General features: G+C 42.7%; 1 protein-coding gene and 1 long non-coding RNA gene across 3 annotated transcripts; one reads left to right on the forward strand and one right to left on the reverse strand.

Moving 5' to 3' along the window:
• Nucleotides 1-5,863: 5,863 nt before the first annotated feature.
• HTR1E (5-hydroxytryptamine receptor 1E) lies at nucleotides 5,864-41,239 on the reverse strand. Of its 2 annotated transcripts, XM_039569825.1 has the most exons (4): nucleotides 24,183-24,639; nucleotides 24,012-24,089; nucleotides 23,768-23,889; nucleotides 5,864-10,184 (listed from the first exon to the last, which is right to left on the reverse strand). In XM_039569825.1, the coding sequence occupies exon 4, from the start codon at nucleotides 10,021-10,023 to the stop codon at nucleotides 8,929-8,931; it is 1,095 nt and encodes a 364-aa protein (XP_039425759.1). In that variant the 5' UTR covers nucleotides 10,024-10,184; nucleotides 23,768-23,889; nucleotides 24,012-24,089; nucleotides 24,183-24,639; the 3' UTR covers nucleotides 5,864-8,928. The 2 variants fall into 2 exon arrangements, with proteins under 2 accessions (XP_039425759.1, XP_010402874.1); XM_010404572.4 differs by lacking the exons at nucleotides 23,768-23,889; nucleotides 24,012-24,089; nucleotides 24,183-24,639 and adding an exon at nucleotides 41,123-41,239.
• Nucleotides 41,240-41,279: 40 nt separating this feature from the next.
• LOC104692472 lies at nucleotides 41,280-42,035 on the forward strand. The gene is made up of 2 exons (XR_002045419.2): nucleotides 41,280-41,696; nucleotides 41,798-42,035. It is a non-coding gene; the product is annotated as an uncharacterized LOC104692472 (long non-coding RNA).
• Nucleotides 42,036-72,089: the final 30,054 nt, after the last annotated feature.

Raw genomic sequence — 72,089 nt, forward strand, 5'->3', positions numbered from 1 at the left:
AAATTGCAAAGTTTGATCCAAACCTTGAGGGGTTTGATATTAAGACTGTCAGACTTACGTGTCAATGTCAGACTGTGCTGACTCGATCAGGATCCATCAGTAAGGACTGATTTTCAAATCAGGGAGAGGAAAATGAACAAACATAGATGTGGAAGGAGGCAAGAGGATGTTAGTTAGCCAGGAGAGTCAGTGGGAGCTGCTCCGTGCTCTCCATGCCCCATGAGCTCTCTCATGTGCTTTTACATGCCTGACTTGCTGAGTGCCAAGGCTGCTCTTGGTGGTTGCCACATAGCATATTTAAGGCTATCAGTTTTGGGGACCAAAGCTCCCTTATTCCATACCTGTGCCTATCCTGAGGATAGAGAGCAGCAAATCCACGTTTGTGGTTGCTCTTGGGCTGCAGTGGCAGCAGCTTGTTGTTCCCCAGCCTGGGGCAAAAAAAAGGGGCATTTGGTGTCTTGCATTGCGTTTCCTCAGCTGTTGAAGCTGGGCACTGAGCTGAGGAGTTGCTGTCACCTCAACAGGCTCTTAAAGACTGGTAAGACCTCAGCAGTGGTTGCTTTTGGGAACATTGGTGGCTGCTCTGTGAGTTGTTGGGAATCCCAGCCACAGAGCTTGGGGGTTATTGCTGTCACTGGATGGTGAGTTTTATCAGCCCTTCCCTTGGTTTTGCCCACACAATCTTTCAGTTGTCTTGGTGACAAGTAGTGGCTGTCTTTGTGTGCCTTGGCTATCTTTGTGTGGGAGCTAGGTTTGGTCCCAGTAACAGGTATCCACTGTCAGCACCTGTCAGCCAGAGCAGCCAACTGCAGTGTCTGTAGGAGAGACATGGCTTGTTTCCAGCCGGGACCACTGGATGTGGAGGACAGCAATCCTTCCTTTCACAGAGGGTTTGAGTCTCCTGCCTGGGAATGTTTTGATCTGTAGACTGTCAGAACTTGTTAGTCTGCTTTAGGGAATGGGGAGGTTTAGAAACTGTCCCTCGTGTGACTGTTTAAACGCTGTGAGATGGTCTGGTGTTGCCCTAAGGGTATGCGCCTGCCTGCCATACAAAGAAGGGTTTGGCAGTGGAAAGCAGCCCCACTGAGCAAGGTGAAGGCATCCCTGTAACGTGTGATGTGTCCTGTCTGCATTAACTGGAGTGCTGTTGGTCAGGATGCTGCAGCCTGAGCTTTTGCAAGGCTGACACACAAGCACAACCCCACTGAGGGACGATGATCAGCCCTGTCTGCTGCAAGGCCTTGCTGTAATGTGTTAGAAGGGCTTGATGAACGTAGCAGGGATGTGGCAGCATGTGCCTGCTCCAGGCAGGTCTGCTCTCCTGGGAGTCCCTGCTGCAGGTCTGAATGGAGCTGCTGGTGTGGAGCACATTTGGTGTGCTGCATCATGTAGCAGGGAGAGGGACAGTGACTGCTTTGGGGACAGTGCCTTGCTGAGAGGTGCCCAGGGTGTGGTGATTGTGCAGGTGGCTTATTTGCAGTCTGTCACTGTCCAGAAGCCTGTCCTGCTCTGTCATTAGCCTGCTGGTTTGATGGTATCGGGGGACACAATTCCAGCCACGTGTTTAGTGCACAGCCCAGGAGGAAGTGTGGTTCTGTCCTTCACACCTCTCACTTTTATTTGGTCAGAGGTGCCCTGAGTCCTCTGGGTGAAGGTGGAAGCCATGGTTTGTGTGGGGGAAGACTGGACTCTGAGGAAGGCAGGATACAGCGGTGACACCACGTTCCCAGTGCGCAGGGAAGACAAGGCACGGTCTCTGCCAGCCGTAAAGCCCCCGGTCTCAATCCCCTTCCTGCCTACGGGTTTTGCGTGCATGGTGGGAAAGGGTACAGCCTCCTACTGATCCTAATTAAAACCACAGATAACCCGCTCTTCAGCAAGTAGAGAAACTGCTGTAGTGAAAAATTAAAGGATTTTGATCTGTGACTTGCGTGTATATGCAAGCAGCAGACCAAGACAACCATGCTTAATTTTGCAGTCCTAGATTAACTTCTCTGAACCTAATTGGATTAATTTTTTCTTTCTGCCTGCTTCAAAATGACTGTCCAGTCATAATACAGAAATGTTCTGAAATTGGAAAAACAAGAGAGAGAGTATTTTCTTGTTATTCTGAATTTAAAAAGTGATTATTTTCATTTCTCATATGCAAGCTTAGCAATAAACAAACGAGGAATTGCACTGAAATATGTACGAATAAAAGTAAAACTCTAGCTGATAGACTTTATTTTAGTGGTCAATTCAATTTAAAACCCTCAGGCTGGAGGTGTTATCCTCATTTTTTATTTATTGAAGAAATAAGCTTGTTGAGGCTTATCCCAGCAGTCTAGCAGCTTGGCAGGCTGTTCCTCCTGTAAAGGACTGAGATAATATTTCTAGTGGCATTACAAAAGTGAAAGTCATTTCTGTGGAACTTTCTATTCCCTTGAAAAGGTCGTTGTAGAAAGCTTTGGAGAGAAACAATTTTTTATTGTAAAATCCACTGGAGGGTCACTCTGCTTGTTGCAAGTTGTTCAGGCATGCACATGTGATTTCATGTTTTGCTTCTTAGTGCTCTTTTAAAATGAATATTCTGAAGTTGAGTCATTTCAAATTGTGCACAAAACAATTTACAAGGGAATAGGAATTTTGTCCCCCCTCTTCCCAAAAGTTATGTTTTGTTTCTTAATTGACAAAACATGCATTTTTTATAAAGTGTAGTTGCAAGGTGACAGTGCTTTATGCCTCACCTCATAGAAATGTGTGCCATTGGCAGTCATGCAGTGTACAGGATGAATATGTGAGACATAGTACATTAGAAGATTTGAGTACCCTAGTGACAAGGGATCTTGCACCAGATAGAAATGAGGCTCAGAACTTGTCATGCAGGAAATTAACCCACGAAGACTTCAGAAAGCTGCTTTATATGCTAATGTGTTTTAAGTATGCAGTGGAAGCAACTAGAAGAGCATGAAATATGAGGGGCAGTGGGAGGAGTGGCGTGGGCATTTCCAGCACCACTTATTGCATCTGAAAACCATGCTAGCTGTGGCTTTCGTTTTTATTGATAGAAGCCCCATGGGTGAGGAGAAGAGAGGGAATTATTAAAAAGATCTCTTCAAAAATTGTGACACGTGGGAAGAAACTATGATTTAATGCACAGCATCTTTCACTTGGAAGAATCTTGATGCACATTAGAAATACAATTTGTAGTAAAACTGCAATAAAGCTGAAGCAGAGGCTGAGTGGAACAGTGACAAGGAACTGAGCCTGGAACCTGATTTCCTAAAACCAAGAGCAGATGCTTAGGTGATGTGCACCAACATAGCACAACACAGCCTTGCTTCTTGCTACAGGTTACTAGATGCCACTGTGGTGCTGAAGAAGGCTGCCAAGGAAAGGAAGGAGAGAAAGATAAGAAACAGGGGGAAAAAAATTAATGAACAGGATTCACAGACTGGGAAATAGTGAAGTGAGGAAAGAAAAGTGATTAAGAAGGTAAAAAGTTGGAATGAGTCTCTCTCCCTTAGGTCTTTGAGAAGATGTTCATATAATTTTCTAATCATGTTTTTTTCCCACAGCTCATTCATGGTTACATCTTCTACTTACAGCAGCAACATCAAAAATTTATCTTTAAGCACTGATTCATAGAGGCATAGAAATTAGCTGAGTAGGAAGGAGTAATTTAATCATATAACATCATCTACAGATGATTACATGCATGGGATTAATGAAGAAAATTCCCCTTTAAGAGGAAGGGACCAATGTTTGCAAAGGTACATTGAATAAAATAGAGAATGTTGAAGAATAATTTTACAGCTGATGAACCTGGAATTTATCCAAAGTCAGATAATTTAAAAAAAAAAAATCATTCTTTTTGGCCCCAAGTGAAAAACAGATGGCAATTAGAAAGGGTGACTATATATTGCATGAGACTCTTATGAAATACTACATGACCGATAAAAAATACCACAATATTTACCGTGTCTTCTTAAGCAATAAAACAATTTAAGATAATTCTTCATAGAAATCATCTGGGTGTATAAAGGATGAACATAAACCAGCTTGTCTCACTGATATTTGCAATGGTTAAACAACACCCAGGCACAAGGACCATCTCTGCACTTAAGCTGGAAGCTTGTATTTCCCCTCAACACTGTCATGCTCTTTACTTTTTGATAACTGGGATTCAAAACAGAGGGGTGGAAATAGAGTCCTTAGAAAAGATTCCTTTATTCTTGTAATGTCTTGAATAAACCAAATTTTTTAAAGTTGTTTTTTCTTGTTTGGTTGGGGTTTTTTGTGGTTGTTTTTGTGTGTGGGGGGTTTTTTTGTTGTTTGTTTTGTTTTGTTCCTTCCTAGCACATGCAAAGGACAAAGAAATGAGAAGTGGTAACTACAGACAGCTCAGGTGCATGGCAGTGAAGTCTGAATAGTGACAGTCTTTTACATAAAGTTGGTGAGGCAGGGGCTTTGTTTTAAACGTTTTGGGAAGTTCAATCCTATCATCTATCTCCATTCAGGAAGATCAACAAAATTAATCTCATGCTGTGAACAGCTCGGTACATCATTGTGGTGAGGAACCCAGAACTTTAAAGGCCTGTGCATGAACCAAATCCAAGTGGCTCAGGACATAAGCAACTCTTAATGTGTTTTTGCTGTGTCTGTATAAGCTGTGCACTAGAGAGAGCTAGCTCACCTCAGATGAGGATGTGATCTATACGGGAAAGGTGGAGAAAAAAAGACAGACAATACCCAGAGAATAATTCCTCCATTGCCCTTGTTGACTGCTTTTCTTTCAGGAGTCTTACCGCATCACAAGTGGTTTTGAGAAGGAAAAACCCCATCAACTGCAAGAAACAGGAGAGATGTGGAAAGTTCATGGAAGTGGTGAAGACAAAGCTTGCAGAGAAGAGAGTTGTGGTTGGCACAGGCAGAAGAGCGGGAGCTGAGTGAAACATGGGTAATCTGTGCAGGGACAAGTCCCTAAAAGTGAAGATACAGGTCCATAAAACAATAATATGAGGGTCACTTTTAATGTGGAAGAAAGGGAACAAAAGGATAGGATACAGAAGAAAGGCAACAAGTTTAAAAAGTAGGTAAATTAGCATTTGAAGAGCATGTCTTTTGGGGAGGGCAGCTTATTGATGGGTGCAATCTTTATGGGTGTATGAACTCACTCCAAAGCACTGGCTGCTTACACAGAGCAAAAATCCAGGATGTGGCCTGGATACTAGTAAGACAGAGTAAAATCTGACAGACTTGAACAGCCACAATCTGATCACCGCTGAGACGGGGAGAGAACAGGGACTTGCTTTAGTAGGACCACAATAAATGTAGGGATTAGACAGAGTCAGAAACCCAAAGGCAGGACAGGGAGCTGGGGTTGTAAAGCAAGACAACTTTTCAAGGGCACCATTAAAGAAAATAAGGCTTTGAGGATGCAGAATGGTTTAGAAAGGTTAAGGAAGATGGATGTAGTCTGTAGGTCTTGAATACATCACTAAGAGCTTGTTGGGAAGACCTTGTATTGCAGACCATGGTGTGAGTGGGCCCGATCAGGGTAGGTGTGAATGGGGACTTGCCATGGACAGGTCAAGAAATGTCTCCAAACCCATGGTAAAAGCAGCAAAAACTTAACATAGAAAAAAAAAAAAAGAGAAGTTGTCAAACAGTGGTGTCAGACTAGCAAAAGTTTTTATTTTCATGAGAAGACCAGTAATTTCTGATCAAGCTGAATTGTTTTAAGTAGCCAACCCTTTATATTGTTTCTGACTTTGATTCTGAACATGAGGAAAACATACATCTTCATCAGTCTAGTGGCATTTGTTGGAAAACATTCTCTGTGTTTAGCTAATGACTTAATTAGAAAATCAGTAGTCAGCTGGCAGTGAATGGTGAGCCTTTATTTAACAGGGAAGCACGGAAATTAGGCATCCATCTGTTTTTTCCTGTTAATTACCTCTAGATATTAAAATTGAATACAGCCTCCAACCTGATTGGTAGTTTGAGTGGTAATAGTGGAGTTCACAAACTGAAAGGAAGCCATTAGTAGAAATAAAGATGATGTGGCTCCTGTATTTCACAGTTTTCGTACATGTTTCTGAAGCACTGCTACCTGCCTATGACAGCTGCTGTGGAGGTCACATTCAGCATTTCCAGCCCTTCAGCCACACTTACAGCTTTAAATGAGCATTAGTCTTGACAACAGAGTTAACTGAGCTGCTGTTTTTCCACAAGAAACATGACTGCACATGGCTTTTCAGAGCAGTGTTGAGCTTTGAGGTTTGTTGTTTGTAGGGGGCTTGGACTAGTTGGCCTCCAGAGATCCCTTCCGAACTAAATTACTCTCTGTGCCATGTGCCCTTAGGAGCAGTAGTCAGAGATGGAAGCCTCTCTCATTTTGTTGGTTTTCCCCTCTGAAACACCTTTCACCAGCACTGTCATTCCCACCCCCTCTCTCTTCATAGCAAAGACCCCTGTGCAGCCCACCCCACAGCTGAGCCATAGCCCCAGAGACAGCTCCAAAGAACCTGGCTGGGGTGCAGCTTCTGCCTCAGCTCAGTTCCTTGGGGTGGCTCAGACTGTCTGCTAGGGTAGTCTTGCACATTTACTCTTCCCTTTCTGATCATCACTGCAGCTGGGCACTCTGTTCACCCAAAGGATGCTAAACCTACCCTTATAGCCATAACTGCTTGGGTGTCCTGTCTTCCCTCACAGAGTCAACGTGTTTCAGGAAATTATGCCCACTCTTTATTCTTTAATAATAATTTCTATTGAGCTTGCTGAAAGAAAAAAAAATACTACTCTGCAGCACTTCTTATGAATACCGTATTTTTATTTTAATTTCCAGGTTTGTTTATGTTTTTCTTAATAGTGTATGTACTATGGGGAGCTGCTTTGGAAGCTTTATAGATAGACAGCATCAGGACACACTTCCCTGGTTTCAAACAACAGTTCCCACCTCCAACAAGCTGCAAAGAGGAAGAACCATAATGGATGTCTGTGCTTCCCCACTAAAAGAAATTTTCAGTGGCTGAGATTAATTTCCCCCTCCATTTAGGTATTAATGTTAGCTAGTAGGGAACCTAAAGGCATCTGGAGGAGGCAGCTGCAACAGTAGCTTCAGAAGGACAGCTGGAGATAAACATCCCAAACTCAGGCAGGGAGCCCTGAAAGAAGAATCCCACTGTATGTGGGTAAGCAGCTGATGTCTTGAGAGAACCTAAGGCATCACAGCAGGTCATGCTTTTGTCGCCTTCAGACTTGGTTTATGCTCAGCTTGTGGCACTGCATCTTTCCAACCAAATGCTTTCTCTCACCAGTAAGGATGTCATTTCTCAGTTCCATTTGCAGTTTATTGCTCACAGATTACTTACACTTCCTTGACTCTTGATAAGAAAGATTATTGTCATCTTGTAAATTTTCAAAACATTTTTAAGAGATGGCTTCTAGTGCTGTTATAGCACTTTTGCTGCCTCTAATGTTTGTTTTGATGGATTTGGAGCTGCCATACTGTAGTTTTCACTGTTACTGCACGTCAGGTTGACGTATGTGATATTTCCTCTATTGTGTATTGGTGTAATTCAAAAAGAATTTGTCCAGAAAAATGGACAGGGAAGAAAATTAGGGTGCAAGGGGAATAATAAATATTTAAATTGTGCTTAGGAATTGCTAACGGACAGTATCAAATTCTCAGCTTTGATTTTGCCCCTTCCCAGACTGACTTCCACAATATTTGAATCAGGACATTTTAACTTCCATAAGCACAAAAGACAGAATACAAAGGACTCTTTGTCTCTCAGGACAGAGGAATTAAGTCTGTGAAAGACTCCCAGAGCAAGAAATCCTCCCAGACCACCTGACCATAGGTTAAGTGGGCAAGATTGCCATTGCAAATTGTGAGATGACGACAAGGCATATGTGCAGAGTGCTATTTAAAATATTTTCCTGATTTTTTTTCTGATGTTCAGAAATAATTTGGTTTTAGCTGATGTTTTTGAATTTCTGTATATTGCTGGTCTGCTGAGAAGATATGCAGTTGTCTAAGTTGGTGGGGGTAAGATCCATAGACCTTTGGGGTTATGCACCACAAGATCCAGGTGAAGCATGGCACAGGTGAATAATACCACCCTGGAACTGACTAAGGCACAAGGCCTGAAGAAATAGGGTTAGTGGAATTGAAAGTGTGACCACTCAGACGTGCAGTTAGTTTCACAAGTATGACTCTTGCTAGCTGCATCCTCTCAACTGCCAAACAAACTGCATGGGTGTCTGCCCAACACCTTGAATGCTAATCTGGAATATTGCACAAAAAGAGCCACTTAAATAATTCCTTTGGGGTATGAAATGGGATCATTTCTAGATGCAATGAACTGAACTTTGCTTTCTGTTCTGGGAGTGTATTCCTGAAAAAAGAAATAGTTTATTCTGCCTCAGCCCCAGGTGGAAATGCTGGCAATTTTCCTCCTAAATGGCTGTTACAGCTTTTTCAGAATGCCACAGTAAAGAGGTGCTGTTTAACTGTCATGACCATGAAGTGTTTATTAATTTTTGAAGGTGTATTTATGGGGTTCAGTTTATACAGTGCATGATAATTTAGATGTATGATTCTTAAATGGAAGAAGTAAAAAAGTGAATATCGTTATTTGCTTTTGAATCATTGATTACACAAAATGTCTTAGACATGAGTACCTAATACTAATAATATTTTTGTTGTTGTTTCAGTTCTAAAAAATCTTTTCCTTTATAGAATAAATTTATTTCAAACCCTTTACCATGAATAACACTAGAGATTAAAAAAACGGCATAATGAATTACAGGCTGAAGAACAGTCAAGCAAATAGGCAAACACAAAAACACCCTTCATCAAGGGAAATGGTGGCAGAGTCAAATAATTTTGCTCATTTTTAAGGCCAGGAGTCATGTCAGTGCCATCATCTCTCAGTACTTTTAAGTATGTTCTCGACACCTGATGAGCTTTCTAAAGGCCAGCTTGAAATCCTCGTTAAAGCTCGTGTACAGCAAAGGGTTGATGAGTGAGTTGACATACCCAAGCCAGGTCAAGAAGTCTGCTACTTCTGGAGAAACAGTGCAAATGTGGAGGCCCACAAGCAGTTCCTTGATGAAAAAGGGCAACCAAGACAAAATGAAAGCACCCAGAATCAGCCCCAAAATGCGAGCAGCCTTTCGTTCTCGTGTCGTGGAGATCTGCTGCCGGTCACCAGCCAGGTCCAAGTCATTCTCGAAAGGAGGGATCCTCACGGATGCATTGATTTTATCAAACTCTGTGGTTGGGTCAGATGTGGAGAAGTCCGAGACGCAGAACGTCTGTGTGAGCTTGCAGCTGGCAAAAGAGTTCTGGCTGTCAGTGCTCCTGTTGCTGAGGTGGCGGCTCGAACCCCGCTTTTGGTAAAGGCTCTTTGCAGCATGGTATATTCTGTAGTACAGGATCAGGATCAAAGTCAAGGGGATGTAAAATGCTCCGAATGTGGAATAAATCGTGTAGATGACATGGTCATGCTGAATGCGACACTCACTGGGAATATTAATGCTACGGTGATTTCTCCAAAACAAGGGGGGCATTGATATGAAAATGGAGATAGTCCACACGGTCACTATCATCAGCCCAGCCCTTTTTGCCGTTCTTTTCCTGGCGTATTCGATAGCGTCTGTGATGGCCCAGTACCTGTCCAATGCAATGACACACAGATGAAGGATTGAACACGTGCAACAGGTCATGTCGACGCTAAGCCAGATCTCGCAGATGAAGTACCCCAAAGTCCATTTATCTATCATTATGTAAGTGATGCTCAAGGGCATGACGAGAACAGCAACAAGGAGATCTGTCACAGCCAGTGAACATATGAGATAATTTGCCGGCTGGTGGAGCTTCTTGGTTGTGGAGATTGCTGCAATTACAGCAGAATTCAGTAGCATGGTCAAGGTTGTGATTGTGGCCAAGGTCAGGGTAATGAGCATCTTTTCAGTTACTGTTTTTGGCTTTGCAGCCACACTGGCTTCAGTGGTGCAATTTGTGAGATTCATTTTCCCCTCCAGGATGCAAGAAGTTGGTAATGAAGAGTTCCAGGTTCAGAAGTTATCCATTTGAAAGAGATGCTCTCGGTGCAGTATTTTTTTTTTTTTAATAATTCCATATTCAACAGAGCAGCAAAAAGCTTCCAGGTTTCATCCTGTTCATTGTTTTCCTAGAAGATAAAAACACATCAGTTAGCCAATCTAGGATAATCCCACCTTTTGGTAAAAAGTTTTCTATTTCTAATATTATTATCTCAGATAAAATGTTGGTCTGTTTTCCCTTCTCTTCTGCCTTTTCTCTCCCCCTTTCTCTGCATTCATTGTTCATTTTTTTCTTCTCTAAAGGACAATTTGGGACAGATTCCTGCTGATGTGAAATGGTTATTCCTTCTTTGGTTTTGGAGATTTTGCTTAAAGTCGGAGACTGGGCTAAGGGACCTCCAGAAGTCCCTTTGCACAAACATGCCTATGATTGTTGTGATACTGATACCTTTTCCTGATAGTCCTTTTCTGCTTGTTAAAATACACTCCAGCAGATGAAGAGCTGAAGGAATTTGCCTTTTCATTTTAATTGCTACATGAGTGGCATCAATTACTTCTATCTATCACCTTTGGAAAAAAAGCAGCAGAGCAGCCTATCTTGGCAAAGGCATGCCAGCATTTCATAGCTTTCTATTCTGCTTTTTCATATCCATGTCTGTATTAATATATTGGAAACTGTGCTCAAAAATTACTTAGGTTACCTTTATCATGCAGGTTTCCAACAATGTTTAAAAGCTTTATGGCAAATGCTTGGTTTTACACAGCACATCAGTGTTGGTAGGAGCTTATATAGTTTTATTTAATTATTCCTGACATTTCACATATCCCACTGTGAGTGTCTTTAGAGGAGACAGACAAAAAGCTTCTGCCACTGCTTTGAGATTTCTATCTAATTGTGCTCCCTGTCAGGGAGTCCAGTGTGATGCAAGGTACAAACAATAGTTGAAAAAAAAGTTTAATTTTTTTTCAGAAGTTCGTATATCTTTTCCATATATCCCAAACACTAACTGAAGCCAGAGTCAACAGTCCATGAGATGCAGCTTGGGATAACTTCTGGCACCTTGCTTACTCATTTGTAATTTATCTCGGTGTAAAGGATGTGGAAAACTGAAAGTCTGAATCCTTTTCCATCAAAATAAACAGGAAGATTGCTTCCCCTGACTTCATTTATCAAAGAGTAAAAAGTCTTCTAGGTTAGTTGTACAGGTTCCCTCAGCAAGCAGGGGAATAAGATAGTGGCTGCTGGAAATACACTTCTTCCTTTTCGAGACAAGCCTTTAAGGAAGATGGTATGAATCATATCCTGGAAATGCTGATCTTTCTCTCTTTTGACTACAAGTGGCTCCTCCACAGTTGCATTTAGAATACACGCCTGATTTTTATATGACTAAATTTGAGAGGTAAAACCCATTCTCACTGACACCAGTGGGACTTGGATTAGGCTCTGAGTTTGCACATGCAAGCGAATGAGGAATTAAGAAATTGAATGAGGAATTATGAATTTAAATCTAGTTGGCTGCCTAGCTCTGTGTATATATGCTCTTCTTCAAAAATTGGAGTGCCATCTTCAGAATGAGCTGAATGAGGGAAAATTAAAAATAGAAACTTTAGAAAAAAGCTTCTATTTGTGGATAGGATCTAGGAAAGCAGATCCGTACTGCCATAGTCTCTAGGTTAGCAAAATGTTTTAAATTCTGCCCAAGGAACTGCAGAACCGCCTTCCCCCTAAAGCATACTCTACTCTTAAGAAACTACTTTAAACAGCTTTAAACTGTGAATAGCCTAGGAGGAAATATTAGGCCTGATTATTGAAAATTGACTGGAGAAGTCAGATGGAAATCCATCCATCAGTCTCCATGTCGTTATTACCTCTGGGGGCTCGGCCAGGGCTCACGTCCACCCTCCTGCAGTGCCTGCTCCTCACCCACTCTCTCACTGTCCACGCTTGTCCAACTGTCCTCACTCTACTTTTGTATTAGAAGACACAGATAGAGAGTACTTTGGGCCAGGAAAGAAATAATGTTTTAAACTGGGAAGTGATTTACAAGGAGATGCCAGTGATTGACCTTGCTTATTAATACAGGGCAGGATTTAAATGCTACTTATCACTAATCTTTAAAAATGCAGGTGTGTTTGTGGCTGTAACATGAGTGTTAACAAGGAGAGTTTTACTATCTCTAGGCAATAATAGCTGGTTTCCAGCATCTCTATCACTTGCATACAATTGCTATATATAGTATTGCTATCACTATAGTAATTGATTGTGGTTTTCTAAGTGACATCTTGGAAGGGACATTAGTAACTGTTATTTAAAGTGCTCTCACTAAAAGCACTGCCGTGTTTATGTTTTGCAGCTGTATTGCTTTAGGCTGTCAGTCATTTCCTACAGAGAAAATTTTACACACACAGACTAATTTCCCACATTTGGTGCAAGAAACTCATCTGGCTTCCTCCAAATGGGAATCAATCATGTTTCATATTAGCTGATTATTGGTAATGGCTTTGAGTGCTGTTTAGGAGGAAGAAAGGGGAAAGAGTTTGATTAATTGTTCCTTAAAAGGAACTGGACCATTTTAAGCTGTAAGGTGGCAATGTCCATGTCTGCTCTTGCCAAAAAAACATCTCCCCCTTCTCAGCAGAGTACCACAGTGTAGCAGAATACTCTGAATTTCTGCTGGACAGACTGACTCCCACTCCTTGGCCACTGAACTTTGCACCACTTCATAACAAATGGAACAACATCACTTGGAGCAAACAAGTGGAACTGGCATTGCACATGTGTATGTTTAAGGCAGGTTAGTTCCTTTACATCCATGGTTTTACATTTCCTCTAAGCAATTATGGCTCTGTACAGCTGCTACATCTTTGTGCCCTTGACAGCAATAAATCAGTTTGACTCTGTTAAACTCTGAATTGGTCTGAGTGCTTTTCACTTTCAATATTTCCATGATTTGAGCTGTGAAGGGCAAGAATCTATACCATGATTTGTGAGACAGTTTATGGAAAATATGACTTAGCACATTTATGATAATGGTAATATTTCAAACCATGAAAAGATGCTAAACTTTCAGTGCTCTTCCTCTTCCTTCAAAGAGGTTTTCTCTTCCAAGTTTATGTACAAAGCACTGAAATTCAGGCCTTTCACTCGCAACTTTCTAGATCATCCTGCTTTTGTAAAGTCAACAAATCTTGGACTTCATGGCTCCTTGGTAATCAAATAATAGAGCTGATTTTAACCAAGGATTATAGGTTTCCAAACACTAAGTACTGTGCTCTGTCATGCGGGTATTGCTTTGGGTTTCTGAGGATGTCAGTGCTGCAGAGGTCACGTTATGGATTTATATAGGCACTGATGCTGCTTGTAACATGTCGTATTTGGAAAAGCAGCATCCAAAAGCTGAGAAAGTGGAGATGGTCATAATCACACCAACCTGTGGCAAGATTGTCAGCAAAACAAAATCTTCTTGTCACCAGGCAGCTCCTATTCACACCCACAGCATGAGATTTAGATGCAGTTGTATTGTAGGCAAAATGAAGGTAAACTATCAGAAGGTGCATCGGGGTTGCCTTACAGAAGCATAAACTGGGGTAGGACAATAAAGGAAATCACTATTTTTGTGTGAAACCCAAAATTTTACAAAAACCTGTCTGAGGAATTCCTAGCTGCATTATGGGACCATAGATTTAGGGATGTGACCTTTTCCTACACAGACTGAATGAGGCCAGGAATGAAATTACTAGGAAATTTGCACAAATTGACCTATAAAATTGACCTTCAAGGTACAATTTACCCTGGGCACACCAGTGAACCAAGCAGCATGATGGAAAGACAGGTTGGAAGGACTCAGCAGTAAGCAAGGTGTGCGGAGGCCTAGCTGTGTTTGCATCTGTGGGCATCTGACGAATGTTCATACATGTAGTGACCCTGACATAAATAACCAAAGCACAGTACGTTGTAATCAAGGATATAATGGCCTGCAGTCTGTCTTTGTGTAATGTAGGTTTCTAGGGATACAGGGATTTCTCTGCTCCAGCTTGGTCCTGGCCAGAGGATGGGCTGAGTGAACAGCACTGGGGACACTGCTGGGTACAACAGGAGAACGTGCTGGACACGACAGGTACCAGTGCAGGTGCCTGGCACAAGTCACAGGTGAAGCCCCAAGGGATGGCTGGGTTTTGCAGGTGGAGTTACATGAGATGCGGTTGAAATTCACAGGAGAGTGGAGAGGAGCACTGGGGACTTTTCGGGAGCACAGCCTTGTAAAACCCACAGTACCTCAGTCTCTCCAACAGTAACTGCATATAAAGCTGAGCTTGCCTACATCGATTCTATCAGAAACTAGATTTCACTAGTTGTTGCAAAACTGGGACCAGTGGGGAGGAGGTAATTTGGCTAGAGTTTTCCTTTTGGGAGGAGGCTGAGATGGAGGAAGGGAGTGTCAAGTCTGGTGAAAAGAGGGATGAGAAGTGGAAGAAGAGATAACAAGGGAAAAAGCGAGTATGCATTGCTCATCCACAGCCAAATCAGGGCAATAACCCAACTTGTTCAGACCAGAGCACATGAGTCAAACCTGACACCATTGTTGGGAGGCTGGGAGGACTGGGTTATTCCCAACCAGCATGGGACCCAGGGGACAGAGGGATGCAGCACGCTGGTGCTGCTGTGTCAATGCCTACACCAGGCCTGATGGCTTTGGAAGCCATCACCTCCTCAGGGCAATGAGGTGAGTCCAGGTCCTCTTGTCCTGTTGCAAGAGCAAAACCAAGTGTTGGTGCAGGCCAGTTGTGGGTGTGTGCAGGAAACCTCACAGCTCTGCTTATTTTCCAATGAAAACTAAGTTCTGTCTAAGAGGTTGCTAAAATGGCAAGCTGAGAAGCGGTGCTATGTCACTGCTATCACAGTTGTCACTGTATATTGTGATGTTAATCTCTGTCTCTTTCACTGAATGCCAGGGTGACCACGTTTTAACTCCCTCAGCATTAGAAAGGGGATCTCCGCTTGTGTATCAGGAAGACTTCACCTTCCTTCCCAGTGAACCTTGCCAGCCTGGAGGATTTCCTTCCCAAGTTAGAAGCCTGGGAGAAAACTGATGGGAGAGGGGAGGTGCTGCCTCTCAAAAAGCCCTGGTGCCATCTGATCTGGAGTCAATGAGAGACCACAAGCCAGCAGTTTTGCAGGTTTTTTTTTAAATAAATCCCTCCAGCATTACACTATAGAGATAAGCTTTTCTGGTGCAGATCTCGGCACATGCAAATGAGAAACAATAATTAGTGATGATCTTCAAACCATGCTCCCTCCCACAAGCAGTGGTATAATTATCATTCACAGATGATTACTCATTTTTATCTACTTTCAATATGAAAGTTAGTAAATCTTAGGCAGTGAAAGCTTGCAAGATGCTGCTGAGCTGCAATCTGATACAAACTAGGACTTAATGCACATTTAATCCTGGTTTTTGCAGACATAAATAAAATTCTCTGGGGGAGTTAAAACACAGATTTCTCATAAAAAACTAGAGTCGCACCCTACTCTAGTTGCATTATTTTGTAATAAATAATACTCTAAATTTATAGTAATTTGCTCTAAAGAACCTATCAAATGAAAAATAACTTTAAAACTCATCTTCACATCCCTTTAGACCCTTAGCACCGTACATGTAAAGAATCTCTTTTGTTTTACACTACACAAAATACCTACGTAAACTTCAGCTCATTCCTGGTAGCTCCTTTCACTTTACCCTTTTCGTGCTCTACCTTATATCCTGAGATGTTTAATGGATGGACACCAGAGGCTCTAATTTCCCATACCATGGAGCCAAGCGACATGGGTAGCTGGATCTTGCAAAATATTTTGGGGTAGAGTTTATAGTAATCAGCTGTGCAACCCAACACTGTCAAAACATGTAAGTGCTGCCTTTCCCACCAAGTTGTGGCAGAAAGACGTTCTCCCTGTACCTGTTCTTCCTCCAGAGATTATTTATGGAGATAGAAACCTCCTTTCACGATGAATCTATGCCTGACAGAACAGAAAATAAAAAGATGTTTTGAATTGTCTCCAGTTGTTTTGCAGACTACATTTGTGTAAGTGCTGAAATGAGCTAGCTTGGGTACAGAAATATCATGTTATATTAGCATGGAGTGCTGAACGGGTTAATTCACCCAGCCAAGAAACTGTAAATTCTCAGTCATGGAGTTCCTGATTCCCACAGCTAGACAGCCTTGTTACTGAGCTAATCTGATCAAAGTTAGCTGAAGTGCTCTCCCCTCGTATGTGCATGACATCTATATTAACAAAGGCAGCAAGCTTGTTTGATTGCCCCAGAGCAGCATTTAACTGCTCCAGAGCTGTGCTTGTCAGCTGATCTTATCTCAGTGCAAAGGTGCTCTTGATATCCCTGGTGATATCTTAATTTAGTAGATAGCCAGACCCGGAAGACATGTAACCTACACACTTAACCTCTCATCTGAGAAGAAAAATAAAATCTGTATCTGTTACTGAGCCTTGCAACCTTCATGCTTAGCAGTCAACTCTCACAGAGACATTATTCTCTGATTAATTTTTTTAGAAAACTTGTGGTTAATACTGTCTTTCTTGAACTTCATGTTTTTCACTAAAGAAGACTTTTCCTCTGTGTTTTAAGTTCTACCTTGCTTTGTACATGCATCTTTACAAGATGTTCTGTTACCGAAATTCCCTCTCCTCCTTTTTAAGTAAATTTTTAAAGCTTTTAATTTTTTTTTTTGGCCTATTTTGTTTTATAAAGTTGACCATGGCACTGATCCCTGTTATGGATGTTTTCATGCTTCAGCAAAACATAAAACTTCAAAGACCTGGTGACAGACCCAAATCACTTGCTTTGGAACAGGCAGTTATCCCAAGGGAAGACATTTACCCCGGGTTTTGTGCTGCTGCCAGTACCCACTGCTGCTTTTGGCTTGGCTGTTTTGCTCTCTGCTTCCCTTCTGTTCTACTGAATGGTTCAGCAAGGCACACACACAAGCAGAAAAGAAAAGAGCGTCAACACTGAGTATTGGTGAGTACTGTGGCCCTTCATAATCCCTCCTCCTACTGCTCAACCTCCCATTCAGACTATTTATTCATTGACTGTATGACTAAGACCTGCAATCAGATGAAATACAGGTAGGAGGGCAGCTTGGATAATGAGATACCCTATCAGACATGAGCAGCTAAACTGTGCGAGATCGGAGATCGGAGATCGCACCCTGTAATTCGTAGCAGGAGAGGACAGAGGAGTGTGCCATTACCAGCACTTACAGCCCTCCTTAGAAGAACAACGTTTGGGATGGTGCTTCACTGATGAGTGGCCCAGGGACAGATGAAGCTGGTTAATAAGGTTTAACTGTAAAGTGAAGGCACACAATGTATGAATGTTCCTGAGCGGGTGAGTCCATCCCCCAAACCTGCAATTCTTCCTGCAGCCACAACTCAGTCTGCCAGGCAGCAACCAAGATGAAGATCCATCCATAACAAATCCCAGGAACATTTTGCCAAAGCAAGGTAAACTACAGTCACATTCACCTTAAAAAACCCCAAACAAAACGACAGTAATTCCAACTGTAGAGACCATGCTGTCACGGCACTGAAGACTGGTGCTGAAGTGATCCCCCATTTCTAAGCTGGGAATAGCAGAGACAGCATCTTGGTGTTTGAGGGAAATACAGAATCACATAAAAAGGTGCGGGAGGACTCAGAAAGAGAGGAGTTCACTCTATTTCTCCTGAAAAAAATCTTGCTTGAAAAATTGGAACCAGGGACAAAATATTTCAGTGTCCCCTTGGTCACTAACAGTGTAATCCCTTTAAGTAAGAAATCTTTGTTTCCCCTTTTGAATAGGCTTATGAAAAGAAAATCCAATATTCAGAACGCATTTTGATTAATGTTTACAATTAAAAAAAAAAAAAAAAATTCTTGACTTCCCCAGGTTGCAATTATGTGGAGAATGGAAGAACTATCCATAGACCTCCAGGAATGATAACTTTTAAAATAGTAAGAGCTATTAGGAGAATTTTAAGTTTAGTATCCTTTGAACTAATAATGTTCTGCTTGTTTTGTAACTAGAAACAAAACTGCTTTGTTTTGAGTCTCCCCTCATGGTCTTTTGGAACAGAAACCATGCAGAGCTTGTGAAGTTGTTGTAGACCAAGACTATTTTGCTGGAGCGATATTCCATGTGGGAAAACCATTTTTTAAAAAGGATCCTTCATTAGAAAGAAATACGTTTCATTTGCAAACTATTAAAGAAGTTCACTGGAACATCTTAAAAATTCCTCTGAAGAACAAGAGGACTACGTCCAATATAACTAGAAAGAGTTGCTGTGGTAACAGTTGGGTTTTCTTACCTGCTGACAATCTTTATTTTTACTTCTTTGAGTTGAAGATCCCAACATAGTCTGCAAGTCTAATACTTCACATACTGTACACAGCCTGGTGGGAGGCACAGTCCAATTCCTCATTTACTAACACCTCCAGAGAGGGAAATGCAGTTTGTGAATGGGAGACCATGTAAAGACAATGGGATTGACTTGTTCTTCAGCTCCTGCTGCCCAAATGCTGAGCTGGTTCTAGAAGTTCAGCAGCACTGTAAGGTGCCCATGAACGGGGTTTATTATCTCTAGGCACACGCCTGAAATCCTATTTAATCTTCATTGTTTTATGGCTTAAAGCCTACCTTTAAAAAGGTAGAGGCCTTGTCAAGCCCCTAAAGGGGGGGAATGATGCCTTAGGTTTTAACTTTTGTATTTTTTAAATCCTGTACTGCCTAGTGTGTAACTCTGAAGTTTCTTGTAGCCTGTTAACTTCTGCTCTCTCATGCTAGGTAGACATAACAAAGCCTCTCCAGGCTTTGTCTTCAAGGACACCCAGACTGTCCTAGGCCCAAAAAGTATAAACCAAAAGCCTTTGAGAGGGGGGCAAGCAGAGGGGAATACATCATTAAACTGAAGCTTTAATTGGAGAATTAGCCCTGAGATGCAAATGAACCAAACCTACAAAAGTGTGAAGAACTTGTGACCTGTTGTCCATCTTGGGGTCCATCTTGGCAGCAGCCTCTGGCTCCCCAGGGTGTACCTCTGAAGGCCCTTCAAATAAATACCTACCTTTATTCCCTTACTCCTGTCTAGTCTCTGCTTTTAGGTGGACTCTCAAGGCATCACCTAAATATGATTCTAAGAGTACAACTTTGTAAGGAAGACTTGTTCCCTATGGTGAACAGCTACTACCCAGACACCTTTCCTGTGTCACCTGCGGCTTTAAAGACTTGTACTGTAATGAGTTGGGCCCTCAATCTTCTTTTTCCTAACTGAAGAGCCTGAGCACTCATTCCTCATATTGATGAACTGTACTGTTGCTCCTCATACAGAGGAAAAAGCCTCTGTACTTTATACAGGGGTTACATTATTAAAGATGCTTAGGTCACTTAAGTCCCTGAAACCCTGGTCTATAAAATCCCTAACTCTCATATAAAGATAGTGAAACATTAGCTCCCTGGTGCATAAATCCTTTCTGAACATGGGTATTAGGCTCCTAAATTAATTAGCTGCTTTAGGGTTTCTTTCTGAGGAGTGTTCTCAGGCTTGGAGCCCTGCCACGTAGCACAGTATGAGTGGCAGAGTCAGGAAGCTACTGGCAGGAACTGAGTATGCTATGGTCCATTGTAGTTCTGATGCTTTGCACTTAAGTCACTACAGAAAGGGAAGCATCTGCTTTTTAAGGTCTCCCAAATGCATTGAGAGAAAAACTTTAAGAAAAATCTGTACTGAATTCTCACCTGCAAATGCATTTTCCATCTCAATTTCTCATCTTGCTGCTTAGAGACATGTCAAAGACACACAAATATTTACTGATGAATATAGTTTATTCAGCTCTGGGGAAATGGTGCTATTTGCATTTATATGGAGACTATCACTTTATACAAGCTAAATGTCACTGTACAAGCATTGTTTTTCTAGTCAATATTTGTTTCTTGCTGCTATTCTGTGTCAGGAGACTGATGTCAATGGAGTTTATTTAATCTCCACATGGCTTGGTTCTGTACACAACTGCTCTACAATTCATAAAGGCCTCAAAAGAACAAATCCAACAGACTAAAACTTAGTAATTCTTGAAGCTTGATCTGAGATCCTTTGAAATCAATGGAAATGTTTCCACTGTGAGCAAAAAGATTTCAGATTAAGCCTTAGTGAATATATACCCTATTTCTTGCTGATAAAATAAAGCAGATGATTCACACAATGGCTCTAGACTTGCTTTGAAAGGAAGATTTTGTGTGACTGAACAAATAGTTTTATTGTAGCAGAAGGTGCTGTGGCTCCCTAATCATGTAGAAAAATGTCTCATGTTGGTGAGAAGCACTGGGCTGATGGCATGAGCCTGCTGCCTGGGACCGCGAGCGTGGGATTTCCATCTGGGCAGTGTGCTTGCTGCAAGCACAGGAGAAATGAATTACTGACGTGTTGTACAGCAACCTAAAGGTCAAGGACAGAGTCCTTTTTAGTATGAGAAAACACTTCTTGTACAAGCTGTAGGTGCAAATCCTGCTGAGGCAGAGGCATTCAGATACTGGACTGGCTGAGCTCTGACTCTATGGTGGCCTGATGCACTCTCAGTTTGCCAGTTGGAAGAGGGTCCAAACTTGCTGCAGTACATTTTTGGCAGTAGGAGTTTGTATTTGAACTGAACTCATGTTACCATTGCATTCTTAAGGCAAATGCTCCAGGGGTTGGGTCCTGAGTCGCGATTTTAACAAAAATCCCCAGCTAAATGTGGTCAATAGCACCTGAAAAATGCCATGAAAAAGAGTTTGTGCTTTTATTTCCAGAAATTTGTTGTTGGTAATAGAAGCCATGAGCTGAGCTGACAGCAAATACAAACAATTTTTTTTGGTTACCCAAATAAAATAGCCACTGTTGTGATACTGCAGTTACATTATTCAGGGCCTTAGCAATACCTACGTCTAGCTCTAGCTTTCATATGAAGACGTAATTTTTCCTTGAAACCCTTACAATACACACAACCCGGCTAAAATGTTCACTTTTTCCACTGCCTGGAATAACTAACCCACGTGTCTGCTTTTGGAGACTTTTAGTTTGACTAAACTCACATAACTGGCAGTGTAATTACTTGTCTGGAGCATCATGTAAATACAGAATAAGCAAAAAAACATTATGAAAACAATTCAATGTCAGCTATGTCAGACGTGATTATATGAATTAGTGATAATTTGCTGTCAAAAACCATTAAGCACAATAAAATTAACCCACAGATACAACACACATATAGAGTAATTACAAAATTTCAGTCACTACTAAGACTGAGTTGTCCTTTAGCAGGTGCAATAAAATATGATGAATCAAGCTCTGTTGAAAGTAGTATACATTAAAATAGTAGGCATTGGTGTGTGTGATGCAGAAAGAAAAAGGGTTTTTTTGTAGCCCCTGTTTTTCAGCCACAAACTGCATATACCAAATTTATACTTTCCCCTTAGGTAGTAAATTGATTATACTGAATACAGAAGACATTCTTTGATGACTAGCATGTCACAGCCTTTTTAACCAGAAAAATGCTTATGTGACCATTTTTCCTGCCCTTGGTTGGATTTTGCTGCAGCAGTTAATACTCGTAACAATTAAGAGATATTAACATCATGCTAACAAGGAAAGGGTCATGGGAAAAAAAGAATTAACCAGAATTCCCCCACAGGGCTCCCCCAGGTGCTTCTCTCAGTGGTAGAAGACTGATTTTAAGGGCGTAATACATTTCACACCTACTGTGTGCATTTCAAATACATTTTTCTCACTAAGAACAATATTAATTTGTGGATTAAACCAAAGTACTTTAATCAGCAGCACAAGCAAAGCCTTGATTTACTGTGCCTCGGAAATGAAGAGGAAGATGAGGGGATAGAAGATGTTTGTCTCTTGCTTTACCAGAGATCTGCTTCAGGCAGCTTGGGTAGTTACAGGCTTGGGTAGAACTTATTGTGGGATCAAAGGTGAATATAGCAAAGTGTTTTAAAATTCATCAGTTCTATAAAATTAAACCAGCATACATTCTCTAAGTCATACAGGAACTAAAAATGTGTGCATTGTGTATGTTTTGTACATACACAATTACTGTGAAATTGTACAACCAGTATGTTATTCCTTAAATACTAAATGAAAGTCTATGAACCTGAAGACCCTCATGAGTTTGAGAATTTGAATTCTAATCATGAATGCCACAGCTGTGCTGACTCATCTGCCCCCTGGTAACAAAAGGAAAGGAGCTGACATTGCAAGACCTCTGTTCACCCCAGAAAGGGCTGGAACAACACTTACATGGCACTTGAGGCTTCCTCATCCCACGTGGGAAGAGTCGCTGTCTCACTTCCTAGATTCTGTCAGCTTTGCAGCTGATACCCAGCCCAGCACTACATGCAGTGAGAGAAGCTGGGCAGCATCCACACAGACAACACTAATCCTTTTTGAACAGGCTGCCAGGCCCACCACCCCTCCTGCTTTGTTAAATGTGGCCACTGCTCACGAGGCAACACTGTTCTCTGTCTCTAAAGCAAACATATACTAACCTGTGTGACATTAACTGGACAGACTTAGATTCTGAACAGGATGTTCCTGAAGACCCTACCAGACTGAAAAAAATTTCCTCTCAAAACTTGTGCAAGGTACATATTCTTCCTTCACATAGTGGAGTCTCTAGGACATTGTACCAATGAAACAGAGCAGACTTTGGGTTAAGAAAAAGAGCTGTTGTAATTCTGTGTCACCGCTATCTGGGTTTATTTCTGGGCTTATATGGCATCCTGTGGGCTGGGGGACACCAGTGAGTCACTGCTCTCTGGCTAACTATTATTACAGGGCATAGGCAGCAGGATAGGCTGCTGGGGTAGTGCATCCTATTCCTCACAAACCACAAAAGAGACAGAACTCTGGCTAAAATCCTGGTGAGATGCACCAACCTTCTGTGCAACCTGAGCAACCCCAAAGCTCATGCCCCAGAATAAGTTAATCTAGGGGTAGGCAAAGGCTGGGTCTTCCCTCCTGAGAGCCCACTCTTTGTGGGGATGACCAGGCCACAGGTCCCTTGTGGGTCTCCCAACAGTGGTGAGGGCTCTGATTCACTTGGGACCATAATGAGAAGCAGCCAAATGCTCTGGAAGCATTGCGCTGCCTGTTGATGCAGAGGTGCTGGTGACACAGAGGCTCTTCAGCTGGCACAGCATTTCTCAGAGCACCCGATGGTTGCAAAAGGGAGGCTGAAACCTGGATATCTGCAGGCTGTTACAGCAAATTAAATATGATGAAACATAGTAGACAGTTTTATATGCTCTATTAACTGTATTAGACCTCCATATTGGAATAATTTATTGCTGGATTCTACACAGCACAGATGAAGTTCCAAACATCCTCTGATTTTGGTACTTTGCAGAGGCCTTGGTGTCAAAGATATATCCAGTAAGGGCCAGTAGGAGCTGGAAGTTTATTCTGGAGGCTGTCCCAACAATGTCAAAGGAGCAGCTGTAGCCCTTACTACTAGTTGTCTTTTGTCATGCTGACACAGTTGGCACACTTGGTAGGAAATGCCATTCCAAAAGAGTGTTGAAGTTCTGTGGAGACTGTCCAGCAAGTTGTGTTCCTCTCAATGACCATGTGTGAAGTACTCCATTGTTTCAAACCTGTTTGACTTGCTTCTCACCCAGGGATCTGCTGGAGCAGCACTGATTGTAGAGAAGATGACCTCCTGCATACTCATGCTGGTGGAGTCGCTGTCTGCTTCATCTGTTGCTGAAGGGCGGCAAACACTGCAGGGCTGAGTGCCTGCAGGAGGAAAGTGAGGCAATTCAGAAGTTATTTGTTGGTGTTCCGCTGTAGTGGTCGCAAACAGGAATGCTTGTGCTGCTCCTCAGGCTCCTCTGCACAGAGAAGGTGCAGGCACTCACCTTTAATGGGTGATTACTCTTGGATGAGTTTGCTAATGGCTCCAGTTATGTCACTCATGAAACCCATCTTCATGATTTCTGAAAGACCCCATTAACACTGCATTAGAATCCTGATGGCTTTCATTCACTGAATTATTTAATTACTTAAATTTTTTAAACATATCAGAATACCTTCTAAGTCAAATGTGACCTCCTGGTCTTCTTTGAGAGGGGCTGACCTTAAGCATGCTTCAGGGGGCTGTTGCAGCCTTGCTTCTGTCTTCACACATGCTCTCACTACAGCACTCAGCCTTGTACCTTCACAAAAAGGTGTTTTTGAGGGAAGAAGCATGTTAAGTAGTTTTCTTTTTTGTGATTTGCCCAAGTGCCTGTTTGCTCCCACATGCTGTGAGTGGATAATAGCAGTTCTCAATCAAAGTTAAAATTACTAACATTCTTGTCTGTGGAAAATTTAGTGCGGGAAAGAAAAAAAGGTTAATGATACTGCTATACTACCAGTCTTACTATGGTTTGTCTTATCTTCATCCCTGCATCTTTGTAAGCATTATTATATTAACAGGGTATTTCAGTTGATTTCTCTGCTGAAACCAATGTAAGGCAACTGTATCTGATATTTTGCTAAGATGGTGAAACTAGTATAAAAAAAAGCCACGTAAACAGAAACAGAAAAACAATGTTTTTTTCAGACACTATGTACATCATCCAGTGAACACTCACAACTCAACAGTGTGCTGACAGAACAGTGATTAGCACAGAGAATTACTCCATCCTCCTCTTGAATATATGCTTACAGCAGTAAATTTTGCCTATGTATTTCCTCATAGCTGGAAGCTGTTGAAATTATTTGGCACAGGATGTTGGAGTAGCTTGGAAAAAAAAATAGCAACAACAGCAGCCACTCTCACTTCAAGTTATTGACACTTCACTGTCCATCTGCAGTTCCATCATACAGAGGCAATGTACCATTATTTCTCTTTTTCTAATTGTGTTCACCCGAGGTTCTTCTGTGGCACAAGTTATGACTACCTTTTAATTGTAGTCTTCTACAACCTTTTGCCAGTGTAAAAGGGCAGAGAGTTGATCTTTTCGCTTATATATTCTCAGTCTTCTACTGAACACATTTAATTTTTAGGAACTGGAAAATGGGACAGCATTAGGGTTTCATATATCCATGCACAAAAGTCACTTTTAGTTGAGATAGATGAACTCTGATGGATTACATAGTGTCAAATTATATGTTTCAAATTACATGGTGTCATGATGGAGTGGTTTGACCGAGTCATACTAGGCTCCTTATCTGAAAAGGTATCTGAAACCACTCTTGGGTACTTAATCAAAACCAGTCTGGTTTGTAGGGGTCATCTGCATGCATGGACCACTGCCTAAATCACTGTCTGTATGGTGAGAGTATCTCGAATGACTGTTTGCTAGGTAGTCTGGGATCAAGCCACCCTCTTGCGTGCCTGGTTTCTGACACACTGAAGGCTCCAGCAGATGGATGAAGTTATCTTTCGGATGCCTCATGCCCAGCCAGAGCCACACTGAATACTGCATGTTCCCTGTGGTGCTTTAGAGAATAATTAGAAAACTTCAAAATTTACCCTTAAGATAGAGTTGTGTTCAAAGACTGTCCTCCCCTGCATCTTGGATGTCTTCAGTGTGCCCTTGTGTACTCTCCCCTCTGCTACATGGAAGCTTTCCTGTCATGTTGGCTCCGGTTCTGAGACGCAGACGTGCTCCTGATACCACTCCATGACCTTCTTTCACAAGTCTAACACAAAACTCTTGGCAGATAGTGGAAAGACTTCAATTTTCACACTAATTTTGGAATAATCACTCCCAAATCTCCCAGTCTCACTTTTCCCAAGACTCTGTGTTTGCTGGAGTCTTTCTGCAATACAAACCTAAATTCAGAACGCCTTCAGCACAAACCTAACATGAAATGTGACAGTACTTCCAGAGGCAGTTGCTGGATCTGTTGCCATGCTGAAGATGAGACATGTATTTAGTTCCTTGCGAATCACCCTCCACGATTTCCTGCATAGAACCAGCACAGATGAAGGCTCAGGGGCAAGTAGGCAAGGTCCTACCCTAAGCCCTGGGTCTTTCCCAGAGACCTTGCAGTTCTGGGTGTGTTTGCCTTAGGAGGCAAAAAGGGAGCTGACTTAATGCATGTGATCAGGCACCCCCCCAAGACACTTTTTGCCTTAATTATATTTACATAGGAGTAACAACAAATGGAAGGAAAACTGTTCTTATCAGCACAGCTTGACATTCCCAGTGCATTAGCACATGAAATGATCTGATGACAGAGTAAACAAGACATAAATTACTATTAAAAAGTTTTTGCAACAAATTCTAAGATGTTTCCATTTCAAAGGTGACCTGTAATTGTTAATGGTTTGCAAAAACAACCCCATCAATGAAAATGAGGGTTTCAGTAGAATCATTATAAATGTTTCAAATAATCAAGTTAAAGTATTCAGCACAACTGGATTCAAATATGCCTTTTCATTTTCATCTAAGTCCCTATGACAACTGGACTGCCTCCATACTACAGCAGCCAGGTGCAAACGTCTCTGCAGGAGCCCTCTGCTTTTCCAGAGGCAGAACCACTTCCCTGCTGAACCCAAAGGTTTCTGAGAGCCCTTAAAGAACACCCAACTTTGTAACCCTTCTGGAGGCCCCATGGGCTGAAGCTGGATGTTGTCCAGCTGTGGCAGTCATAGAATCACAGAATGGTTTAGCTGGAAAAGCCCTTTAAGCTCATCCATTTCAACTATCAACACAGAACTGCCAAGTCCAACACTCAACCATGTCCCTAAGTGCCACATCTACATGGCTTTCAAGCACTTCAAGGGACAGCAATTCCACAATTTCCCTGGGCAGCCTATTCTAATGCTTGACAACCCTTTCAGGGAAGCAAGCAATTGTACCCAGTATCCAATCTAAACCTCCCTTGATGAAATGGGAGGCATTTACCTCTTGTTCTCTAGCTTATTACTTGGGAGAAAAGACCAACATTCCCCTCCTTTCAGGCAATTGTAGAGAGTGATAAGGTCTCCCCTGAGCCTCCTTTTCTCCAGGCTAAACACCCCCAGCTCCCTCAAGTGCTCTTCATAAGACCCTTTGCTCCAGACCCTTCACTGGTTTCATCATGCCCTCACTACTCTTTGTGTCACAACAGTGATTTAATTTTGTCCCACCACCTCCCAAGATGTCACTTGGGCAAGGAGCTGGAAATCTGCCCTGCAAATCTGAACAGCAAATCCAGGTAGGCAGAAAGGGGCCATATCAGGGTACAGCACTCCGTGAAACAGCTACTGTGGCCAGGTGTGCTGACAGCAGCTCACACCAGTCCCACTGTGTTCTGGATTAAGACTTCAACATCTTGATGGGATATTATGTATTTTTTATTGCCAGCTTCATCTTCTATACCACCAAAGCCGGTATTTAATTTAGAACAGCTTTATTCAGAGATGTTTAACCACAGAGTATCTCAATCTGGAGGTGTGGGAAAAGAGATCATTTAAAATTTCTTTAATTTTTTTTCTGGTTATTTTCAGCAGTCCTCTATTCAAAATAACTTGGAGCTATGCATAAAGGCTGATTATAAAACCTATCTAGGGGATTGAGTCACACAGCTGTGCATTTAAATCTCCTTAAGCATGTTTCAACAGTCTCAAACACATGATGCTAAATTGGAGATGCGATTTTTGGATTATAGATGGTGAAATGGTAGAGGCAACACCAGGGTTAGAAACTAAGTGTGACTTCTGCATAGGGCTGTGAGGTTTCATCAGGAATGCTGGCTTGGAGGAAGGATGTCCTTGGCCTGAGAAAACCAAACGGTACAAACTGCACCAGGCTCTGCCAAACTCCCCAAGATGCATGCACTAGGGCAGCAACACCACTCTTAAAAAAGCGTATTTTGCACCTGAGGAATTCAGAGTTTGATAATTTAATACCTTTGGAAGAAGCTGCGGATGGCATGCTCTGCTTGGAAGAACTGCTGTGACCTGCAGGAACAGAGTTGAGACCCAGAGCTGACAAAGTTTCCTGATGAAGCTGAAACCAACACAGTAGCGCTACCTTTTCACCCTGAGACCCAGACTCATAGCTTTGCCAGATTATTTTGACATATTTCCTCCACACTGAGGATTTTAACATTACTTTCGACAATATCTTTTAGCTTGGAAACATTGTTGATTTTCTCTGCAGACTCTTCCCAGAAAAAAAAACAGGGAGGAAAAAAAAAGAGCTCATTTCCAGACGCTTGAGAGTATTGGAATTGTTAAGGTGCTGAAGTCAATGCAAGGCATCAGCTGATAAGTGGGAGGCTTAAATGTTAAAAATCTCGAGGTAGCAAGACAATGATTTGAAAAGGCCTTCTTTCTTCCGATTACTACTGAGAAAGGATGATATTACAGTGAACCTTGTTAAAATGGAATATTCCCAACAGAGAATAATTGATGTTAGTGCTACTGTCAAACTGAAGATCTGAAAGGCACTAATTACGTTTTCTACTAGGAATAACTTTCTATTTTGTCACTGCTTCAGTACCTGAGCAGTCCCATTAATCTCAAACATCTGAATCCCAGATCCTCTGCCTAATTTCTGCTGGGAATTGAGGGAAATAGCAAAACCAGCACTACCTAAGCTACAGTGGCTGAATTTGATGCCCTTAAATCAGAAAAACATGTAAAAATTTTCTGGACAGTCTTTAATAATTCATTTTAAGGAACATGCAGCTAGAACAAAGCAAGCATCTGTGAAGCAAGCTGTCTAATGGTGGTTGCTGGTTTAGCTATTCACTGCTGGGACAGGGAACAAGGGATCCTATCCCCACACTCCTGTGTGAGGCTGTGGGAACATGCACCGGGCTAAAAATGGGAGCTCAGAGGCTCTGCCTGTTAGTGGGAAACTTCTCTCCCCTCCTGTCTCACTGTCATTAGCTCATGACAGGGGCAACATGCTTTCCCTCCAGCTTCCATATGCCTTCTGTACAGGTTTCTGTTTGGTCCTGGCTCCTAGACTGAAGGAAAGCAGTTGACTGCCTCACTTGAGTCTCTTAGCCTGTTAAGTCCAACAGAGGTGGTATGCTCAGGCCGTTGGAGAGATCACATCAAGAGAAACATCTCCTTGTGCTTCAAGAGAAAGCATTGGCTAGAAATGAAGGGCATTAGCACATCATCTACACAACTACAGCAGCTCTGAAGTGTTCTAGCAATATTCCCTTACTCAATGTTTACTCTGTTCCTGAGTGCTTCTTTGTGGTATCCTGCATATTCCCTGACTAGGTTGCAAAGAATGAGAGAGAAACTGGATGAGCAGTTTTCAGACAACATGCTAGTTGTGTCTCCTCTTACCATGGCTGGGCTGTCAGGACTGGTTCCCTCCCCCTGGGGGGATGAGTGGTGCTGCTGCTTGCCTGCAACAGTGACCAGGCATCATAGAACTAGGGGAAATTGAAAAACAACCAAAACGTTTAAGGAATACTGGGGTGCTCGAAAGTCTCACCAAACTCAGAATTGTCGGAAGGCTGAAGAAAATCAGAACTGAGTTCCCTGCTGTCTATCTGAACGTCCTGGAAAAACGATGCGTTGTGAAACCTCAAGAACAGAAGAACCAGAGGGTCCAGCTGAAGTTCACCAGCAGGATTTATCCTTCAACCAAAGCCAGGCCCTTTCCTTTGTGTAGTCCCAGAAGCAGTATACACAACAGCAAGACTTTCTAGTAATTGGAGTAACAGCCATTTAAAAAAAAAAAAAAGCTGATGTTAAATATATCTCACTTCTGGGGACATTAACAGAGTTTGCAGGTACCACTAAGAGAAGAGACCTCACATCTGATCCCCCATCAAACCATAAGTCATGGTTTTCTCCTTAGCTAGGTTATGTTGGGAACACAAAATGTCAGAAAAATGCAAGGTTTCTTTGAGTCATATGAAGCATTTTTCTTTGCCTGGATGACATTGATTTAGAAAAAGGGTCTACAGGTGAAGGTGTAGAGATCTCTACACAATCAGAGGCATTCTGGTTCTTTCCAAAGGTGCTGGCTACATCCACATGTGAATTCAGTGCAAAGGATAATGCAACCAGGGATAAACACTGGCACAAAAACTGGAGGGTAACTGGAAGTAGGCAATGCATCAACACATCTGCCCAAACTGATGACGAAGGATCAAAAGTGTCCTGGAAAATGGCTTCAAGGCAAATTTATGCCTAAATAAGCTGACAAAAATCAGCAATTTGGGGCACTATTTTTTAGCACATCTGACAGGTTTGTAATAGAAATTGAATACAAATTTTGAGGTACTGATGGTATTAGGTAAAGAGACACCATTTTTGAGACCTATTAATAGTCAGTTATCCAGGGACATTTCTGAAGGCAGTGGTGATTGCACAAGAGGCACTCACTACCTAGATCTCTCCAATGACTACCTAGATCTCTGTGCATTGACACTTCAGTGCAGGAATGCAAGGAACCATCAAGGAATTTTTGGTAATTCAACTCCATGATTTTAGGCATGGCTAGATGGCCAGGATGTGGCAATTATCAGTAGACATAACCTGTTGATGATTTTCTTGCCATCATCTGGCTGGTAATTGCTGCCCAAGGTCTACTTTTACATGCATTGTACACTTCAAGCTCCTTTCAGCCCTGTAACATCCTTTTATTCCTCCCCTCCCCCCCCCCCCCTCCCCCCCCCCCCACCCCCCCTCCCCCCCCCCTCCCCCCCCCACCTTCTACCTGCCAAAAACCAGTCTAGCGTAAGTGAAAATTCAGACTGGTTGATTTTCAGAATGATTTCCATGATCACGCAGAATCACTCAGCCTTGTACTGCACACAGTTTGAACTACACATGCAGGATTTCATGCCTCATGGAACAGCTTAAAAGTACACTATCTAAAATGGCCCAAAATTAGATCAGTGTTGGTACTGCTGTACTGGATAGTGAAATTGTTTAAAGGTTGTTACATTAAAAGTGCCATTAAGGTATTTGTTGTTGAATTAACTTTTTAATGCCTAAAATACTGAAACAAACAAACAAAAAAACCCCCCATGCTTTCCTGCTGAATACAAGATTTAAAAAACATTATTTTATAAGACGGTTCCAGAGAAAAAACATTTTTCTGAAAATAAACCATGGTATCATCAGTATCATGAATTAAACACATAGAGAAGAGAGCTATTACATGCATCCAAAATATAATTTCTGAATGAAAGATATCTTTTCCCCTCCACCTCTTGAATAATGCCCATTGCGTGCCCGGTTAGAAAGCAATAGCTTGGTTATGAAAAAATGGAAACTTTATCCATGAAAATGCCGCTCACCCATTAAAATCATCACACAGCTCACACAGTGCTGTCTGCAAGCTCCTGGGCTATAAATCTATCAGTAAATAAGGACTATTTTACTGTGGCTCTTAACATTAGGTGAATTTCTTATTAAATGGCTGACTAGAATGTGCTATATGTGAAAAAGAGAAGATCAAATTAAGCTGTGCTGTAAAAGTTAAACCACCAGAGGAGATAAATGCTGGCCTCTGCATTTTAAATTTTCCATTCTAAGTTCAAGCTCCAAAGCCTGTGTGGTAACAGCTCTACTGCTTGCTTCTGGCAGTGGTGCATCTGGAGGTCCCAGGGCACAGCTGCACAGCAGGGAGAGCCATGAGCATTTTAAGGAACATGCCTGTTATATATTAGGGAATGTTCCTGTATCGGGCTGATCAGTGACACAGGAGCTGGTCACACCTGGAGCACTGGTGAAGCGCGGGAGATGGATGTAACTCAATGACATTCACTTGTGGGAAACTGCTTTAGTTAAGGCTGCAGACTCTCTGGGTTCTCCCCATCATTTGAATCTGGCTGCTCTGGAACCACCCTTTCAATCCCTTTTTTTTCCAGTCCTCCTCAGATGCCCAGGCAGAATCGCTGGCAAGGGACAGCCAGAGTGAATACAGAAAGGAGCAGTGAGATACTTGTCCCCTGGTCACAAGCCTTACTGAATGGTGTTGAGTGTGGCCAGCAGATGGTGATGACTGCCAGCTCACTCTGTCCATGAGGAAAAGCTGCAGGATCATTTAAAGTGTGACAGCCTGGATCTCATATACAGGGAATGCAAAAGCTCTTTTGCACATGAATAGCTTGGGGAAGAGCCTGCACTTGGATCTAGACACACCTTCTGAATTCCCCAAATTATAAAGGAGCCAGGATAATAGGATTTAACCTTAGAAAACTTCCTCAGCAGCCAAAGAGTAAAGAAAACGGGCTTAAGAAAAGTTAAATGTTTTAATACAGAGTGGAAGACATTTAAGTAATGTTTTCTTCCCTATCTGATTATATATTAAAAATTCACTTACATTTCTCAGCAGTTCCCAGACCTCTACTGGCTCCAGTGGGCATCACAGTGCCTAAGGGATATGAACAAAACCCCAGAACATGTACAGTGGATTAGCAGGGACTCAAGAAAATTGGCAGGATTTTTTCTTCCAATATACTGTTGTGACTGGGCCAAGTCCTTACTTCTCTGCTGGCCCTGGTGTCTGGACCTGCCCATACTCTAGATTTAAGCTTTCCTGGTAATGCTAAGTTGCGCCTTAGCATGAGCCTCAAGCTCATCTCCCTCCCTGAACTTGGATGTCCCTAGGGCTTGGCCAGGATGTTCTCACTTGTTCTTCTGGCTACTCTTCATCAGCATTGGCAGAGTTCTCTGCTAGCAGTTATTAACAGGAACAGTTAACAGGAACTGCAGGATTGTAAGTTTCCAAACATCCACGCTGTGCTTTTTGACAGCAAGTGAAAACAGTTACAAGTACCTCCACCAGTAAATCCCAGTATATTTATCACCCACCCACACATCAAACTTGCCTCAAAGCAAGCTGTGCTTAAGTCTGTAGTGTATCTACTTTTCTTTATGTGTTTTTTCCTTCTCTATGAAATATGATAAATTTTCTCCTTTCTTCTTTTTGTGCGTGTTTTTTTTTTTGTGAAGTGTTTGCAAACAGTTCTTCTATTATCAAATACTTGAGAAACAAAAAAGCTTTACTTTTGTATGATATGTATTTATTTTTAGAAGCTTAGTATATATGTTTAATCATAAGTCAGAGGCTAAAACCGACAGTGACTGAAAACTGGTATTTCGACACTAAATACTGTAGCCTTTTCAAAGAGACAACTGGACTACGCTAAGTCATTTAGAAGTGCCAATTTCCATTTAATATGAGAAGGTTCCAGAGCATATTTGACACAATTGCAGTTAATGCAAGATTTCTCCATTTTGTGTGTCTTTCACAGACACTTCTGCAGCTACTAGGGAGAAGAGAAATTGTGTTTGCTTCAAACTCTTCAGGACAGAGACCAACTTAACTAAGAGGTTAAATGCAGAGCTTGTTTTATATTATTTATTAATTATTATTTAATAATAATAAAAAATCTGTGTAGAAATTTCCCTGCTTTCTTGTTCCAAATGTCTCCACAAGAAGGAGCAGCTAGGACTGGCTGCCCTTATGCCCAAACAGCATTTTGGACCCCTCAGATCCCACTGAGGCTCAGCCAGGCAGCACAGTCCCATCAAGGAAAGTCTTCCTCAAGCACAAGTTACAAGGATCTTAGATAACTACTATTTCTCATACTATAATAAGAGTTTATTACTATTTTTTACTCACTTTGTTTGTTTGTTTTGCTCTCCTCTGTAAGAGGAGGATTTTTCTTCTGTGTCCATATGTTACCTGACAACTGGAAAATATTCAAAAAAGGAGACCAGAGACTCCTTAATAACAAAAGGCTCAAAGAGCTAATGAGACCTCCCCCAGCCCTTCCTTGTCCAAGTGAGTTTTTTGAGGGAGGAATTCCAATGTGGACAAGATGATTGCTGTTTTTCAGAGGAACACTGTGTATTTTAATATCCCTGAAAGCTCTCCTAAGGCTCAGCAAACAGCTGCTGGGTGAAATGCAGCCCAGAGAAAGGCTCATGTACACATACAGCAGGAAAGTGCAATTGTAACTCAGGTGAGTGTTCTATTCATACCAGCCCCAAATGTATAATTTGTCCAATTATTCAGGAATTTCAGATCTTTTTTTCAGTCCAGTGAACAAAACTAGTGATAACCTGGGCTCTTAATTCAAGAAGATAATGCACAGCATACTTGGGTTTTTAGCTGTCTCCACACTGTGAAGTTCACACTCACACCATGCAAAGCAGTTTTATCAAATATTTACAGCTTTGTGAGACCACTTGCCTGCTTTATGCTGGCCTATGAAATAGGAGAGCTAAAAAGGCATTAGTCTCACCAGGAAGAGAAAGGTGGATATTTGACTGTCACAACTCAGGGGAACATGAATTGTATGGAAAACCACCTGAGCAGTGACAGCTAACACAGCAAGCTGCATCAGAGAGCTGGGTGCACACATGTACCCAGCTGGGCCACTTCACTCTGGTCAGTCTGTTCTGACCCTAACAAGTTTGGCAGAATCAGTTGCAAAACATCCAATAAAGAAAACATATGTGTGCCTGCTTGTAACCTGTTCCAGACCTCACTCAATTTCCAAACTGGATGCTAACTACTAACCTATTTCAGCAGTTCAAAAAGCACTTTGCTTTAACATCCCTTAATGAAGTGCCATTGTAAATGGATCAAAATTATCTGCTGTGTAAACACGTGAATCATGCGTGTGTATTATGATCACCAACACCCATGACAAGGTTTTGCTTGGCAGCCAACTTAGGTTTTGCATCTTTGGATATTTTGGGATATGAAGCTAAGACACCACATGGATACAGCTTTGCTAAGTTCCAAGTATTTCCCTTCATGCAGAGCTTCACATATATGGGAAATGCTACTACTCCAAAGCATTACTGCAAGAACAGAGTGGTGTTGATGGGAAGCTGTCCAGTTTAAAATTAAGATATTAATTTGACTAGCAATCATTGTGTGTTTGCAAGTCAGGACAACATGCTTATAGCTCAACAGTCTACAAAACTCTCTCTAGGAGAAAATTGAAAGATTTTCATCCACAAAACACTTGAAGCAAGGCACAGAACATTCAATTCTGTGAAACATGGAATAGTGGAATTATCTTGGCAATTTACATGTGAGCTCTGAGTCAGTGCTTTCAGGCAGGGAATAATTCCACATATGCATCCCTAATGAAACAGGATCATAAATCTTTCTGAATGGTACTTTTCAGTTTATATGCTTGGCTTCAAATTAATCTCCTACAGGAAAGACACTGGAAGACAGGAGCAGCACAGAGTCCAGCCCATGGGACACAGCTCAGGAGCATTTTCCTATGCAGGACCCCATTTGTATGCTCTTATCCTAGTTTGAAATGGGTATTTATATGAGTATTTGCAATGTAATGGTATTAAAAAATAAGAAAAAAAAGGAGAAAAGAGCAGAACAGCAAGGCAGGTAGCAAGTGCTCCCTGGGGTAGCAGGTAGCCTGGCCTGCTTGATTATAAAAAGAAACAAAAAATGTAAACCAGAACCACTAATACCTTAATAGGAATATCTATCTAATTTAGCTTGTGGGGAGGAATAAGTTAATCTCAAAGTAAATAAATGTGTAGTTCTATAAATATCTCTCCTTTTTTTGCTGCTTATGCTATAAGTATAAACCAAAATCTTTCCAAATAGATTTAAAAAGGAGGTGGACCTGGAGCTAGACAGTGTATTTGGGCCTTGGACTGAAAGTCAAAAATGATGAGATGCTGCCACAGCACAGGTAGCTGCAAAAACACCCAGAGGCAAAAAGAGGGTGTCTCGAGGAACGGGAAACAGTCAAGGGCTCAGGGAGCCCACAAAGGGGCTGTCCATCCTGGAGAACTGGATATGTGTTACTCCCTTCCTCTGAAAGGCTCTGCCAAAGAGATGCCACTTCATCTGAGATGTGGGCTCAGGAAAGGGATCTTTCCTGGCCTTCCATGACTTCTAGCTCTTAAAAGAGGATAAATTGGTAAATCAACCAGCAGCATAATTAGAAGCTGTCAGCATGGTATTCATCCAGGATATCCAAACTTGGAAAGTCTTGCAGGAAAAAAGGGATAATTCTGCAAGTGTGGTACTAAAGGTCTCAGTGCATCTGTTCCCTGCCAGGCTGAAGCCATGGCATTTGGCCAGAAGTGTAAAGGAGCAGGGTTTCCATCGGTAGTAACCAAGTGACAATGCTGGGGACGAGCAATACGCTGCCCTTATACATTTTAAATTGTGTTTGATGAGCTGCTGATTTGGTACCGCTGCGTATTTTTGATAGTACCGCAGAGACTGAGTGATGCTTTTGGTGCTACCAAAAACTCCTTCATTTTTAGGATCCTAGACAGACCCCTGGGAGAACATGGGTGACCCTTAAAGGCAACTTTGTTATGAGCTTCTGCAACAGACAAATACTTGATTTGCCTGCTCCCAAAAGAGATGTCCCCTTGCATCTTTCTGCAAGAATGGGGCTGAGCTGGCAGAGGCTGCACCCCACATCCCACAGGCCTTTTGGGAAGTGCCCAGCAATGGGTGCTTATAAGTGGTGGAGAAGGAACCTCTGGCAACGTGGATTGTGTCCAGAGCAGAGGCAGGAATGGCCTGGCCTCAGCAGTCAGGCGGTGAGGCATTTCCCTGTGGGTCCAGGGAAAGCAGGCAGACTATTGTATTGCCAAGAAGCTGCCAGCTGGGCAAAAGGATACAGCCAGCAAAGACAACAGAGGGAAAACTGGCATTTAGAAAGCCCCGGGCAGCAGCCACAGCCTTGGCAGCTGCCATGTGTAAGATTAAGCCTTGTCTTCAATAGGGTGGCCTTACTTTCAGCATTTTGACTCCTTGTTCCCATTCTGGATTTGAGGAAACAGTAAGGAAAAGGGTAGTTCCACGTGAGCAAAGGAGTTAGATGTTGGGGCTGATGGATTTGCTTATTGGGTTTCTAAATAATTTAGAGGCCCAAACTATTTTGCCTGAGATGACTTTTCTTTCCATGGGACTAAAGAAAAATATCCCTTTGTCAGAGTAGCTCCCTGTTACAAAAGTGCCCTTGCCAAGTCCTACCCAAGCCCAGGATACCTAAGGATATACCCTGTGACTCAGGGTATTTCCTTGTCTGGATAGGAGTACAACTGCTGCTTCCCTATGGGAAGTTTCCCAGCAGTCCAACACCACGGTTACAGGGTGGCTTGAGCCCATACTGGCTGCACAGGGAGCAGCTAGCTCCCTCCCTTTCGGAGCAGACTTGTAAATGTGGAGGCTACAAGCATGTCCTGCTTCAGTTTACTCTTGAGGTTAAAGAGCCTGATTAATCTCCTTCATGACCACGTTTTTAAACCCCTCCCTGCACCCTCACCAGGAAGTTCACCCTGAACAGCTGTATCCCAAGTGGCAGACTCCTTCAGCCAAGACCCCACCACTGCCGAGCTGTGGGACCAAATCCCACCATGTTTTGTAGGGCGCAATCCTCTTTGTGCAGCCCTGTGAGATGTCTGGCTTTCTCTCAGCACTGCTTTGTTTCCTGTAAAAATGCTACCAGGCAAGCTGCTTCCCATAGTACATTTGTGCAGCAGATTATTCCCAGCTCAGCATGATGCTCTCTACCTGGCCTTCCTGAACTCACTTCTACAGATCACATCTCTACTTCAGCTCAGTCACATTCAAATTCTGACCTCATCTGCACCTGCTGAACTTCCCACCACAGTAATCTCCACAGACCCCACATTTGTTACTGCCACAACTCTCAGGAGCACAAAATTATCTGTGCAAAAAGTTTCAGAAGGGCTAATCCACCAGGTGTTTGCAGAAGTAAAGTAAGTAAAGTAAAGTCTTGGGCAGGTGTTTAATTTTACACAGGCCAAATGCTATAGAATTTATGAGGGCTGCTCATAAACAGACATATTTACGTACTTGAGCATGTGGAGAAATAGGTGCTTGCCTTTTGAATACACTAGTCACTTTATAAAGGAGAACCAGAAATATATTTTCAGTCAAGCTGTGCCAGGGATTAGTTTGACAGACTTAATGTAATTAGATGGAGATGAGTTTGGCCTGGTGACCTTTTTCTTTCTCCTGGTGTACTCCCAGTATTTGACCAATGACTCTCCAAACAGCTTTCAACTGATTTAAGGCTTTTCTTGCTGTTTACATTGATATTTTTTTTTCTCCCTTTTTAATATACAAGACTCCTCCCTATGTGTCCTGGAAGAGATCCTTATGTCTTAAACATATCATTCTTACAGGGAGGTTATGCTAAATCCAAACCCCCACTCAGAAAAGGGGTTGCTGCCAGTTTCATCTTTACTTACTAGTGCCATTGCCAGCAAGGGGCACCAGGATTTCAGCAGAAATACCACAATCAGGGAAACACGAATTTTAAAGCTGACATTCACTGTCTTAGGTGACCACTTGGTGAAGCTGGTGAGTTTTACAGAAAAAGAAAACAAAATAAAACAATTCCAAAAACTGCCCCCAACAACAACAAAGGCACATTATCAACAGCAACAGGCTAAAGCTCAGAACTGTGAAACCAACACTGCTTCTGTCTGTACACTCATGGAGATGTTAAATAACAATACAAGCAAAAGTGCATCTTAACTTTATTAAAGCTCTTAAGACAGGCATGCTTATCTGCATCCTGAAAAGAATGGGAAGATACTCAAGGATACAGATGATTTCAGCATGCACAGGACTTTGTCAACAGAGGAAAAACAGGGAATGGTTAAGTACAATTTTCTCTAATTTCATAGGAATCAAAGAATACCTTGCAGAAGAACCAAGCTATTTAGAAATAAATGCTACTCTTTGGACATCCTAATTATATAATGTCCTTTTTCATGCTGGCAAATGCTCCAGTTCCTGAAAATTACCTATGTATCTGGTGCCTGACAATTTATACTTTTGGTGCTTATAAATGATTTGGAGATCATAGTTTTAACAAATAAGAGATTTTCTGTGTGCTTGTATTTTTTAAATTGGGCAGATCATGTGAAAACTGCCCTCCCAAGTCCCAAAGTTTGAGAGATTACTGAAATGCAAAGTTAGGCTGAAGCCAACCCATGATCATGGAGGGCTAGCGGCCCTTATGAGGTTGTAATTCACATTTCAAGACAGAGTCAAGAACAGCTCACTCTATACTTAGAGACCTCCTAAAAAACCCCAGGAAAAATCCACAGGGCTGGTGATTACCTAGTTTTTGTGCAGACAGCCTGACGATGCTGTTCAGTCCATGCTTTCCCTGATTTGGTCTGCCTTGAACTTTTGAATGACTGTGATTCATGCGACTGAATGCTTCAGTGAACAGTACTTAAGCCCTGGTTTGGGGAAGCACAGAAGCACGTTTGCCTTCAGCCTTGCCTTTAGCTTCTGCGTAATTCCACTGAAGCTCATGGTACCTAAGCCCTCACTTGAATTTAACAAGCACTTTGCTGGATTGTTGCTATTCTTACATGTTTCTCAGTGAGAAAGTAGTGCATCCTTAGAGGTGCAGATTTGGTGGGGTTTTCTTTTTTTATTTTTTTAACTTAGAGCCCCATTTGAATGCATGATCACATGCTAATTCCAATCCTTTGAAACTGAACACTTCAGATTTTTTTCTGTAAGATTCCCAGCCACCAGGAAATAACTAAACATAGATTAAATGCCTTATGCTGTTAATAGCACATTATTTAGTCACAGTGAACCCAAACTTGAAGTGTAAGGTTGGTTACAAACAATAAAATGAACTAGCCCTGTTCTCTGCTCTCTAGGTACATATACTGAAGGACCCCAAAGCCTGTGGCCAAACGAAGGTCTTGATTCCACCTGATGCTCGTTTTGAGTCACAAGGACTATCAGGTAGATGGGCAGTCCAACACCTGCATTCCTGAAGCAAGGAATACAGTCGTATTCATAATACCTCGTACAGTACTGAGAATAATTATTTTCACATCCTGTGCATCATTTCACCATTCAGCCCCGACTCGGGTGTGAGAAAGCAAGGGCAGAGCACTGCCCTTTCTACCTACTGAGAGGTACTTTAGCGACGATCTCACAGCACCACTAATAGATACTGGGGATGCCCGGACAACCCCGGAGAGCATGCTGCTTGCCGGGACCACGGGAGCGCTGGGCGGGATACGGCCCGCCGCTCACTCCCTCTCCGAGCTTCCCGCCGGCACCACAGCCCCGGCAGAGCCACCGCAGCCCTCAAGGAGCCCTTCGGGACCCCGCCTCAAGCTCGCGAAGGAAAACTTCACGGTTCACGGAGACACCATAAGGCAACATCCTGCTGCCGCCCGCGCTGCGCTAGCGGGGTTCCCCCCTCGCAGCCGGTCCTTCGAGGCAGCATCGGGGGATGCCAGACGAGCGCCCCGCACACCGCGGCTCCCCTGCGACCCCCGCACGGTCCCGTCCTCCCGCCGCCCCCCAGCCTCGGGCGCTCACCTTGAGCTCCGGCTCCTGTATGGGGTCGCCGCCGCGGGGAGGGGCCCGAGCTCCGCCGCCTCCCCGCAGCGCAGCAGCCGCCAAGTGCCGCGCTGGCCCCTCGGCACTGGGATTTAATCGGCGGCAGCGGGCGGGTGAGGGAACGCCATGCGGAGCCCCTTCGGGCCGCGCCTCGACCGCGGGCAGCGCCCGCTGCCTTCCCGCCCCTCTGGGCGGGGGCAGCCGGCGGGGTCGCGCCGCGGGGAGGGGGAGGAGGAGATGAAGATGAAGATGCGGCCGCTCCGCTCCGCTCCGCTCCGCGGCGGCGGCAACGCGGCACCACCCCCGCCTCGCCGGCCGGGGAGCACCTCCGCCTGCCGCCGGACACCGCTGGGCACGGCGGCTCCGGGCACCGGCGGCGGGCGGAGCGGGGAGACCCTGCCCCGGCCCCGGCTGCCGCCGCTCTGGCCCAAGCCGCCGGCACTCCTCCTCCCCGGCGCGGCTGCTGCCGCTGCTCCGGCACGGCCGTGGCCGCTGCCCGCGGGGGCTGGGCCCGTGCCGGAGGGCGCTGTCGCTGCCCTGTCGGGGCGTGGGGCGGCTCAGCCGCCCCCCTGCCTGGAGCCCAGCTGCGGGGCTGGATCAGCCCGCTCCCCGCTGGAGCCTCAGCCCGCCCTGGTGCGGGCAGGCGCACGGAGAGAGGGGGTGTCGGCGGACAGCGCGCTTCCGAGGGCTGGTACCTGATGCGGGGACTGTCTGGGAACCGAGACAGCCTGCTTGGGGCTTGCCTACTCTTCGCAGTCCGTCCCTGATCACCCGGTGCTGACCGATGCCGGAGATGCGCTCCTGGAGCAGGCGGGGCTGGAGTGAGAACCATGTGGTTTTGCGAGCGTGTTTTGGGATTGTAACGTTGCGTCCACGCTGTCTGAACACACGGGAGTGGAGTCGCTCTGTTTTGCGATGCATACACTGTACAGAATGATAGATACCCTATGGAAGTACCATAGAGAGAGTTTAGAGGCCATCAATGTCTAAAAATCAAGTAGTGGTTCCATCTGATAATGACATCATTTTTACTAGTAATGTTAATTTTGTCAAATGCGACTTTGATGCTATATTTTCTACCAAAATAGGTAGGATGGAAGCTTCCCCACATACCAAATAATTTGGATAAAAATGCCACAGGAGAGTCTTAGAAGGCTTCTGCTTTTCTAAGGAAGGATGTATGCATGGGATACAAGGAAAACAAGAAGTGAAGAATGGAAGTAAAAGAACCTCTGCTTTGTCTAATGAGGTTGTCACTAATCAGAAATGGTATTATTATGCACAGCTTTAGAAACTTGTGTTTTAATGTGGAGTGTTGGTTTAAAATCCATTCACTAAGTCTCTGTTCTATCTCTCCCACTTTACCAAAGGAACAGAAAAACTAAAGAGATTTGTCCTGGTGCTTTCTGATGAAGTGTGTTCAAGACTGCTGGAGAGCTCCATGATCTAAAATGAGAGTGGAAGATGGCATAGAGAAAGAGCAAAAGTCTCTGGATCTCATTAATGATGTGCTAATATGCTCCTCAAATTTTGAACAACAAAGGAATGAGATTCCCAGGCATTTTTTATGGTCATCAGTGTTGAATAAAATTTCTGTCTCGGACTTTCCATAGAGTTTCTGCCATCTCTTACTTCTGTTTGGGCATTGGAGGAGGATGGTAAGGCTGATATGTGTTCACACATCAGCCATAACAGGGCCATAATCTTCAGCAGGGCCATCATCATGATTGGTATTTATCTAGATATGTGCATGTTTGAATAAAACAACTTGCTCTCTGACTCCATTCTGATGTGTGTCCCAGGCAGTGACTCTCCATCTCACCCATCTTCCCCTAACATCCTGCAGCCCCAGGTAAAACCAACTTCCAGAAGCAGGCGGTGGTTGTATCAGTCCCACACGGAGAGCCCTTCATCCAGGGTACCAGGCAATGAAAACAGATTTGAAAAATAAAAGCAATATTATGCAAAAATTAGGTATGGAAGGAAGGATTTTAACTGAGACAAAGTGTTCTCGATGAAAGGCACAAACATCAGTCACTCACAGCTGAATGATTTCAAGTTGATCGGAAGCTGGATGGAGTGACAGCCCAGAAAGTTTCACATTAAGTCAATTAAATTCCATTATTCTTTAGATTTTAAAAACTAATTAAATTAATTTCATGTGACTGTGAAATGAGCTGAAATGACTGCCAAAAACTGTTCTTGTGACAGGCTACAGAGGCAGCATTAGTCAGTAATTATGGCACCAGGCTGGTACTCAGGAGAGTTTTGTGTCTTATCTGCCCAGCTCTGCATGGTGATAAGAGGACTCTTCAATTTCCACAAAGTGGTACTGGGGACAAGTACTCAGTTTACATGGTGGGGAGGAATCACCATAACTGGATTATCTCTTACTGCATCCCAGCAATACTCCTCAAACCTGATCAGTGGTTTCCTGATCGTGGTTTCATTTGTAGGTAGATGATGTAGAGCCTGCTGAGTTGTTTCCTTTCAGATATCATGAATGTCTTGCCATGGAAAGGAATATGCCTTTCAGACAAGATTTCATATGCATTTAGGTATGTCTGCTTGCATATGTTCAGTCTACCAAATTTCCATCATGGTAGAACCGTGGATGCAAGGAAAGGCAGTGTGAGATCATCTTGTGGGCTAACCACAGTCTTACTTCAGTTCTGGATCATTCAGATAGAACTGGTCGTGCTGAGCTGTGCTGTTTTGGGCAGGAAACACCCAGCAGGAAATTGCGGGCTGGTTGCTATCTGCACACATTTCTTTTTATCTTTCTTTAATGTATTGCCCTTCTCCTTTCCTGACCTATTCTTAGCATTTAGGTTGCTATTTCTTTCCTAGGTAGTCACTGGACGTGTCACCAGGTACATCTCTGCAGTGCTAGAAGAAGCCACCACAGTGGCTGTCGACTGTGCTCTGTAACCCCCTCCCTTCTGTCTGCAGGGCTGGCTGCTCAAATGCTGATGTGCTGTGCAAGGGATTCATCTGCCTTTAGCTTCTGACATTGTGAGTTAATCATCAGAGTGCAAGCACATCACCTCAGGCTCTCTGTACAGCTAATGGAGAGAAATAGACACCTCCAGAAGGCAACTCATCTCATTCATCTTAGGCATCCTCTACGGGAAGATGAAATGAGCTGCCTTTTGGAGGTGCTCATTTCTCTCCACCGAGTCAGAAGGGCGCCCAGGGTGACTCGCTTAGATAAAGATGATTAACGTTTAGATATGTACAGTGAAGTTAAATGAATCTCACTTCTTTTGAGTAATTCTGGTAGCAATGACCTAGTGGAGATTGAGAACCTCTTTAGACTTTTCTGCATATCCTATAAAATCCTAGCTGGGGGAAAATCTGAGCTGTTTTGCAGTTTTCTAGCAAATAAAAGCAGTGCTGATCAGTCAGGTTAATCCCAGGGCAGCAGGATGATGCTAATTTAGGAGGAAATAGAGAAATGTTGTTCAAGCAGGTTCCAGAAGTGCCATTTTGTACTGGTAGGTGGCTGCTCCCACCCACTTGTCCATCTCTACATGGTGGCAGGTTGCTCAGAAACAGGTGTCTACAGAACCACTCTTGCCTGTGCTAAAACAGGTTCTTGTTCAGCACTAGAGTGATTCAAAACTCATTTTAAGGGCTCTTGCAGCTCTCTCTCTGAAGCACCTTGTACTGGCTATGATGAGATGCTGTAAGAGAGACTCACCAGACACACCACAGTCCTTTTTAGTTCTTTTCTCAAAGCTGCCTCTTTCTGAGCTCTGTGTGACACCCTGTTACCTTTCTAAGGAGATAATTCCCTATGAAAAAGTGGTCTGTTGTCCTGTCAGTACCCAGTAATGCACTGCATTGCAATTACTCCTCATAAGCAAATTAACAAAACAGCACCCTCATTTTATTTGGATTAGCTTCTGTAGTGAACAGTTGACAGATGATACCAAAAATACTAGTGTAAATAATGTGTATTTTTATGTTTGAGCTTCTCAGAAGTATTCTCAGGCTTATGTTTTTCATGGGTGGTCCCTGGCCATTAGTAGTTCTAGGACCCTGATGTATAAACAAAGGCTACTTCTGCAGGGAAAAGCAGAGCTGCCCTTTAAAAAAATGCTGTCCTGATAAATCTACTGAAATTCAGAACTTGGCAGGATCATACTCATCAGCAAGGAGTTGATTGGTCATTAGTTTGCTGTTGTTCTCTTGTCCTTCTTTGTCTACATGTCAGTACTGCAACCTCAGACACCCTGGAGCTGTGATGTGCTGCTTGATGCTGTCAGCACTGCCTTGCTTCAAACAGCAGCTGCAGTGTCAGCTCAGCAGCAAAGGCCTGTCCGGGAGCACGTCCCAAAGGACAGAGACCCAACCCACTCACATCCAGCAGACAAAGTGTTAAGGTCTGTGGCATGCTACGGGCACAGCGCCTTCTGGCTCTGGCAAAGTCTGTTTGTGACTTGTTTATTTGTGCAGTGCTCAAAACAATCATGTATTATCTTATGTGTGTGCCTTACTCGGGGTGTGTTCTTTCCATCTCTCCCAGTGGCACTTGTAAGTGTTTGGCAAATGTCCCCCTTACTCCGTCATTCTCCCTCGGTTATTTTGCAGGCATATTTAGGAGGATGCTGTCTTGTAGCACCTCCCCAGCCTCATTCTTGCACAGGCAGTTCATTTACTGCTCACAGCTTGTATGGGATCTGCTTTGTTTAATGCTTTAGAGACATCTCAATATGATATATCCCAACCCATGCTCCATCAAGGCTGATGTTTGTCACAGGCATATGACTCCATAAGAGCCAGTCAGTTGTCCTCTATGGCATACAAGCTTCAACTCCTCTGAATCTCACCTTCTGAGATGTGGGTCTGCCACACCCCTCCTCAGCCCAGCTTCCCTGGGGCAATGGTGCTGCAGTGCCTTTTCGCCAGGCACTGTGCGGTGTCTGAGGACCCCTCTTCTTTCACAGGGCAGAGGGCTCAGATGACCCAAAGATGCTGTGAGAAGATTGTGCATGTTGACTGAAGAAGTTGTGTTCACTTCTGTTGGCTGTTTTAGAGGGTTTTCTAGAAGACATGGGATGTTAGTGAACCATAATATAAGTTTTCCTGGCATATATATTTGGAAGAAGATGTAAAAGTAAGTAAATGTGCTTAAGGGGCTTCAAAACTCCGTAAAATGTACCTCTAGTTTTGATTTTCAATTGTATACTCACTATTGGTAAAGGAGGTGTTGTGGGGCTCCTGTCTGGACTTGATAAAAGACCCCAGTGTTGATTAAACTGTGATCAAACAGAAACCAGAGTACTCTTGACAGAGGACTAAGTACTTCTTGTTTAGATAGCACCTAAAATTAATTCTTGGTTAGTTTTTTTTACTCACAATAAAGTGAACAGAACAGGATGTCTCCTACAAACCCTTTGCCTTATGATGAGTATCCAGTCAATATTTAAACTCCAAGTTTGTTAAGAATTCATTCAAATTTCTTATCATAGTTATTTAATTATTGTGTATGAATGGGAAGAGTCCAGTACAGCAGTCAGTATATCTGAGCACACTCAGGGTTTCTCTGCTGAAACAGGAGTGTACTGAAGTATGCAATTTAGTCCCTTCTTGTACAGTGATTGGATGATTTCCCCTGCTTTTATTTTTCTGTAATTTAGTGTTATTCTGACAAACCACAAAGAAATGCACATAAATCATTTTCATTTCTAGATAAGAAATAACCAAAGCAGTATCTTAAAACTTGGAAGACTGTATCTTCTCAGCTTAATAAAAAACATTTGTGGAGACATCAGGCAAATAATAGTGTTCTGTTATGATTCAAAATATGAACACATAGAAGTTACACAGAAAAGAAAAAATGTGGTTGAAGTGGTAAAAAGCAAAATCAGTTTCACACTGAGCACTCAAAGCAGCTCATGTTTAAAGTTGTTGGAAGGCAATAGCTATTGTTGATAAAATCCTTATGAATAAAGGCATTGTGTTACTCTTTTCCCAGAGAACTTCCCCAAACTTTGACTTATCCTACAGCAGTTCTTTAATGATATCTATCCCACTTCCTGGGGGGTGTGCCTGTGATGCCTGTAAATTTTATGACAGTGTGTTTTTGCGTTGCTGCTGTAACTTTAAGTGTTATTGGGGATGTTGTGTGGTTCTTAGCCTGACTGTAATGGGGATGGACCACTGACTTGGGATGCAGCATGAAAACACCTCCATTGCTCATATCAAAGGATTAACTGGTGATGTTGATGGGTGATACATAGAGGAAGGGATAATATGTTCCTTTAATAGGGATGTACCTCACTATGTGTTTAGAAGATGAAATGAAGGTGACACTCAATGGCTACAATTTTGTTTGAGTCTGACATTTGATATAGTTGCCTGTGTTGGGTTAATTTAAAGTCTTTTCAAGCACTTTCATGGCAAGAGTTTTAGTTGCACCCAAAGCCTGCTGAAATTGATAAGAAAACTTGCTTAGTTTGTGGGGTCATGGATCACATGCTTGGAACAAGTTATGCAGAGATCATTTCTGCTCAGACATCCTATGTTCCATTCCTGCCCTTTCTGTGACAAATGCTTGAGTAACATTTCACATTACCTAAAACACAGCAAAGGTGGCAATGCCTAGTAAGAGGGTCACTAAATTGCAGGATTTTATCACCAACAATTGAGGATATATTTGGATCTAACAGTGCTGGAAAATTTATGGGTCAAGGAGGCATACAGAGTTTTTGAAAATGTGTTCTAATGTTTTAGAACAGTGGCTGCAAGTAATCAAGCAATTAAATCCTTCCCATATGTCCAGCTGTGGCTGGTCAAATAAGTATTCCCACCACCATCAGATAATGCAAGAAGTTCCTTACACGCTGTGATTCTGCTGTTCCTCTTGATAGCACTGCCCCTCACCCCAAGCTGAGCTGACACTCTTCTCTATAAACTTTCAGGAATGACAGACCCCAGCGTAGGTACGTCACTGTTAGGAATGGGGCTTTTCATGGATCGTGTGTTTCTCAAGCACGCGTGGAACGTTTGCTTTGCACTGTGTTTGTTGATGATGGTTGCCTGATTATCTGCATGGGCTACCAGGTGCATCCCAGCTGCTGAGGGTTGTTGCTCAGTCAAAATCCCTGACAAGTTGACAGCTTTGCTTCCTTCTCATGGCTGTCATGTGATCAGTCTGTTTTACTCACAGCTATGGCTGGGGAATACAGGGAGTGTGTATGCAGGGCCATGCTAACTCTGGTGCTTTGCTTGTACACACAGAAATAGTGAATGGGCAATGGGTCAGCCCTGTTCAGTAAGGGGGCCATGGTCCTGGAGCTACAAAGGCATCTGAAGATGGTTCCCTCTGGAATCCCAGATTTCTCAGAAACAACTTTATGTGCCACTGTCTATGCCATTTATATCTTTTATATGCCCTTTCTAGGTCCTATTGTCCACCTGTGTGTGTGTGCACTTGTGAGTATTCAATACAGCACACAGGTAAGTGACACAGCCCAGGCATCCTTGTCACAAGGGACACCGTGGCATCACAGAGGGAGAAGCAGAAGTTTGTTTTCTCTGTAACACCAGCAAAGGCTCAAATCAAATGGGATGGGTAGAACATTTCTGCATGTAATTCTGGAGATATTTCGCACTCCATCACTACCAAGCAGTGTTCTCTTTTCCTAGTCTGCATTCCTTTAGGCTCATCTCATTTAGCATGTGATTATTTAAAGGAAGCAGGTGGAGAATTCCCAGTGAGAGGAATAATATAGATGGAAATGAACTTGTCTGTACAATCAGGCTAGCCTGTTTTAAGAGAATTCAAGCACATATGTTTCATGGAAATTCCAGATACCTGACTCTTCATGCTCCTTGCATCTTTTACATAATTTAGTTGCTCCCTCCCCAACACTCCATCTATCTACAGTGGAAATCAGTAATGACAGAATATTATTAATCTGTCTGGCAGTATAGTGAACTGACTGTACAGTGTCCATTACATTTTAATTTCCTACATTATTAGATCTGTTTATCCCAATTGCCTGGAATCTTACTCTAGTCTGCTCCTTCTAGAGCCTAAAACGTCCTCTCATTTCATTTTAGTTCACACACTTCTGGTGGAAAAAAATAGCAGGGATTCTGTCTACTGACAGGAGGACTGTAAGAAAAGCAAGATTTGTTTGGCACCTCTTTCACTAAAGTGTTGCCCTGTACATCCTTTGGGAGAAGCACTGCTCAGGCAAAGGTGAGCCATGGACAGGAACCCAGGTGCTATTTAAAACCATAGATGTCTTTCTCTGAATCTTTTCCCTCTGAAAGCCAAATGGAGGACTGACTCAGACTGCTATCGTCCTGCAGCACATTTCCATAATGGATCTAGATGCACAGTAGCACAACCTGACATTTCATTATTTTTAATAGTGCTGTTGCTGGAAGGAGCTGCTGATGTGAGTACACTCCAGCAGCAGACGGAGGTATTAATGGGGAATCACAGCAGCAAGTGCTGAAAGATGTGTGGCTGGGAGAAAAGGCAGTGCTCCTGACAGGATACAGTACGCAGAGTAAGATTCAATTACACAATATTTATATGCCCATACTTTCTGTTTCAGTGGTGTGTAGCTACAAAGAAGGGAGAAAAAGCCTCCTGTATGAACAGTGCTTGACCAAGAGGAGAAAGGACCAGCCCTGTGTGTTTGGTTGTGTGCTGCAGCCTGAAGTTGCTCCTGCTGTGCAAACTGCTGTTGTCAGCTTTTGCAAGTGAAGGGAACATGTCATTCATTTTACAGAGCAACTGTTTTTCTGGATTTATATGATCTCTGTTCTCCTTCCCACTCTAAGCTTTGCTGCCCTGCCCTGGCTGGAACAGCTCTGCCCCTCTCCCTGCATTGGCTGCAGGGACCCATGGGGTTCCAGCTCAGTATTGGCCAGAGGATGGGCTGAGTGAACAGCACTGGGAACACTGCTGGGTACAACAGGAGAACGTGCTGGATGTGACAGGTACCAGTGCAGGTGCCTGGCACAAGTCACAGATGAAGCCCCAAGGGATGGCTGGGTTTTGCAGGTGATTGAGATGGAGTTACCTGGGAAGTGATTGAAATTCACGGGTGAATGAAAGGGGAATTCTGGGGACTTTTTGGGAGCACAGCCTTGTAAGCCCTATAGCACCTCAGTCACACCATCGGTAAGTGCATCTAAAGCTGAACTTGCCTACATCAACTCTATCAGAAATACTAGATTTGGGTATGAATGTTGCAATATGGAGACTCATGGGGAAGAGGAAATTCAGGCAGGGTTGTCCATCTAGGAGGAGATGGATGTCTTCCCCAGTCCTGGAAAACAGAACTGATGCAGACATCTCCCAGAGAGGGTGAGATGTACCTGGCAGAGAGCTGGGAAGCCCCTAGCAGTAGGAGCTTGTGACGACCTTATGATCAGCATATCCGTGTCCCACTATGAGGCATCACAGGTCAGGGAGGAATACTGAGACTTAGGAAGGGTTTTATTCTCTCCAAACACAAAGGAGGGGATTTTCAGATCCCAGAAGCAGCACTGTAGAGCTACTCCTTACTGTAAAGTCTCCATCACTTCTTTTCTCTGAGGGCCCAAAAATATATTCCCCAGCTGTACGTTGTTCAGTCACAGTGGTGTGAAGGAAAGGCATCTGGATGACCACCAACATGGTTCAGCTGAGTTCTCTGGGACCCATGGGAGAGTGTGGAGCACCAGAAAAAACGTGGAAAATAGAATATGTCCTCCCTTCTGAAAAACGTGTTCCTACATCAAAGCTTTGTCTTTATTTGGTGAACAACAAAAATGTTGTTACCAACAAAGTGCCTTAAGCAGATCAAATTTTGCTATAGTTACCACATTTTCAGTGGTGACCAATTATAACAGGGAAAAATTATCCAGAAAAATCCTGACACCTCATCTCTGAAATATATTTTAAATACTTCCAATACATTTTAAATACTTCTAAATGCTTTGCATTTTCCTTTTACTGTCCTCTTTGAATGTAGTCAGGTAATCCCTCAGCAAACTCATAACTTGACCCTCTGCTAACACCACTTACTGATTCCAATATTGAGTTTTTATAGAAACATGAAAAGCAGTTGATTAAATTTGGATAAATATTTGGGAGGGTTTTTTTAAAACCCAACTCTTGCTAATGCCTTTCTCATATTTAGGTGCCACCTGAGATAGACAAGTAGAAATGTCAAAACCTCTGGAATGGATTACATTACAGAAAGTTCAGTGCACTGCAAGGAAATTAGGAATATTTAATGAGACTAAATTCCTCTGAGAAAGAACAAGATGGGTTGTATGAACAACCCAATCTCTTTGTCACAGGTAAGCAAGTCATGAATAACAAATGGACTCTAATTTAGGAATGTAAATAGAGAGATGCCTGATTTGAGGCACCTGGGTCTAAATATTTTAGGCATCATTATATGAAAAAACCAGGCAATTTTGTATGGTTGTCTGGGCTCATAATGGGCCCTGGCTAAATCTAGTTTCCAATAGCAAGGCTTCAGGGGAGGCTTAATGATGCTGCAAATAGCAGTGCACAAAGCACAGTAACCAGTTACTTCCTTTTAAGTTACACCAATACACACTTCTGCTCTTTGTTCAGATTTTTGTTGTAGAAACACCAGTTTAGGTTATCTGACTGATCAGCTCACACTTCCCGTGTCCTGGGTGTTTGTGTGGAGCCAAATGACCCTCACCATGTCCTCTGGATGCCATGTCCTGCATGGAGAGCAACAAGACTGCCTTGCTGGGGTGCTGCCTCGTGGTGCCAAAGCCCAGGGGAATGGATGGCAGCGTCTGGGGTACAAACCTGAAAACTGTTTGAAAAATAAAACATGTCTCTCCTCATCTTCTCTGTTGCTGACAAAGGTATTGCAAACCCAAGTTTATCTTCTCTCCCTTCTCAGCCAGATAGGAACAATAGGGAGAACAGCTTTAGCCTTCTTTCTAGAAAAATGGTGAACAAATTACTCCTTACATCGTGGGTAAAGGTGTTTGCCACTGTGGTGTGGTGCATCTTAAAGGCAAAGCTTGAAGTTGAGTAAGTCCTTGGGTGAGAGCAAAGCAGAACATTCAGGGGCTGTTGCACAGCAGAGGAAGAAGTGAGTGTGACTTTGCCATTGTCTTTGGCCAGTCTGACACTAATGCAGATGTGCTCAATCTTCAGATCCACCCACAGATGTTTCACATTGCATGCCTAAAATGAGCTGTTGTGAGAGAAAAGCAACTCTGAAGAACAAATAACAGAGGGAAAACAGTGCTGTTGGCTGGTGTTTTCAGGCCAAGAAGCAGTCTAAAGGAGGTCTGTACATACACACCTATCACAGTCATCAAAAAAGTAGAAATAATCCCCTCACACAATGACTTCTTCTTAGCTACTTGGAGTTCAGGCTTCATTTTCTTACCTGAATGTATTTTTTATTATTCCCAGTATTTGTTCATTTCATACATTGCATAAACAAGCACAGCTGATGAATAAATAAGTTGGAGAGTTAGCATGGATAATTTTCTCTAGCATTACTGATGAAGTTCTGAATCTCTTTCACTTGCATGTGGGAACACGGTTGTAAATTATTTTCACCACATACATTTCAGCTCTGTTGTTGTGGCACAAAACATTCCTCAAGAAAACAGGAAACAAGTGAAAAACCCACTCAGCCAAATAAGCTTTTCCTTCTCCTTGCTTTAACATGATGATTTGGTTGGAAAGATTGGCAGAAGGTGAATCACAAGTAACTAAATTGCAGAGCAGTTTGGTGATCACAAGATACATGCAGAACAGTAATTAATTTAAAATTATATTTAGATGGATCAAAATGTAGAGATCATAGTAGAGCTCCTATGCTGCAAGGGAAAAAAAGGAGTTTAGAAACAGGTCATCATATCCATGGCAACATAGGAGGGAACTTTTCAACAAAGAAAGTAGCTGCTTGTCTAGCTGTTACTGCCTCATGAACAACAGGTACAGCTCTTCTGGGGGCCTGGTGAGTAGTGGGTGAAGATGCTGTTTTGGGAGGACCTTGATCCCCCTGATGTGCTGAGTCAGTTCTCAGGAAGCAAAAAGGAAGGGGAACATCACAAATGATGAGCAGCACCCAAGCCCACCTTGCCTGGCTCCCCCCTGCACGCTAGGGCAGGTGGGGGTCTCCCATCCCATTTTCACAGAGGAAGAGGAGCTGACAAAGCTGGTGGGCAGGGAGTGTCCTCACTCAGGAGGAGCCCAAGCCATGGATCTTCACACTACACAGAACTTGGCACTGCCCACGGAGGAACAGCTCTGGGACTGTTTTCATGCTGGCAGAGCCACGTGTATATATAGAATACCTGTTTGAGTTCAGCATGAGCAAAATTGGAATCCACTTCTTTTTTATCTTCTGAGTAATTTCCTTTATTTTAGAATTGACTTTCGAAATTACCCACAACCAACTCTTTTACCTAGCACAGTTAAGGACACAAATCTCTCTGTATTAACTGATGCACCTACCTAACTACTAATAAGTAGTTGGAGATATAAACAGCCTTAGTAGCATCACTGTTAGGTGCCTAGCAGGAAAGTTTGCTTTAAAAGGAGTATTAGTGTTTTACCAATGTGTACATGATAGTCAGAAGAAAAACGTTTATTAGAATGTGTGTAGTGATTAATACTTACTAGTGTCTCTATTTATTTATTTGTTTGTCTGTACTTAGGCAGGATCCTCACTTGCCTTTCCCTTAATGTGATTCTACAAAGGTACTGTTGATAATTTAACAGTCAGTGTTGTAATGAAACAGACATCTTTCCTATTAATATATTTCTAGATCTCACCCCTGAAATAAAGTAGTCAAGGCACAAGTCTGGAGGGATAGGAAGGAATTGTCGCTCATGTGAACCATTTTTGGCTTTCTTCTTCATGCCACTCTGTCATCAACTCTGAAATTTCCATGTATGCTTTCAGCAGACTCCGGGTGGCTTCCAGGTACTTGTTGCTTCTGCTTGTTTGCTCAGATACAATTTGCTGTTTTCTGGCTCTATCACGTTTACAGGACCTCAACAAGGTCCTCTCATTTTCTATGTCTTCATGATCATTTTGTTCAGAAGACAGGTCCACTTAATAACGGAATTTCTTGCCTTCCATCCTTTTTTTTTTACAAATCACTGTCAGTTGCCAGTGCAGCCATTTCAGCTCCATGCTGTGCATCAAGCTTTCCTCTGTTAAACTCAAGATGAGCTCCTAGAGATCAGGAACTTGGCCAGAACATGACCTTCATCATTGATAAATGACATGAATATGACAAACTCCAGGACTTCACCTATTCAAGCAGCAATACCTAAATTCCAGCACTATTCTGCTCCCATTCACTCAGCTGTTTGCCCACAAGACGATGGGCGTCTTATCGAGCACTACATCCAGCTACAGGAAGGGAGTTGGAGGTTCAGCAAAGCTGCTACTTGAGGATCTGGTTATGCAGCCTTCTTTCCTGAGGCTGTGCTGTCGGGATGCACTTGGGTATGTGCATGTGTGGTTGACATTCTCAGCAAGTGGTAGCTCCCCAAAATTCTGCTGACTCAGCTGCCACCACAAGATCACACCGGTGTCCAGGGCTGACAAGTCTGGAAGCGTGGTCAAGCAAAAATAGCTTAAGTACTTGAAGTCAGTGATAGAAGTTGTCCCACAACAATCTATCGGACACTTCCTAGGATAACCTGTGCAGTATTGCTTAGGGAATCCAAAATTTATCACAATCATTTCCCAGTACCTAGTGCTGGAATACGTAAGCATAGTGTGGATGTGGATAATAAGTAAGGCTTGTTGTCTGTGTGACAGCATGGATAAGAGAAAGCTGCTTTGCATTGGCAGTGTTACAGCTGTATCTCTGGAGTGAGATAAATAACTCACAGCTTGTAGCAAGCTGGTAGAAGAAAGCCCGAACTTCAATTTATGTGTTTATCACTTAATAAATCTAGGTGTTTGCTATTTCTGTTTCTCAAAGACACTGATATTGATTGCTGGGAGAGATGAAATGCTATGTGAGCTTCCACCTCCTTCTGCTGGAATGCTGTCCAGGAACTACTCAAGTTTCCTCTTGCATTGGAAAGGCTTAATCTTTGCAGCCATGTGGAAAAAATAGAAATGAAAAAAATCATAATGGGTTTATCTGAGTGGAGAAGTGTGTAATATAATAGTAATTTTGAGAGCTCAGAAGTACAGAATCAGCCTTCAATTATATTTCTTCTGCCTGAAAGAGATGCACACAGCTCAGTAGTCAAATTTTGTTTGCCTTTGGGTTTCTGTGCACACAGAACCTGTATTTAATCGCCTTTTGTCTCACCTACAAGAAAAAGGGGAGGACCTGGATAAAACCTAAGTGGAATCTCAGGAACTGGTTCAGATCTTCAGTTGAGCATCCCTTTTGGGTCTGTGGGAGTTATTTCACTGCTACCTGCAAAGAAAATAAACTGGCAGAGCCAAGCAAAATGTTTTCATTGCTCTATGGTGTCTGATGAAAGGAGAGCTTTTGCCATAATTCCCAAGTTTTTCTTTTCCTAATAAATATATAGAAAAAAATCTCAAACAAGGTGTTCTTTAAATGAAAACTCAGAGGACACTGTTTGCCAAGGTGTGTGAAAGGAAGAAGAGGTATTTTTCCCTGACTGGCCCGTCCTTCTTCAACCTTTCTCTGCTGCTTCTCCTTGAATTTCACCTTCCTCAGTTCAGAAATGTTTCTACACTGGGACAGTTGCAAGCTCTCTTCCTATCTTTCTGCACAAAGCTCAGCAAAGACATGGCGCACACAGTTTTGCCCCATGGAGACCAGCTTCTACTCTCCAAATGCAGCTGACAACACCTGTGCAGCCAGTACCTTTGTGCAGCAGAAATGGAGTTGCCCATCATCAGGCTTACACAAAAAATCAGTGTTTAGTTCATAGGTGAAGCTGTGTAGCCTCTACTCACAAGCACACTGAAGGCTGGGACACTCCCAAGCAATCTGGCATAACAGTGCTCAGAAATAGTTACAGCTTCTTGTTAGTGCTTGTGAGAAGTAAAGGATGCCTAGATAGCATGTGTGAGTGGACAAAAAGGAGCAGAAGTGAGAGTGCCATAGGAAATTTTTATCCGTATGGAAGGTCACTTGAGGAGAGGTGCTTCCCCAAAAAGTGTACATGAACGAACACCTCCAGGAGGGTGCAGAGGACTGTTATGAGGAAGAGAGCTCCCTGGTGAAGAGACTGGACTACAGCTGGTGTAGCTGGACTATAGCTGGTGGCAAATGCCCATGGACCAGGAAATGTCTCAGTTCACAGGCAAAAATTTGTGTGCAGATCTAGAGAAGAGACCCTAGGAGGGTTGTTATGGAAGTCATCAGGGGTAACACAGAGATGCACCAGTGCAAGAAGGTCTGAGGACTGAGCCCCAAATACCACAGTGAGCCATGGACCACGAATGCGGAGAATAAGAGATACATGTTTTGCCACCATCAAAAGACAGATATCAGATGTTGGCATTCCCAGCAAGTTTAAGGCAATGCTAATTTTTTGGCTGGTATTTGTCATTGTCAATAACTTTGGCAGGATCTTGACTTCATCCTAATATAGAAAGTAGGAAAAAGCCTGAAAACTCAGAAAATATTTTTCAGGGCAGGAAACTCATTTGGTTAATGCTGAAAAGACTATCTAATACAACACAGCTCTAGAGGAGGGACATTTAATTCCTCACAAAGCTGGGTTTAAATTTGTGCTTACACTGAAAATTTATCAAATTAGCATTTAAAAAACCCCAACATTTTAAAAACGAGCTAATACACCCTGTCAAGTTTTATCTCAGTGCAAGTACCTATTGAGATGTTACGATAAATGGCAGTCTACTTATACCAGAAATACCAGGAGACCTTTAACTATAGCAACGCAAATGATGCCACTCTAATTAAAATTGGTAAATGGTTATAGTCAGTTTTTAATGAAAATATTCTTCCATGCATTTTTAATCTTTAGCACCATTTCATTTTGTCTATGGTGGTCAAGGAAATAATTACTGGAGTCTAAATCTCCATGAATATACTGGTAATCAAAGATGACTTCTATTAGCACTTAGATGAGCTGTTCTGCTAAAAATGAACTGCACTAACTGTAAACTTGCTTTCACTTTGGGAATTAGGTGGAATGAATGTTAGGGAGTTATGAGCATTGGCCAGCTGGCCAGGACTGTTTGTGCTGCACAGGGAATTAGCTACAACAGTGAGACGTGTCCAATGTATGCAATTCAGCAAAGTGACAAGGTCCATTTGGAGGTGTGATTAAGCAGTGTACATTTTCTTGCCTTTGCAGCCTGGAAATGACAGGTCACCTCAGGTCTTACTGAAGAGCAAATAAGAAGCTAGCTGAAGGAAAATGGGGGAAAAATATCAAATGAAAGAACTACAGTCAACCTGAGGCAAAGGCTTTCTCATCACTTCCCTGTCTGCTGCCACTGCTGGGTTTGTTCTTGCCACCCTGATCCCCTTTTCTGTCAGTAGTGGGAAGGTATGGACTTCTTATGGACTTGCCATGGGATACAAGTTACCATTGTCACTTGGTGGTTTCTGTGATATTTCTGGATAAGCCCAACAGAACAGAAAAAGTCATGTCAGTCTTCATAGTCCTTTCTCTTACTATGTTTAATATACTAGTGATTTTTTTAGAATTTCCATTCCAGAAAAGTGCCATCCTTTCTCTATAGCTAACAGTGATAAAGTGCAAAGGTTGAGAATCACTTGCCACCTGGGCTGTGCAGCAGCTGGTGTTTCTAGGTGCTCCAGGAGGAAACCAGTCCCTCTGCATTACTGCTTGTTAAAGGGGGTGAAGGATTACAGAATTTTAAATTAATTAACAAATAAGTCCTTAAGATTTTAGCAGTGGACTACAGAAGATGGCATATGCTTCTTGTGCAAGCACATCACAGCAGTACCTCAATGCCAACAGCTGAGAGCTTTTGGTGCAGCTGTGCTGTCTGCATTAGTCTGGATCGAAGGGATGACTGATTTCCACAGGCTCACAGGCATTGCAATCCTTCATCATCCCAGTCCTGCATACTGCCAGGGTGGTACCTGCCATCATCTTGGGGGGAGATTACCCTGCATGGTGCTGGGTGGCTGAACAACAGCAAGGTTTAAGCAGCCCCAGCTCCTGGAGATCACTCCTGGACATCCTTCTCCAATGGCACATGGCCCAGTTGTCCTCCTGAAGCCCCATTTCCAGTGGTGATCCCCTTGTATCTGCCTGGAGCCAAGACCAAGGGGAGACACAGTTTTGCAGGTTGTGCTTCAGCCTGTCAGGAGCTGCAGTACCTCCAGGGTAAAACAAAGCCCATCCATGAAAAGTGAAGTCAGACTTTCAAAGGCTTAATACAAAGTGGCCAAGGTTTGGCATCCCCTGTGGCCAAGAGGTTCTTACCCTCTGCAACAAAAAGTTTTGCTTGCCTACCTTGAAAAGTCTTGAGGAAAGATGTTTTGTCATTCCTTCTATCAAACAAGGCCTCCCAACAAACCAGCGCCCAGAAAATTGGAAGTTTTCCCTTCACAATCTCATAAGAAAATATCCAAATTCCAGACTTGGGCTCTGGTTTCAGCATACCTTCCACTGCTCCCTTTTTGACAGCACTCAGGCATCCTGATGGTATCCATGGACTAGGCACTCACTTTCTTCATGGTCTGGCTCAGGAGTTTCTCCCAGTCTCTATCTTTTTCTCCACAAATGGTGCTTGCACAGGAATCCAACCTTGCTGTGCCAAGTTCCTTTCTCATAACACTCAGGACAAGAGGAAACTGGAGTAAAATAAACTGGCAGTCCAAAGAACCTCAAGTAATTGAGTTCTTATTTTTTTCTTTCTCACAGTATAATTTATCCCCTAAGAATCATAATTTTCCACTTGTTCTACCCCTGCATTTAGTAAAGTAAAAACAAAGCTACCCATTTTGGTCATGTTCTGCTGACTTCCATATGGCTTTGTTGCCATAGGAAAACTGTTGCTCTCTCTGAATATTTTCCTGAGTCTGAGGTGGTTTTTTTCTGTGACTTATTGTCTGTTCTTTTAAACAGCATATTAAACCACTTTATTTAAGCCACAGTACTAATACCCTTTTTCTTTCCGGAAGTGAACAAATGTTTGCTACTGACTCCAAAGTCTTAAAATATTAGCGATATTTCATCCAGTTTTTCCTTTGATTTTCAGAAAGTTTGTTCTTACGAGTTTTTCAAAGTCTCTATCTATCTGTTTACAGCTGCATCTTTAGCTGAAAAGTTTTAACAAGTAACACAGCTAGAAGAGCTATATTCTTTTTCTCTGACAAGATGTTTTTGTAGCTAGAGTTCTGGTCTTGTCAGAAAGTACAGGGATAAATGCCACCTCCTGCTTTCAGCCCTAATAGGGACATGCTGATGTATTTTCACAACATGCCCATTGCAGTTAGTAGTAGATGAAGGCTCAGAGTCACTCACAGGTACACAAAAATACAAGAGCTGCAGAAGAAAGAAGTGTTTGGCACAAAGTTAAAAAAAAATAAGATTTGTGTTCATTACAGGATCTTCGTAATGTGTGTATTTTGTAACAGACCAGAGAAAGATGTCAAGTTTGCAACAAACTCCTCTCATGGCAAGAAGGAGCTTCTTGCAAAAGAATTACTTCAGGAGATTTTATTAATGCCTTTTTTTCTGGAATAACACAATCAACAATATCAATTGTTGATTCAATTCAGTAGAAATTCAGTAATTCAGAAATTCAATTCAATTCAGTAAAAATATGAAGGTGAAAGAAAGCCTGATGACCTGCTGAGAAATGCAATTTCCTGGAGTCCAGTGACTTCACTGAAGGTAAATTGTCAGAGCCGTGATCCAGGAGCAAACATGATACAATCTGAAGTTTTAAATACTTGCTTGAAGGAAATCTTCTTAAGAAATTAGTCAGAATTAAGTTATGTAAAAAGGCCCATTCAGAGGCAGCACTGAGCATTTACAGAAAAATGTTGACTGACCAAAGACTAAGATCTATTAGAAATCAAGCTGTAGAGGGCCATGCATTCAAAATGCAGAGATGACACCTGAGTGGGATGAAAAGATGCAGAATGACTGGAGAGGCAAAGGACCAGCGTGGGGTTTACTGCTGCAACCACCAGAACTGACCTGAGGAAGGACAAGGGAGAAGAAAGGAGGTGATCCTACATGAGGGAAGAAATGTCCCAGGAGCAGGTGGAGGTTAAAAAAAAAGATTCACAGCTTGAAAAAATGGATAATTGGGAGGGCTGGACATTTTAGGAGAGTAAGAGAGGGGGCAGGGGAAAACCAAGATGCTTAGAGATCTGAGTAGAGAGAGGACACCTTGGAACAAGGAAAGAAGGGGCAATGGGATTTGAGGTTGGTATCTGTGCATCAGAAAATGAAAAAATCCATGGAGGGCAGGAAGAGGGACAGAAATACAGCTCTAGCTGCAGCACTATGGTCAGGCCATGGCAGGCAGAGGGAACAAGTAGGTGCAAGAGCCTGGGTTAGAGGGACTTGCAGAAACTGCAGTAGGATTTGGCATTGCCAGTCAGATCCCTGCAGTTTAAAGTCACCAATATATTTTTTATGAGGATGGTGTGGTATCTGCTTGAAACAGTCCAGCCAGAGTGCAGGAAGAAACATCAGCTTGTGAAGATTTATGGATTTGCAAGAATTGTCTGTCCAAGGAGGGTATAAAACAAGAGGCAAATCTCAATATGTCAGACTGGCCTTCCTACCTGCAAAAGGGAACATCTCCACCTTTCTCCTTCCTCCCATATTGTTCAGTTCCCATCCCCTTCCTGGAAGAAAGAGAGAAAAAAGGTATTCCCCTCAGGGCCAACCACAAAACATTAATTCAAGGGAGAATCAAGTAAGGATAAATAAGAAAATGAAGCTATAGAATTTGCTGGGTGACTGGAAATGTGAAAGAAGAGTTAAAGATTGAATAGTGCCTGAGAGATAAAAAATCCAATAATTTATCTGTGAAAATAAATTAAAGGAAGCCAGCAAGGTGTGTTCTGCTGCAGAGTATAACAAGGATGCCATTTCACCTTTCACTGATGGAGAAATTGAATGTATACTAAAAACACTGCAGCCTTGTAGAGCAAAAAAATCTAAAAATTGTGTTTGAGAAACTCCCAAAAGATCAGAGATGTGTAAGTTTAAAGTTAACCTGTCTGTTGCAGGGCTGCCATGTGAAAATTGTCCTGTCCACACTGAGAGGCAGGCAGCATGCTGCTTTTTGGCACAAGGGGGTTGACATGGGTAATCTTTTCCTGCCAATGGAGCCCTGTCAGGATGAGCATGGAGCAGCTTTATTGGCACAGGGACAGCCTGGCTGGTGGGACTGGACCACAGCAGGATGCTAATAAATCCTCCAACACACTGAAATTGATGTCTGTGCATAGTCCATTCTCTCAGACATGCCCACAGGGCTGGGTATTGCTGTTTCTGTGAGACATTGCACGGCGCATTAGGTGACTCACTGGAGCTGTTACAGACCTTGACACCTACTGAAACTTGCCAGAGGTGCCATGCTTCAGGAAAGGGATCGCTGCTTGTGGTGCAGGGGCCTCCTGGCAGTGATGCACAGCCCTGTTGTCAATTGTCTTCACGTCAAAGCCACAGTATTTGTCAAAATTAGGTTAAAAAGAGCCCAGGTGTGTATTTAGCTGTAGGGCAAAATCTCTTAGGTCTTCCTCACTGAAAATGCAGCCTGATGCTGCTGTTTTGGAAGCATGTGTGTGGGTGGATACAGCATGACTGACTGGTACCATGGGCAAGCAAAACAGAGCTACCTGAAGGTGGAGTGTGGATGGTTGCACTGAGGGTGTGTCATGTGTGGTGTGTGTGAATTTATGATTAAATGTCCAGTTATTTGTAGGTGACAAAGAAACAGTCTTTTTTGTAACATTCCAATTCTGTGCATCTCTCCAACCAACCCAAAGGAAAACATTTGATGTATATGTCTCAGGGTATGATGGAAGATTAATGCAGGATGTAAAGGAAGTGTAAATACCTTCTTAGCTCCGTGAAGTTTGCGGCCTGCATATTTCTAGTTTTTTTCCACCAACATTCCTTCAGGTTACTGGTTATAGCAAAAATTAATTAAGCAAAGAGAGTACTTGACCTATTGAACAGTGTTCTACAGTTATAATCATATATAGAGCAATAAAACCATAAATCAATAACATTGGGTGTTTAGTGCTCATTGCAAGATTTGCTTAGGATCAGCTGAATAGTTTCAAGTGCATCTGAGTGAAAGAGGTAGGTCAAATACGTTATGCAGCATAAAATTAGCCTACCCTGACATTTTCACAATGGGTGAACTTGCAAGAGTGGAGTGGATGATGACAATTGCTTGTGTTCCTCGTGACTAAAACATTTTCTATGAAGATAGACCAGAGCACCTCCTGTTCATAATATCCCTGTTTAACATATAGGGTATGAAATATTTAGCAAGTCAGGGGAAACACAGCAAAGAGTGTGAATGCTCTGATAAAGAATAAAGCCTGAATTATCTCTCAGCCTGATTGCTTTTTGCCATCCGTTCGGCATGTTGTCACATCATGCTTGTGCAGTGGCAGTGACTTGCCGTGTGGCTTTAGCCTGCCAGGATCCCAAATGCCAGTCTGGCTCCAGTGGTGCCTTCAGAGCAGCCCTCACTGCTCCATTGGAGGAAGCATTTGAGCAGCGTGTTTCAGTCCATGGCCCTTGTGCCTTTCCCCCCGTTTTACGTGTTAATGCCTGTGGGGCTTCCAGACTGTTCCTCAGCCCCAGGAATTCTGAGGCAAATTGTTTGATTCAGATCCCACCCACTGAAAAGCAGACACATCTTGCACACCGTGTAAGGACACATCCATCATGTGCAGCCCTGCGCCAGGCAGCCTGAGAACACACTTTTATTAAGCATGTGTGATCAGGTACAAACCTAAAAGGATTGCAGTGATCATCTCTCCTATACTGCTGCTCTGCACAGGCTGGAGAGCAAACCTAGATTAATCACTGTTTGAAACATTCAGCAGCACTGGGAAAGGGACTTAATTTCTTCTTAAAAATTCTGGTCCTGGAGCAGCTACCATTAACACTAGTAAAATGTTATAGTGCTTAACTTCTCTTTGCAGTAAGCTTGTAAATATTTATTTTCTATTTGGATGCAATTAGGCTAAAAATATCTGCTTATTTTCAATGTCTCTTCTTCGTGTAGGTAAGATTAGCTTGTGACATAGTGCTCAACCTCTGTTTAATAACCTAGGAACTCACAGGGTACCTCAACATCTTCCAAACTGCTCCTAATTCATTGTGAGCCTGGTCCAATTTTTCATCCTTCTCTTCCATCTGTAGATCCAAAGATTGCATGTTTGGTTTTGCCTAGTCCTGAGACTTCACATTCGAGTGGTTGATTGCACCACCATCCACATGTCTTTGTCAAAAGTCATGCTTATAGGAAATTTTCCGTGTACATACAGCTTCCCCTATGCACACCATAATTGCCCTGGAGGCTATAGGATTGGTGGGAGAATGAGTTGAAATCCCACAAGAACCCAGGTTGCTGCAGTGGACCCATGAGTGAGTGTCATTTTTCACTGAAAGACCTTATCAAAATAGACTGATTTCTGCCTCACTCATTCCTTTTATTTGCAGGTCTTAATTCGGTGAAAATACCAGAGTGGGAAGGTGACTTTTGAGAATGCTTCTTGTCCTAGCCTAGTGAAGAATGAAGGCTTTGGGGGATACATGGGGTCACTGCAGCACCTGGCTTCTGTCCAGCACAACTTTCATCTAAAATAGACATGCAATGAAAGAGTTTTCCCCCTTTTTTTTCCTGGTAAAAATGCCAGAATATCAGCTGTTCACATTCTATCCTTAATTATGTTTCAAAGGAACACCCTGTCCCTACAATATTTTATATAATGGCCAGCCACCAGGATAAATTTATGCAGGAACAGACAGGAGACAAAGATGGGCAAAAAAGGAGAAGAACTGATGGAACAAAGAAAACCCGTGCTGTGTACAACAGAAAAATGGGCAAATGAGAAAGGTGCCAGAAAATAGTAATAGTGAGTAGAAATAAGTCAAACTACTGGGAGGAGGAGAGTGATGTAGTGGAAAGGAAGGAGGACTCCAGCACATGCAGATGGAAAATACAGGGAAGCACCCAGCTGTCTCCATCATCACATCTGTTCCCGTATCCTCTCCCTGAAGGAGTCAGTTCCTGGTCTTCCTGACAGTTTTCATCCTCTTTGTGTTTATGTCCTGGTGCACCCAGTGGTTCGATTATCTTTCACCTCCTACCTTCTCAACTGGCTATCCACCCCATTGGCATATCCCATATGCCCAACATCTCATGTATAAGTCTCCATTAGTCCTGAGATTTTAAAAATAAAAGGCTTGAATTTTTTGCTGAAGTTCTTGTATCAAATACATGGAGAATCTGTACTCAGTCACGTGCTCACTAGTGCTTCAGGTTTCTTGTTTTATCCTTCAGGTGATGGCTTCCAAGCTCTGATTCGTGTTGCATGAGTGAGGACAGGCAATAATCCTCAGGACCATTTTGACTGGTTTTTTCTCTTGCAGATTAAATAGTCTAAGTGCAGAGAGCTCTGTGGGAAACTGTCCAGCTTGGCATCTGTGTGTGGGCCCCAGTGTCTGGACACTGCTGTCATTGACTCCTCCAGCTCTCTATTCAGAGGGTCCCCATGCCATAGGGAAAAATCTTTATGTTTGTTTTTCTTTTCTCTGGGAAGCAAGGGGGCAGAGAGGGCAGAAAAAAGACCCAACTCCTTTAGCAATGAAACAATGTTGACAAAATCACAGCAATGCTTCTGCATTCTCATTAATAGGAGCTTTCTCTAAAAGCATGGAAACAGAGCTCTTGGTTTATTTGCCTCTGCCAAGCTGAACATTTGTCTCTGAAACTTCTTAACTTTTGATGATGAGTACAGCTCTCAGAGTAAAATAACAGTTGTGATTGCTGCAGTGAGTTCAGCATGGTATCAGTTTCACGGCAATGACAGAGGAAGAGATGTGACAGCAGAAACAGTGGGATGCAGCAAGAATGGAAATGTTCTGGGATCTGTGCTCTTCAGACCAAAGAAAGGAGTACATGCAAATCATTCCCCACGAGGGAGATTAGGGGCAGGGTAGGGCTGTGTGTTTTGGATGCACATGCCAGAGTCTTCCATTGTCTCCACTGCAGTATGCTATTTCTCCCCCTAGTTTGGATTATGAGATTTTTTCCTGCCGTCTCTGAACCACATTTAAATGCACCTTCACAGGTTTCTGAAGCAAATGAGCTTCCAGCCACCATGTCAAATGCAGTTTTCAGAATTACACAAAAATTCTTATGGCTATATTGAAGTTAGCAAGTTATTAAAAATGAGATCTAATTACTTATGGCTTATGAAGACAGTTTCTTCTCAGAGAAAACCCAGCAAAATATAGTTTGGTTTTTTTTTTTTATTCTGTTGTATTTTACACTGATAAAATGGTATTTCAGAAAAAGCTGAAACGTGGAAACAATCAGATGAATACCTAGTTAGTTTTCTGAGTCTATGTACCCTGTCAATTATTCAATTATTAAAATTGAATAATGCAATTAAACTCACAAATGACAATATTCCTTTCCAGAGCTTTTTGCATTCAAAAATGAGAAAAGTGTTAATTAATTTATTCTATTTCCACTGTTAAAGTGTTAATTAAATTTATCCCACTTCCACTGTTGCATATCAATATTATTGTAGTACACATATAGCAAAACCAAGTGACAGAAACTAAAGGATTCACATTAGAGCTCTCAGTAGTTTTCTGTATTTCCAGTTACCAACATTTATGCTTGTTCTTTACATCAGACTAAAAAGCAGGAAAAAAGAGTTAACTGCCTGAAAAAAGCCAAGAGCTGGAACCTCAGTGTCATAAAGTACTCTGCCTCACACAGATCATTGCTAGTAAAAGATGAATATGAAAGGATTCTTACAATGTATTTATATGACTTCTCACTCCTAGTTAAAATAGGAAACAGGCAAGGACCTTAGGTTAAGGAAAAAAAAAAGCAGCAGTGCACTACTGCACTTTACTTGATCCTGAGAAATAATATTTAACTCATTGTCCTGACATTCCCCTAGTTTCTAATCCATATCACTGCCCATGAAAAGCTGCAAAGGAAATTGTTACCATGAACGATGTGATAGAAGTCTGCCTATTTTGAGTGAGTACTCTTTGTCCAGTAGCAGTGTCTTGGAAGTTGTGATGAGCCATACAGCACGATCACTCTGTCTAAAAGGCTTCATGTTGTTGTCAAGGAGACCAGCTTTTTAGTCAGATACAGCTTTGAAAGTGAAGCAGTCATATGAAGGAAAGCTATGTGTATTTAAAAAGATCCACTTCTCAAACTCTAATTTGAATTATTTTCCTTGCTTACACCAAAGGAGCAATAATGGGGTTTTAGTAATTTCTCAGTGCCCTTGTATTGTGCTCTCAGTTTCAATAAAATCAACTGGCAAATCTAGAGTACCAGCCCCCAGGTAGATGACACTGACTTTTCTGCACTGAGACTATGGATGGTATAACAACCTATGGTTCTGCTTTGATCTTTGGAAAGCACCATTGTTTCATGCCCTTGTCCCACTCGTCAGCCTGCTCACAGGAGTGGTCTGGACAAGGTTTGGTTTGGCCTTTTGGCCAACAGATTTGTGAACAAGCAGATGTTTTGGCCTTTGTGGTGCTCCACTTTTGTGGCACCTTAGATTTGGGGGATCTTCAGGGCCTCTTGGTCCTTACTCTTGTCTCCACCCTGGTTCACCTGCATACATGCCAATCCCTGGCAATTCTTGTCCACCCTCCCCTTGCGTTCTTATTGGTATCTGAACTGTGTTTAGTGCCACAATTCCCATCTTTCTTCAGTTCATTGCTCTAAATCTTTACAAAGAGGGTTTCTGGACCTCCTGCCATACTCACTGGTATCTTCTCGGCTTTTTTCAAGTCACTCATGCCTTTTCTGGACTCAGGGTCCCACCCCAGGTCTGGTACATCAAATGGAACCATACCAGTGCCAAGCAAAACTTAAGACTATCTTAGGGGCTGAGCTTGGATCTGTGCATTCAGTGATGTTGCTGCCTTTTATGGTAACAAGAAGTCACAGAGGACTTAGGATTGATTGTCTGTCTGTTCCTTGTGTCCTGCCTGCCTCCCACCAGCTCAGTAAATTCAGCAGTGGTAGAGGCAGAACAGTAGATTCCCAACCCTTCATTTTGATGGTAAATTTTGGATAGCATGCCCTCTGGTTCAAGGTGTGCACCTAGTTTTGCATCCATCCCTTAACAATGTTAAACATATTTTCCTTAGATTCTTTATGAGAAAGCAACTGAAGCAACATGAGAAACTTTAATAAAATCAAGTCATGACATCTTCTCCTTCACCCCTATTCACAGGGACTGGTACTGAGATGCAGGAGGTTATTTAGTTGATTTGAAACAGTTTGTTTTAATATATAAAACTTGGCCATGTGTCTGAATCAGAGGAAGTTGTTTGATGATCTTCTGAGAACTTAATTAGTCTAATGTCCCATGTTGCAAAGAAAAATTCTAAAAAAACTCCCAAATTGTAAAAAATTCAGGTTTCTAAAGTACATTTTGCTTGACAACTCTTTACATTGTGATTTTGTTTAGTACTGGCCTTATTTCATCAATATTCAGGATTCATAAAAATGAAAATGTGTTTTATTAGAGTACTGAGTATGTCTTTATACTGCATGAATTTACAGTCTGAACTGTCACTGCTGGACGTTCTGGGATTTCAGAAAATGTTTCCCTGCTGTGCTGAGCATTAGCAATTTTCCCACAATAGATTTTATCTATTGACACTCTTCAGTCATTTCAAGCTCATTAGGCTATAGCAGCTATGACATCTCCTAGTGAGGCTGCAACTGCACTTTACTGTATCATTATTTCATTTTATGAGGCATGGGAAGGACAGGAACTGCAATGGCAATTCACCCAACCCTGCTCTCCTTTGACCTTTTCCCCATGACTCTTTTAAAGCGGGCTACAAAGTCACAAGCTGATCTAAAGAAAAACATCATCAGTTTTTATAAGTGCATCTCTCCTTTATCTGTCCCATGTTTTCAGGTTTGCCACAGAAATGATAACCTGCAGGCATCAAGTGCAAGCATTTTCTTTTGTGTTATTCAAAGGTGACAGTTTATGATGTGTCTTATTTACCTCCCACATTGTGAGTTCATGGGCCTGGGGTGCGGAGGCTGAGCTCCAACCCGAGCCTACTCCAGACACAGGGCAAGGATGGTTTCTGTCCATGGGATCCCTGGGGCAAGGCAAGCAGCTGGCAGAGCAAGCAGGAAGAGCGTAGGAGGGAAAAGAATGTCGACAGCAATGGAAAACTGTGCCTGTGGAGTGTGGAGAATATGCAGAGCTCAGATCTTCCTTTGGAGGCTGCAAGCCTGTGAGGGCTGTTTAATGACGCCGCTATTCCCGATGGTCCTGCTGCCTGCCCATTAGCAGCTGACAGTTCTCCTGGCAGCTCCTAAGGCGTAATGGGCTCTGGGAGAGGAACTGCTGGGCTGTGGACCAGTCTGAGGAATCAGTTGCAGCCCGGAAAAAACACAGGAAGGGGAACTTTACAGCTCCTTGCACTGGCAGCTGGACACTGGGGGAGAAGGCTAGTGGTGATGCTGGAACAGGAAGGGCAGGCTAGGAGAATGCAAGAGGAGGTCAGAAGTGAGGGGCAGGCCAGGAGAATGCAGGCGGAGGTCAGAAGTGAGGTTGAATGACCCAGTCAGTGAACTGAACTTCAGACAGCTCACTGAGGGTTTGCCTTCTTTTGACTTCCACGGTGTATTTTAGCATCTGCACACACTGGGATAAATAAAAGTATATAACTCTTCCAGCTATGGCCCTGATGCTTCCAGCTATGTAAAATGCCTCCATCTTCTCTGGCTTCTCTCATTTTTGCTGCAGGGCTTTCCATTCCTCAGCAGAGGGAACTTCCTGGAGGGTAAATGGAAGATCCTTGTGTCAAGGGGGACAGAAATTACAGCTCATTAAGGTGAGATAACTTTTGGAAACTGCAAAGAAAATGCCTCACGGAAAAAGTAGTTTCACACTGGTTATTCAGGGAAGGAAAAAATCCCCAAATCACTAAAAGACGGAAGACAAAGACATAAGGGAGGAGAAAAGGATGATTTCCAAACATTCTCTCCTGCCAGCATCTTACCTAGGCTATACTGGCTAGGGTATCTCTGGATCACACGTGCCTGGAAATGTCCTTAATCCATGCCCCTCATGGTGATGAGTGCAAAGTGATTAAGGGATATCGATGTCTAAAGACAATTTCCAACCACCTGCAACACAAAGGTGCAGAGTTACTCACCTACCTACCTACCAACCAACGTACCTGCCTGTAAACACCACACTCTACTCACACAGGCCAGTGGTTAAAAGACATTACAGCTGCAGAGGAAGTTTTGACTGCCCCCAGGAATGATATTTATACAGCCTTCTTCTTCCAGCAGAGAAAGGGGAGATGGCTCCTTCCCCTGCAGTTTCGGTACAGCTATCATCACCACTCATCACCACTCATCACACACATCATCCTTGCACGTCATCCTTGCACTGGCAGGGAGGCAATTAGGACAGTCTTCAAAGGAGAAATCGTGATTCAGTACATCCATGGGACCTGTCACAAGTGGACATTGAAGAAAAACTGCAGAGCCCAAGCCTACCAGTGACAGAAAGGCCACGTTCCTTTCATGGACTAGAGCTGATCCCCACCAGGGAAAAGAACTTTTCAGCACTCCCAGCAAATTTTGCACTGCTTTCCCCCAGGGTTTTCGAGGGCCTTGCACAGTGGAATGTGAACATGATTTGGGTTTTACAAAACTTACAGGGGTACAAATGATTACTTTTCACATAGAAGGGGAAAAATCACCCTATGCTTGGAAGCTAAAATTGCCTGAGCTAAAAAGCTGCTTAAATGTCGCTGTTGTGGGAAGGAAGATCCTGATGCAGCTCTTACAGGTGTTTCTGCTCCCAGTCTCCAAAATGGAGCTGCCTGTCAGATGCACTCCTTGGAAATGCCTGTTTCCCAGAGGGCAAATGTTTGACAAGATTAGACAGCTCTGATTACGTGCAAAGCATTACTAAAGCTCTGAATTTACGTAAAGTTCTCTCCAAGGCAGTAGAAATGTTTGTTGTTTTCAAGACATCAGTCTTACTTTTTGCACCAGGATGCACTGAATCAGCTCTTTACTTCTGTTGTGATGAGCAGTCCAAACTGGGTCCCTTTCTGAGTGTGCTGTATATGTGCGTCATGAAAAAAACTGAGTGTGAATTTAGTCTTTTATTTTCTCTCATTCTCTCCTCCCATCCCTTAATCTTTCAAAAGATTACTCATTCTTTCCTCCAGGAAGTTTACTTGAGGTGAAGAATATCTCAAACATGGAGTTTCACAAGTGGCTGATTTCAGGTAAGTGCTCCTCACCCACAAAAAAACACAATCAGCCTCATCAGTCAGAAGAACAAATGCCATGAATAAAACCATGCTCTCAAGGAAGGATCCTATTTTCCTGGAATGAAGGAGAAATGAGTAAAGAGAAAAAATGAATTAGTGTAGAGTCTTTATGCTAAAAATATCTAGCTTTACATATCATTTTAGTTAAAAATAAAGGCAATACATATTCCAGAGAGAAATATATAATGCTCGGAGTACCCTAGAGGAATGAGTTGTAACTCAGGGTAGCATTCAGGGGACTTCAGCAGAAGCAGAGGCATTATTAATGTTCTTTTAAAGTCTCTCTCCTTTTCTAAATGTCTCTACAATTATTTAATAGAGCATAATTTTTAGAACCTGGAGTTGCCTTTCTACAAATGACATTATGAAGTGCCAGTTTATCCTGGAGGGACCCAGGAAGTAGGGAGTCCAGTTTTTTCATCATTGTTGAATTCTAGTAGCTTCTCCTTTCTATGTCACTGAATGTATCTCCACCACAAGATAGTGGGCAGGCATCCAGTGATCATGGTGGTCCCACCAGCAGCCCTTTACTGTCTTCTTCACCTCTCTGCTGCCTCCTGGTATAAAACCCAATCCTGCAGCAAAGGCGCAATGATGGTGAGGAAGGCTGGAGTTATCATGTGGAAATAGCAGAGGAGGGTTTCTTTCTTCTACCTGTTTCTTTCTTCTCAGCTGCTACATCATTGTCATAGGTGAAGTTTTATTTTGTTGTGTTTGTCTCTTCTTATGCCTAGTAATAATACCAAGAAATAACAAGTCAGGATGAGTTTTGGTTCCTCTTACCTACTTTCAGTGGTAGCAGGCAGCATCTCTACTTGGACACAGATCAGTCCCTGTTTTTTGACTATCCTACTAATACACCCCCAAGCCCTGCTTGCTGCTTCCCTGCCTCACAGCACTTTGTCTGTGGTTTAAAGAAGCTTCATCCCTGCAAAAACTGTGTTTGTAGAAGCTCACAGTGTACACAGACCTCTACTACACATTGTTTGATTCAACTAATTTGCAGTGGTGACAGTGATAATGGTGATTTTTAACTGGCTCAGAATAACATGTGACGTGCACATGAAGTGCTCTCGGTATCTGCCATTGTTATTACTGTACCCACAGAGAAGGTTGAAGCCCTGGTACTGCAGAACAGAAACTCCAGGGACCTGTGCCTGTTCTGCCAGTCAAGGAAGGAGCAGGATCATCTGAAGGATCCTCGGATAGAAAGAGAAAATGATTCCCTGTAAAGGTTTAAAACTTAATTTTATAAAATTGGCTAAAATCATTTGCATCTAAAGTCACATCCCTAGAAGAAGGCTCAAGGCTGCTGGGTCCGCTGCACTGACAAAGCTCCAGGCTAATATTTGCATACAATGACATCTTCATTGAAGTCTTAAGGGAGTCTAGGTGTCATCTGATACTTGTTTCTGAAAAAAGAATAATGAGTTTGTCTTCCTTGGTCACTGCTAGCCTGCACTGATTGTTAGTCCTGGGCTTATGTCAATCTCCCCATATATTCCTCTCAATAAGACAGCAATCTGAACTTCAATACATTTGAGGAGAATTATAACCTTGTACAGTCAGAAATATTAACTCATTACATAGAACTCCTGAGCCCTTGCTCATTTTTAATTTAGTTTTGGGCAAGTGCTCAGTCATGCAAACTACCATGAATCAATCTTCTTTTGCTGCAGCAACGGGGCAGCTATACTCCAGAATGATAGTTCAATAGAAGAGTGCTTGACAGAGTCAAACTGCCTTTTCCACTAGGTAATTTCTTGAAAACTTAGTTTATGAGACTGTATGCATTCAACTAGTTCTGTTTGTCTTTGCACGCTGCCAGCACTCTTTGAATCTGCTTTGATAATGGATGTGAGATAGATATGGCTGTAGAGTTTAAACCAATTACTGGTAATGCACTATTCAAAAAATGATAATGGAACTGTATGATAGCAGTTAAATAAGCACTCATTTTTAAACACTTTAATGATAACAGAAGTCCCATTCTTTCCCTACATGTATTTCTGTTTAAAGAAAAAAAAAAGGCATTTAAGAAATTGGCACTCAACCTTCAATCTAGGAAAAACATACATCAGATATATATGTTGGAGGCAAGACCTACAGTTCCTTTTGAGACAATGATGTAAATGAATAATGCTGAAAAC

The sequence above is a fragment of the Corvus cornix genome, chromosome 3, assembly GCF_000738735.6.
Source record: "Corvus cornix cornix isolate S_Up_H32 chromosome 3, ASM73873v5, whole genome shotgun sequence".
Taxonomy (NCBI): domain Eukaryota; kingdom Metazoa; phylum Chordata; class Aves; order Passeriformes; family Corvidae; genus Corvus; species Corvus cornix.

Coding starts and splice junctions, on each gene's coding strand:
- HTR1E (XM_010404572.4), bottom strand. CDS start 10,023: ATGAATCTCACAAATTGCACCACTGAAGCCAGTGTGGCTGCAAAGCCA.